Source organism: Phragmites australis, chromosome 22, assembly GCF_958298935.1.
Source record: "Phragmites australis chromosome 22, lpPhrAust1.1, whole genome shotgun sequence".
Classification (NCBI taxonomy): domain Eukaryota; kingdom Viridiplantae; phylum Streptophyta; class Magnoliopsida; order Poales; family Poaceae; genus Phragmites; species Phragmites australis.
Genome location: NC_084942.1, coordinates 20,153,434 through 20,217,228, shown reverse-complemented (window position 1 = coordinate 20,217,228; position 63,795 = coordinate 20,153,434). Strand labels below are relative to the sequence as shown.

Genomic DNA, 63,795 nt, shown 5'->3' with positions numbered 1-63,795 from the left:
TTGTCTTTGCATAGACCTATTACTACCCTCTCTGCAAGTTCAAAAGATGCTAAAGAGTTTCCTGTAAAGAAAAGTTGAAAATTTTAGGAGAACTTTGTTGTTAATGGGAAAAACATATGGATGAAAACACTTGTACTTCCTTTTAAGCATTCTGAAGCAGGCACAATGCCAGTAGATGATATGTTTCAACTATGAGAATGAGAAAATGCATTAGACTAAGAGAATAAGGAAATGTATTGCGCTATAATAGTGTGTGCACTAAACACAGGCAACAAAGTAGACTAAGAGAATAAGGAAATGTATTGCGCTATAATAGTGTGTTCACTAAACACAGGCAACAAAGGTCCAAAATTGTGTGTTGTATGATTCACAATGTGCACTATGATCATTAAAGCATAGATCATAACTAGGGCATAATATTTTCTCTAACTAATATCAGGATTAAGATTTAAGATTGAGAAATTCATAAAAAGCCACTTCAATGTTGCTTGTTCAACTCCAAAGGATGTGCTCAATGAAATCTTCTTCCAAGCAATAATGGCAATCCCGTACTAGGTTTGAACTTGTGTTTGCATATATCTATTATTACTCTCTTTGCAAGTTCAAAAGATGCTGAAGAGTTTCCTAGAAAGTAAAGTTGAAAGTTTTAGGAGAATTATGTTGTTAATGGGAAAAAACATATGGATGAAAGTACTTGTACTTCTTTTAAATGTTCTGAAGTAGGCACGATGCCAGTTGATGATATATTTCAACTTTCAATATAGCAGATAATGTTTTCTAGATGATCCAGTCTGAAATAAGTTAAAATAGGATATGAATGAAATGAGAATGTTATTATGGAATCCAAATGGCTGTTGTGCCACCATAACCACAATGATGAGGTGCAATGTTATTTGGTTTATTTGCACATATTTTAAGGAGGGAAATTGTGACAAATTTATTAGGTAAATGTATCTGCTACAAATACTCTAAGAACAAGGAAATGCATTGAACTAAGAGAATAAGGAAATGTATTGCGCTATAATAGTGTATACACTAAACACCGGCAACAAAGGCCCAAAATTGTGTGTATGTATGATTCATAATGTGCACTATGATCATTAAAGCATATATCAAGACTAGGATATAAGATTTCCTAGTATCATGTTTAAGATTTAAGATTGAGAAAATTCATAAAAAGCCATTTCAATGTTGCTTATTCAAAAAATACCACTTCAAAGGATGTGCTCCATGAAATCTTCTCCCAAGCAGTAATACTAGGCTATCACTGTTGTTTGCATAGTGTTGGTTCAATAACCGACACTGATGGTGATTCTGAACCGATACTAATGACGGTTTTTATAATAGCGATAATTTCCTGGCCACTTGACAATAAGAGGCAAGTATGCAAAGGCACAATGATGCCACATTTCGTTATATACATGTTGATGAGGCACAAATTAGCTACTTTTTTTTACAAAAGCAATAGCCATGATTTACTCATCAATTACACTATAGATATATACCTCATGTTACTAATAAGCAACCTGCAGTATCCAGTTATAATCATATTTGATTCGATACTCTTAAGGATAGTAGTGCAATGGTATCAATTACTTTCTCCTCAAAACATTACAATTAGGAGAGAACAAGGGTCCTCAATACAAGTCAAACTTGAATTACCTATATTATTTTTTTGTCATTATTTTCTTTTATTATTTGCTCTAAATGCATTTCCAATATACACTAACATGGAAATAAATAACAAAAGAAAAATGATGTTCAAATTTAAGATATGGATATATGTATTCTTTACAGACAAGTAAAAAATAGGATCATCAACTTTATGGTACAACTAGCAGTGCAGCTAAACACTAAGGTTTTGAATACAAGAAGTAAAGATGGTTGAGAAAGAAAGATAGATTATCAATCCAATATCCAATTACAACCAACCCCCAACATATGAAGTGCATACACTAAAATGTATCATATTTCTCCCAATGTAAGTTTTATGAAATAAGAATTGAACTAGCCACTCAAGCCTCTCATTTTTATAGCACAAGCTCATGATGTCTTAACTAAGATAACAAAATCCGAGATGACAGTGAATATTCCCCCATCTTTCAAGATAAAAAATGAACAAGTCCCCATAAGCGGATATGGACAAGAAAGTCCATGTTCTATTTCTCCCTCAACACTAATAAACTAAACTTTGTAATCTGGCTTATACATATATAAGATACTTATTGATAATTGAACACAAATTTACATTGTCCAATAGTAGCAAAGAATGAAGTGTGGACAAAGGGAACATACCGGTTCTTCCAACAGGGAAAATAGGTTCAAATATCATTGCGTAGCCAGTTCTAAAAAACCAAAAGCACACACTTTTTTTTTGTGATGGATTACATGGGATGAGATCACAAGAACATGAATAGACAAACCTACTCATGCATCAAGAGGCCAAAACCATAGACAAGTCGGGAGAAACCACAAAAGTGTGGCATCAAGATTGTACCTTTGACGGTCCAAAGGCTGACAGGTGGCATAGCGTTTGCATGAGTGCAGAGATAGTCAATGTAACACCCTATATTTTAACATTTAGAGGTTAGCCAAAATTCACAGTAGTTTTAAAATTTATATAAATTAATGTCAAACTAAAACCAATGTATATATGTTTTGAAGAGGCGACGGTTCCAACGGACGGCGCAGGCGTGAGAGGAGCCAAGAGAGCAGGGTTTGGGTGATCAACACATGGCACTGATACAGGGACTCATTAAAGGTTTTTGCATAATTTGCATTCACTAGTTCTAAGCACCGAATACTTCCCAAATTAAAAAAATAAAGTAAGGGTATTGACGATTATATTTTAGGGCAACAGTTGGGAGAAATGATCACCCGAGCCCGATCTCAAAGGCAGGAATGGAGATGGTTGTGGCCCAGCCCTACCACCAAGAACGGAGAAGGGTTGTGGGCGGTGATGGTAGACTATTTGGCGAACGCGTGGGCCACAAGTTAAGAATGGTGAGGTACTCGAAAGGGAAAGTTAAGAATGGCGGGGTGGTGGGGTAGACATAGAGGGAAGATGGTTGGAAAGACAAACTAGTTAGCAAGGCAAATGGTGGTAGAAGCGGCCAACAACCGAAACATGGGAGTTGGTTCGTCGGGCAGGGTTAAAGGCGGCGGCGGTGGTGCTCAATCCTTGCTAGTGGCCACAACCTAGGGAGAATAAATGGAGAAGGAGGCAGAGCTTAGGAGTAGTTCATCGACAATAAGAAGTACTCTATCCATTTCAAAATATAAGGCGTTGTTTGACCCTGTGCGATCTTCAAAGCCAAACTTTGACCACCAGTATCTCTTATATTATAATTATTCATAGCAATAACCATAGAAAAGTATTTAAAAATACGAATCTATTGATAGCACTTTTGAATCACAAAACTTACATACTGCTAGACTAATTGTCAGTCAAAGGTTACATAGTTTGAATATTAAAATGCGCGTGCACCTTATAAAAATAAATAGACTGACAGATGCGGTGGAGAGAAAAAAGAGATCACAAAGTACCGGTGAAGGTCACAAAGTACAATATTTCCTTTCTTTATTTTGATTTTGCAAATAACCTACGAAGTTCATAGCTAACGATTCAACACCTCCCAAATAGGCAGAGGAGACATGTTTATGGTTAGGATTAATATTCCGCACTTCACATAACAAATTAATCTAGCACTCTAGCTGAAACGGGACAACCCGTACGCCATGAACAAATTCCTTTAGGACTGTCCTTGAGAGATTTGTGAGTTACTCTTCTCTATCAACAAACTGGTTGTGTACTACATGTTAGTGTTACCTAGACACATACATGACTATCCGATTAGGTAAAAAAAAAATTGAATATGTGAAATACAACTCGAATTTAAGATGTCCAATTTTACAAAAGAATTTGAACACGAGTATCCAAATAACATTGGTGTGTGATGTGTTGCTACTCCACAGCCTAAGCTGCAGGTGAATGCCGATGTTGCATGGTTCCAAGCAAGAAGAACGGTCGCGTAGGTGATCAAGTTTTCGTCTCATTCAGCTTACAAAAACTTGGAAGAGCATAAGATCTGCTGGTCAGATTTAAAACGTCTGCTACGCAATCGAAGCAGGAACGAGCATTGACTGAAGCTACGTTCAGGACGCATCATCTAGTGTTAATCAAGTGGAGCTGTGAAATATGAAGAAAAGAATTGACAAAAAAGCAAAACTATTATGCTCTCGTTGAGAGTCGAACTCAAGACCTCCCGCTTACTAAACGGGTGCTCTAACCAACTGAGCTACGAGAGCTAGCTGTTTAGTAACATTCTAAAGTATTTACAAATTAGGTAGCTACGAATGTGCTCGCCTACTCGTGTTTAGTGTCCCCTTCGTACCGAGAAGTCTGATTCGCCCATGCGCGCGCCAAGCGTTGCTCGTGCCCCCTTCAGCCACCCACTTTTCAATTTTGAAATTTTTTCTAAAATGCTTTTAACTTTTCTAAGCAACTTTTCTCATTAATTTTTTCGAAAAACTTATCTTGATATTTTTTTAAAAAAAAACTTTGCAAAAAAGAAAAGTTGCGGACAATTTTTTTCAAAAAAAGGAAGTTGTGAGTTATTATACTATAGCAAGCACCCGTGAAATGGCATAGTCCCCTTCATCCCCCAACATCCTTCTTGTTTCTCGTCAGCCCATGCATAGCACTTGCCGGCATTGAACATATAGTTTGAAGCTTGCAATGGGTGTTACGGTCGAGATACTTTAAGTGACAAATCTCCGGAAAAGCTCAATTCGGGGTTGGAAAGAAAACTTTTGTTGAATTTGAGATATGCTTCGCATGTATTTGCTGAGCTTTTAAGTTTAGACATGGGATTTGTTGATCTAAGTTGAATCAAAAAGTTGAAAAAATGTCCCTTTGTTGGTCGAGACATGTATATAATATCAGTTAATCCCTCTAGCAACAAAGTAAGTGGCCTCTTAAAACTTTGACTATTTGACACCATTTTGAATATTTAGATAAAACGTGTAGACATAATATTGTTTTTTTTTTGTCTCAAAAGCATGTTCATTATATTATTACAATTTACTCGGTTAGAAATGCAATACAATAAAACTGGTGGCTAAACGTTGTACTTTGAAGACTGTATCAATACCCAGAATGTCACTTATGCGTGACTAGAAAGCCAGAAATTTCTTATCATCCCATATATGTTACAAATGAACTAAATCGTTCAATCTCATACTAACCCATGGGCCAGAACTAGATGTTTGAATGAGTATATGCCATTTTCTCCTTGGTCAGTGGATAGCGAAACTTAGATTTAGTTTAAACATTAGGCCTTCATTTTTCCAATCCAGCGTTTGCATGCCAGGGCGCTGCCCTTTCGTGGCACGTTCCTGCTCCTGTTGAACATCGCTCACCCTCGAGACGCCCCCAGCCCTACAACCCTATGAAGCTAAGAGTGTGGGCCTCGTTCGTGAAATTTTTTTGACGTAAAATATGTATAAGTTTTGGGCATTGATTTCCCTCATAGATAGTTTAACAGTGAACACTTGTCAAGTAGGAAAAAATATATATAGGCTATATTTGGGGTTAGTGTTTCAGGTGTAGGTCTTTGTCACCAGAGCTTGATCTTGTTAGGAAGAATGAGCATCACTAATGGAATGAGACACGGTGACATGATGCTGGTCACAATAATAAGGAGGATGGTTGCCAGCAGGGGCGGATTTATAGGGGGCTAAGTGGACTTAAATCTCCCTACCGACTAAAATGCCATTAAACGAAAAAAGCGATGGAGGAGAGAGAGGATAAAGAAGGAAGAAGAAATGTGAGAGGAGAAAGAAACTGAGAGCCTCTACACTGGTTGACAGCGACGGTGAATAATATGAAAATCGTATGTGATGAAGTTAGGAAGGGCGAGGTGAGGGTGTTGATGCCTGGGAAAATGCGATAGAACGAGCAACAATATAATGGTAACTCTTAGGCTAATGGTAATTATAAGTGATGACAATTTAATATATGTGGAAGAGATTGATGACAGAGGCACGAGAAGATGACGAAGAAGGATAAAGAAGGAAGAAGAAATGTGAGAGGAGAAAGAAACTGAGAGCCCCTACACTGGTTGACAGCGACGGTGAATAATATGAAAATCGTATGTGATGAAGTTAGGAAGGGCGAGGTGAGGGTGTTGATGCCTGGGAAAATGCGATAGAACGAGCAACAACATAATGGTAACTCTTAGGCTAATGATAATTATAAGTGATGACAATTTAATATATGTGGAAGAGATTGATGACAGAGGCACGAGAAGATGACCAAGAAGGGGCATGTGCCCTTTCGAAAGAGGTGGAGGAGGGATATTTGACTAGTTCAATTTGTTATTTATCAACATTGCGCTTCACCCATTAGCACACCAAAACAAAACTGCAACCAACTCGAGGGGGTTTCTGCAAAACCACCGCCTTCCTCCATAAGCAAGAGCTCCCGTTGTTCACCCAATACCCAGCCTCCCACGGCCACATAGCCACCCACACTTCTCTCCCTCTCCCTCCTCCCTCGTGTCGGTGTCTCCCTCTCTCTCCCCTGCTCCCACCCGCCGCAAAACCCTAGCCCTAAACGTCTAACCCGCCGATCGCCGCGGCCGCCGCCGTCCTCCTGCTATCGCGAGCACCGGTTGGCCCCCCCGGCTCGGCCAAGAATCCCGCGGCCCCGGCTGCGCCGCCATGAACATGGACGCGTACGAGCGGCTCACCGCCGAGACCAGGCGCCGCGGCTCGTGCTTCGGTGAGCCAAAGATCCGATTTTTCCTTGGGATTTTGAGGATTTCGTGTTTGTGTATGGAATTTTTAGGATTATTGCGGGGAGGTTTTGATGAGGTTTTGTACTTTTGTGCGGCCGGCAGATGCCCTGATCGGGCTGGAGGAGGTCGACGGGAGCGACGACGAGGGGGAGGAGCGTGCGGCGGCGGGTGTGGTGGACGAATTGCCGTGTCCGTTCTGCGGCGAGGAGTTCGACGTGGTCGGGCTGTGCTGCCACATCGACGACGAGCACCACGCGGAGGCCAGTGCCGGGGTAATTTGATCTCAGCCCTTGGAGAAGGATGCAATTTTCAGTCGTTTCTAGGAGCTCTTCTAGCTGCAAACATTAAGTTGATTGTTGTTTTGTAGGACATGTTGAGATTTTTATTCCTGTAGTTTATGAGGAATGCCTGCGTCTTTGAGGCGATTTTAGCTCTGAAGATTCGATTTTTCTTGTAAAGCTAAGATTAGGGTGCTGCTGCTTGCATACAAAGTGTGCTTGAGCTGCTTTTATTTATGGAGCTAGATGTTAGTTGCAAAGATGGGATTTTGGCGTGTAAGGTGCATCTGCTCATATATCATTGCATGTTTCAGCTGCTTTTAGTTCTGGAGCTAAGATTTTAGCTTCAAAGACAGATTTTTGGGGTGTGTAAGTTGTGTCTGCTTGCGTACCAAGCGTGCTATGCTGCTTTTAGTCGTGGAGCTAAGATTTTACTTGCGAAGATGGGGTTTTCTGGGTGCACAAGATGCTTATGCTTATATAACAAGCTTTTTTGGGTTGGTTTTAGCTGTTAAGATTTAAGTTGTGTAAGTTGCTTCTGCTCATATACCAAGTGTGTTTGAGCTGCCTTTAGTTCCCAATTTATGATTTTAGTTGCAAAGACGTGATTCGGGTTTTCAAGTTGATTCTGCATGTAGAAAGAGTGTTTGAGCTGTTTCTTGTTATTAAGCTAAGATTTTAGCTGCTAAGATGGGTTTTTTTTTGGGGAGGGTAAGGTGTTTCCGCTCATATGCATGGTGTGCTTACAATGTTATGGTTTCAGTTGCAAAGATGGGATTTTTGGGGCATCTAAGGTGCTTCTGCTCGTGTGCATGGTGTATTAGCTTGTGTCAGTTGTCTTTAGCTGTAATTTTTTTTCCCCTAGTTTGATTCTACCATGAATGTACAGTTCATTTGGTTACAACTTATAATATTAACTCAATCTCCTTTGCTGTGCTATTTCAGGCATTTCTAGTGGTTCATGATGTTGTGTTTGTGTGATTGGGTCAATATTGCATTCAAGGTGGTTCTTTTGTTTCAAAATTCATGTGTTTAGTTGTAGGATCAGTTGTTATGTCTTCATTAGCCAAAAGTTTAACCCTTTTGTAGTTTTTTTGTAGGACTTTTTTTGTTTTTTATATGATATTTTCATCCAAAATATTTGTGCTTTAAGTTACTGACTGGTTAGGTGCTTAATGTTCCCTGTTTTTATGAGGAAGCGCTTTCTTTCATGTGTTTTGGATGTTATGTCTCCATTAATTTATTAGCGGATACCAATATTTCATTTTTGGTTGCTAAGAATTGATTAAAGATCTTATTATTCCAAAAGAGGTTGGGAAATTTACGGCTTCTCAACGTTTGTGGCGATATATTGATCTATGTTCTTAAGGAAAGATGTACTTGTGTGGTTTTAGATATTTTAGTTGCAAGCTTGGGTTTTTAACCCATAGTGCCACAGCATGGGAATATTTTATGTGATTTTTGGGGAGTGCTGTTGTGTTTAAGATTCGGTGGGAGTTTTGCACTAGGGTTTTAGTCATAATGGCGGGCATTTTGGGGGCAATTAAGTGCTTCTACTATATTGTTAATGTAAATTAGCTGATTTTCCTTGTTGAGATTAGAGTATTCCTTGGGCTATGCATGTGCTGGTCATATAGTTAAAACTTCTCTTCATATCTCCATTGTGAAGATATATTTGATGCCTTAAGTGATGCTTGATGCGATGCTCATGTGGTTGATATGATAGAATACATGTATGGTGTAGTTTTGTGTCTCATTTTTAGTTGGGCAGATAAATTATATGTTCTAATTGGTTACAACTTAACGGTCAGAAGTTTCAGCTACTTTTGGTAAATGTTTGTGCATTTCATCATTGGGTATTTTATATTGTCTTGAAATACTATGAACATAACAAACTAATGGATAAAAAACAGAGCCACCTTCCAACTCGGAGTCATAGGTTTATAATAATAAAATATTAGATCATTAATTGAAAATCCAGTTGCACAAAATGTTGTATGCTTTCTACAGAAGTGTGGTTTGGGACAATGTTGCTCACTTGACAGTGGGTGATATCAAGATCCAAGAATCAAGACCAAAGGCCACTATCCTACCGTGCGCAAAGCTTTGAAGGTTGCACATGGTATACATGGTAGCATTGTTGAGTTTTAAAAGTGGTGTAAATAAGAGGCTTTTGAGGCTTGAGGGGTCAAGCGTTTAAGTGTTTCACAATGTTGGGCTTGATTCTCATAGTTTGGGAAATTTTAGGTTAACCCGTATTTTAATAAAAGCCTATTTATTGCTTTTCCAAATAGTTTTCTAGCCCAAAATAGGACAAGATGTGCAGTGCCCGCTATTTGCCAATTTCGGCTATGTTTTATAGTGGACCACTAGGCACTAGCACTGCACTACGGTTATATTGGTTGTAGCTGTGATTGTGTGCATTTGGTTACCATTTAGTGCTTGGGCAATTAAACTGCAGTAACATTGCTATAGGAGAAAATTGATGATTTAGCACATGTAAAGATTTCTTCTGCTATAGTGTATCTGTTCAGAACCCTGATACGGTCTTGTAGTTTTTGCGGCTTCGCGGCAAGGTCAAAAAATAGCTATAGCTAGCTATTTAGAACCCTGTTTCCTAGTATCTGGAAATGATCTATTTACTCCCTGTGGGTGTTTATGGAAGTTCTTCATGTGTTTCAATTTCCCATTTATTCAGCTTGGGATAACCCAATACATGCTAGTTATTGGAATACCTAGTGGTCTGAAGACTGTTGATGGCAGCATTAATTGTGTAGTGTGTCTTTGAATGGGTATGCTTTAGAAAATTTTGGTCATCCTGTGGTGCTCTGTTATATGCAATCTTTCGGTGGTTGTCATGTTTCTTTGTGGAGCTAGGGTTCTCATTTGTTTTCTTTGCTGCAACTGCACAAGTATCATTTTCATGTGAACGACTGAGGCTATACAATCTGCTATTTGTACAAGATCGCAATTGCGGTATTCCCATTTTGTGGAGGTTAAGCTCAATTCATGTACAGTCCTACAACTGTCCGTTCACACCTCTTGTGCCCATTTGAACCCCAATCCAGGTAGCTGTACATCTTTTTGGTAGTAGGGAAGTTATTAAAACCGTAATCTAAACTTATTCTTGTCTGATTTTTTGCTTAAAAGATTATTTCAAAAGAGTGGCAGTTCTTACTTTAAATTTCTGTATTTCACTCAGTTGAATGTGGCAAAAGTATTCTTTGCCCTGTTTCTTGCTCCCTGTGTTGTATAGTCCAGGCAATAGAAACACATTTTCTTTGAAATATACCACAAGTTCTTACAATTTTCGGCAGTTTACTTTAATTTCTTTTCATTCTTTCAGGTATGCCCAATTTGTACAGATAGGGTTGGGATGAATTTGGTTGGGCACATCAAGTCACAGCATCCAGGTTTCTTGAAGGTATCATTACTTTGGACATCATCATCAGTCAATTAATTCCAATTGTATCAATAGATGGCCATTCATGACTAATTTCTGGAAATTAGATCAAGTTTTCATTACTTGACTCCCTTTACTGAAATTCACGTGCAGGATAAGTGGAGAAACCGGCGAGATTCCTCTGAGTCGCATTATTCAACACTTGCCTTATTGAAGAAAGATCTACATGAGAGGAACCTGCAGCCCCTTTTTGGTGGATTTTCGCGTGCCACCTCAATCAGCACAGTACCTGATCCTTTACTGTCCTCTTTTGTTGGTAACTTCTTTGAAGTAGAATTGCCAAAGGATGCTGAGAAAGAGTCCTTAGACGAAACAGACGAGGAAAGTGCTTCGTTTGAGCAGAAAGCAGCAGAGAGGTACCAAAAATTTGTCCACCTGCAACATAGTTCATTCACTTATGTTTGTTGAGGGGAAATGAGTCCAATTTGAAATTATTTATGTTAATGTTGGTTGGTCATAACATAGAAATAAGTCGAGTTTGTGGAACCCTGAACATACGGCCGGTGTTAAGCCACAGGTAGTAGAAAACATCCAGGTTTTGGTGCCGGTTCCAATTATGCTCATGATAATTCCTAGTGAGTAATGAATTGATGAGCGAGGACAGTTCATAAAATTGCTTAGACATGGTTGAATATATATGATAAATTGTGATGTTGTATGAACATATTTCCTTTTACCGATGACTGAATCTATGCCGTGCATTATGATGCACTGACATTGCTTTGTTATTTGCCAGCGCTGATGAGCCTCTCCTCCCTGAGGTTAAGGAGGAGCGAACTAGGAGGAGCCAATTTGTGCAGGGGCTCGTCTTGTCCCTGATGTTTGATGACATCTTGTGAAGAATAACTCAAAAATTGATTGAGAAGACAGCTCTTGCTACCAGCAAACAGACCTTACACCGAGGGCAAGCTCATGAGTGCACCTAGACATTGGTGTATATGTACACCTAGTACTCATATTATGTACATATATTGGTACTTAAACAATAGAATCAATGCTTGTACTTCAAATTGTTCAACCTACTTCCTGCAACAATAACCCGCGCAATCGCTGGTATTGTGACATCGATTCTAAATCGCGTACCAAAGTTTATCTAGTGAAATATTATAATATTAGATTTATAGTATAAGCTAATCTTTCAAGAGTTTGCATTCCTAATACCATTAGGAACACACATTACCATTGAATGAACCAATCTCTTTTACCATGTTATAAATACCCATGCTCTATCGCAATATTTTTACCTCTAGTTTCACAGCCATCAACCAAAGGTGCTCTTTTTTCTATTGGGTAATTTCCATTTGCACAAAGCTTAAGAAAACTTCGACCGCCAATAATGTGCATAGTATATCATAACCGTTTTCATAAAAGCAACCTATATATGTATTCATACAGTATTATTGGTACAACTCCAAAGCCTAAGTTATACCTAAATATGGTAAATATTGCCTAGTATAACACGAAGATTACTGAGTTGTAAAATACCTTTCTTTGTATCTGTGAAATGTGGCCCCTAGCCTCAAAATTATCGTAACATTGGATGGCATTTTTTAATTTGTATCTCTTTTGTCATGTACTAAGCTCATTCTCACATATATTTGCACATATTAGACAACTAAGACTTGGTTGTGTCTAGACTTGAAATGGCAATTAAAAAATAGTTCGCTGATGTTTTTTTTCTCGGTAATCTTGATTTTTTCTGTGTAGATTCTCAATGGACGTGAAATTCAATCAAGTACAAATTATATTTCTGAGAAAATACACTTCCTCAAAAAATTACAACACCAGAATTCTGCTTCTACTAGCAAACCTGTCACCTGCATATTTGCAAACACACGGAAACATACAACAGACAGGCAGCAGTTACATCATGCTAATCCAATGGCTAGTAATGCACATGTAACACAAACTAAACGTCTATGGTAGCATCACACGATAAACACTCCACATTATCTACTAGAGAACATAGCTTTGTACAGCCCAAAACTGCATTATGCAGGGCCTATGTGCTTACTAGCAGTTGTTGCCGTGAGCTGATCCTGGAAACGTCGACCAGCTGGGTCCCTGCTCATGCTCAGCGCACGAGGGCTGCGCTGCCACCGTCAGCCATGCCGGTGCAGCAGCAGGCGCCATTTGATGGAGTTGAGGAAGGTGATGTGGTGGTTCATGGTTGAGTTGAGCAGAGGTTGAAGCCCCTGAAGGGTCCCCAAACATCCTACTCGCCAACTGCAAAAACAAATGCGTGGCCGTGAGCTAAATAAGCCTGGTGATGCTATTTTTCAGGTTTTTGTAGGCACTGAATCTGAGCAAAGCGTCCTGGCAGAAATGGATATGCAAAGACCCCGGGGCGAGTTGTCATAATTGCATCACCTCAACTGGGTCAGGAGAGTCTTGTGGACCTTGGGGATTTTGTTGCCAATCAAGCCCGATAAAAGGCGAAACCATTTGCTGCTGACCAAGCTCTGGAATTCCTTGATCTGTGAAGTTTCAAAATCATTGTATCAGAATAACAGTTTAAAGTTTAAAATTCGTTTGAACAGAATAACTACTGCAGAAAACATTTGGGAAAGGAAGAGATAAGAGGGAACAAATACCAACAAGTACCTTGGTATTTGTTTTTGAAACTAAAGTACCTTGGTAAAAATGTGTGGTTAGATTAAGGGGAACGGTGCTCATGGGATAGTAGTTTGCATTTGGATAACTTGGCCCAGTTACATTGTTGATTGCATCGTGAGCAATATTTTCAGCTGGTCCAGTTCCTTGAAAATTTAAACACAAATAAGACCATCGAGCATAGCGAGGAATGTAAGAGCAGTCAGAACTAGCTCAAATCCCAATAACCTTGATATGCCGCAAGGTGATCAGCATAAAAAATTGGCTGTGATGTGCCCACAGCTAGAACAGATGGGCAAACAGCAACACCTGTGCTTGAATAAATTGGCTCAGGAATATTGCCTTTCATTACATAATTGGATGGAATGTCCTGCAGTTTGCTGTACGCATGATTTTTCAACTTATTCACTGAAGCCTGAAACCAAAAACAGTGCATCTTCTTATCATCAAAAGTTCAAGGCATTGATGAACACCTACACGGTCACAAAAACCGGCATAATGTTGATGAGTTCCGAGTGTACCTTCTGAAGTGGGTTAAATTCATCACATGTAATGTAATTGCCACGACATCTTGCTCCAACAAGATCATGCACGCAATTGAAGAAGAGCACTACATTCCCATCTTCAGTATGATACGCTTTGAGCTCATGGCTGTCTTCGAGAATGCACTCCCTAGCATGCCCTATCATCTTGAACCAAGACTTGCCCTTCTTTTTCATCTGAAGGATCTGCATGCCAAGAAACCAAGACAACATCACACAAACCAAACAGATAGCTACAAAACAAGGACTAACGAGATTGCATGTGTTCTTTACTTTAAAAAGCTCGTTGGAATCCTTGTTCAAGGCCTTCAAGAAGTCCTGCACTGTGCAGATATTTGCTTCCTTAAGCCTCTTGTGGTAAGCTCCATCTTTGGCAATCTCCTCTAAGCGATACACGTCATCATATAATCTTGGAGGGTTACTCTTCTCGTTTGCTGCAACAAAGAAGCAATTTTCATCGATAAGACTTGGTCATACCATATCCAATAACAATAGGAAACCTGACCAAAAAAAAAAAAAAAAATCTGACTCATACGTTCATTTCTGCGATCCTTAACCTCCACAGGCTCCATGATGGCTTCCCAAACCCGACCAGCGGTATTTTTGCTCTTGCAAACTCTTGCTGCCATGATGATCTTCTTCCTGCATGACCCTTCCTTGAAGTGGATCTGGCTGAGTTCTACCTCTCCATTGATCAACCGCACAGTCCCCAGCACAAGCCCTTGCTCATTTCGACCTAGCACTATGTGCTTGTCAAACTCCTCTTCTGTCCAGTTGTCCCGGCATTTGTTGTAGAAGCTGCCATGGAGAACCAAGATCTCAATTTCCGCTTTGGAGAGCGGACCAGTTGTGATCATCTTGTCACCTTCAAACACTGCAACTTTGATAGCTGCGTTGTTCTCATCTGTTATGTCCTTATTGGTGTAAATAGGTGGCTTCAAAACGTTTAGAAAACGCAGCCGAATGCTTGTGTTTGATCCATTGGCAGCAGCATCCTCCTGGTTTGGCTCTAATCTGAAACACCGACAAGAATGACAATTCGAGTTTGTGACAAAGGACGTAGCACATAGATATATTCTGTTAGCATTTTATGAATTTAACACACGCATACTTCTTTGTTCCCTACATAGCAACATGAAATGTATGCTGTAAACAATTTATCTGGGGAAGCTCATAAGCTAAATGCATACAAGGCAATGTATAGAAATGTGACTAGACAACAAGCAAAGTGAAACACACATACTACATTTCAGGCTGGGATAAATTGTTGATTTCTTACTTGGTGTGTTGATCAGCACGGCGATTGGAACACAGTTGCGTCAGTTGTCTCTGCAATTTTTATACTTCAGTGTTATTACGAGTTCAAAAGAACATCAACTGGATTCCTCGGAAAGGAATCAACATGCACGGAAGTTATTCTGGAGAAGATAAGCTAACCACTTCATGCCGGAGACCCTCAACCTGCCCCTGCAAATTTTCCAGTTTGCTCTCAACCTGCCCCTGCAAAGTTTCCAGTTTGCTCTCAACCAGCCCCTGCAAAGTTTCCAGTTTGCTGTGACCATGAAAACAAAAGGGAGAAAAAAACAAACTCAGATGAGTTTCAGAAAATATTGCAAAAGAATGTGCACGGATGAAAAAAAAAAAACAAATATAGAAACTAATGATAAAGGTAAGAATATAAGTTCTGAACCTGGCAATAGTTGCAGGATGGAGTTCCAGTAAAACAGTGACAACACTTTGCAAATAATTTTATAGAGAGAAAAAGGAGCTGCAAGTTCACCTAAAGAGGAGTGAGATTTCACATGGAAAAAGAAGTACCTCCGTTCTTTTTTATTTGTCATTTTAGCCTTGTGCACGGGTATTAAGAAAGTTACCACGTGTCCCTATTTCCCTATTAAAAGTGTAATGTTTAAATTAGTTTCTCTCCAACCACCCAAGGGCCCTCGGTGTCACCTCCCAGGGCAACACGAGGGCAACCCAGGCCATCACCAAACCACCCCTTCGACCTGCCATCTCCTGTCGCCACCACTGTTGTCGGCTGGCTGACGACGGAGGATACCAGCGGGGGAGTCAAAGCTAGCTTCCCCGTGTCCTTCCTTCCTTCATTCCTTTCTCCTTTTCTTTTTTTCCTTAGATCTGAGGCTCCATGGCTGGTTCCATATGGATGAGCAGTTCTGGTGGGGAGGCCAACACATCAGACTTGCTCGATGAAGATGATGATTGGTAGCTGGATTTGTGTATCCAGTTGGTTTTTCCACGTGACCTCATTTACGCACTGATGGGGAGCTCCAAGGTCCTGGTGGTGAAAACAATGGCGGTGGCGTCGCTGCTGAATGCTCGGTAGCAAGGGGTCACCGATGGAGAGCCCAATGTTGTACCTGCCTTGCCTTCACTACCGCCTTCTTCGTCGGTGACGGCCGGATCCTCTTCGGTGCCGGATCTCGCATCGACGATCCGGATCTAAGGGATCATGCGCAGTGGTGGCCTGTCTCCATGGGTGGCGGTGGTCGAGCGTTCGCCATCGCGCACATCCAAATCGATACCATCGCGCCATCCAGATCGAGTCTGCTCATCGTCGTCCGCTTCGCTGTGCCCAGGGTGCTTGTCAAGTAGATCTGCGCGCGTAGCCCCTTCCTGCACGCCGTCTTCGCATGTTGTGCCGGCGGTGATGCTTGGGTTGTAGGGGACGCTGCTCGGTGAGGTGCGTGGGAGGTCGACTCTTTTGTGGTGGTGGCCGGATGTTTGTGGCCCACTGCCAGGATCCTCGTGATGGTGATTCATGGGATATTTGCGGTAGTTGGCCAGATCCACTCAGCTTCGGTCTACTCTGAGTGGTGTTTTGCTGCAAGCAGCTTTTGGTAGTTGATGCGTAGTTCCGGTGGGTGGGGGGCTGAGCGGCGCTCGTCACCGTTTCTGGCCTCCTTGGGCCGATTCGGCTCCTCTAGCTTTTTGGCCCCCTTCGTCCTGGTTAGGTGCTGGAGCACCGGGCGAAAGCCCTGATCGGTGCTGGCGACGCCCTAGGGAGTTGTTCTCTCCTTGAAAGCGGTGTTGTGGTGCCTTCCTACATTCTCTAGAAGGTTCTTCGGGTGAAAATCTAGTTCCGGTTTTCCGGATGGGCGACGGCGATGCCTTTGGCATCGTGCCTTGCTTAGGGCATTGTCTGGGAGTTCCTCCCCTGCGTTTCCGAGTGGAGGTCGACTTAGGCCTGGCCTTGGTCTGTTCTGCGGCGTTGTTAGCCTAGTTTAGCTAGGTAGCTGGTTAGGTGATACATTGCTCTGGGCCTAGTTTAGCTAGGTAGCTGATTTTGTACTTAGTTTTTCCCTTAATTAACCGAGGTGGCTGTGTGCGTCTTAGCTATACAGAGGTTAAGGGCGAACTCTTGTGCAGTTGTATCATCTTGATGTAGATGAAAGCTTCCACTAAAAAAAATGATGACCAATGAACAAAAGAATTGAGTCTTGGAAAATGACATAGTGGATTATAGCTATGTCTCTTCTTAGGATCATATAAGAACAAATAAAAAAGGACAATTTGCAACTCCTAAAAGGACAAATAAAAAATAACAGAGGGAGTACAAATGAAACATAGGAAACATTACAACTATTTGATCCCACACTTGGTTGATTACATCATTTTATCAGGAAAACATGTCAGAAAATCGAAAACCAAATACACAACTCTTCTACGTATTCTCAAAAAAGAAAAGAGTGATGCTACCAATTTATAAGAGATGTGCTTCTCAAGCAGGGCCCATAACAACCTACACAGAAAAATTACGCTCTCACAAAAAAAAAAAAATCTACACACAATATTTTAGGCTGGCCGTGGTACTACTAATGTACAAGATAAAAGCCTGATTCCTGTCGGTTCCCAAAATAGTATGGTTATAAGAGAGAGAGGACATTAACAACAGGGGTGGAAAAATCTTACCTAGAAATCATGTCATTGCACCCGCGAAAGGCATGATCGACATATCCCTGAAACTGTGAAATTGCAGGACAAATGAAATCAGGTGCGCGGAGGCGTAAAGTATGTGAGAAAGAGACAAAAAGTGGGAGCAAGAAAGACATGATCTTGGTCGCCTGGATCTCTACATGTTGAGAAGTGTTGTGGGTCTATGATACTTGGCTAAATCTAGACCGGTTTCCAGTACATGGAGGTAAACCAAAATCTGGTACAGGCTAGTTACTGGTAAAATTGTACCATTAAAAGATTTCAAAGCAAGAAACTAATGACGAGGAGACGGTACCAAAGGTGGTAATTACTCAAATTAAACAAGAAACACTAGTTCTTGGAATGGGGAGGGGTCGGAGATTGAGCTCACCATGCTGCCGATTTGGGAGATGCTGGCCGGCACCGTGGTCCTCACGCTCCTGCGCGCAGCCACACGAACGGATTCAAGAAATGCAGGGGTTCCAAGAATCAGCGAGCAGATGTGGGAGTGGGAGGAGCACTCACACTCGCACCGTGAAGAGCACCACGAGCAGGGTGTGCCGCAGTCTCCGGCTCCTCGGCGATGCCGCCTCGCCGCCGAGTCCGACCGGAACCGCCAGCTTCATGCGCTTCGCCGCCGGCTGCTGAACCATCTCTCTCTCCCTCTCCGTCTCACTCTGCCTCCCTTGTCCCTCTCTCTCCACCCGTGGACCGTGTTTGTATAGAGGTAGGGGGCGGCACTCGGAGGCATCTTATAGTCGCGCCGATCAGTGTCGCCAGGGCAGGGGGCGGACACGCGTCAGGCGAAAGCGCGTGGATGTCATCCATCCCGGCCGTGGCCGCAGCTCCGGGTGGTCGGCGGAATCGTGCGTGCTTTCTCTCGGAGGCCAGGGAGACTGGAGAGATGATGCTGGCGGAATCTTTCTTAGGCTACGTCCGACGGTTTTCTTTCGCGAAAGAAAATTCGATCCGTTTCGTTTCTTTTAGCTTCCAACAGTTTTTCTTCACAATTTTCTTCACAACGAGATTTTTAGAGTTATTTTTTTCAAAATGAAATTCTTTTCTTTTCCTTCACGATTTCTCTCGAAAGAAAGTTGTTAGAGATAAGAGAAAATAAAAAGAATAAAAACGGAGAAGAGAATCGAGAAGGAAACGAAATGAAGAGAATATAGTTGGAGATGGCCTTACCGAAAGAACGAAGGGGGAGATGAACCGCCACGAGTGTGCGATGAATTTAGGGTGGGATTGGTTGTGTGTATGGATCTAACTGATATGGATTCTATGTATAGGTCGATGGAATTAGTTTGAGTAAAGTTATATTTGTTGTGTGTATAAGATTTTACTCGTATAGATTGTATATGTAAATTGAGTGTTTGGTTGGTTATATTTTTCTGAACATGCTGAGGTGAGTTTCTATTTAATTGATTAAATTTAATATTATATGAGTAGATGTATAGTTGAGATTGTGATTGATTGTTAGTATAAAATTAATTTTGTGATACTGATAAGTGGATCCGTCTGTACGAGTAGATGTAGGAGTTTGTATTTATTGGATCAGGCTACGGATATATATTTGTATCTATCGAATCAGACTAAAATAATATAGACGAGAAACCAAACACATTTCTCCTTAATACTATACACATGCATCCAGATAAGATTCATCTATACAGCCAACTAATCATTACAGATTGATCGATTCCATGTTAGTTTCGAGTTTAAGTTTGTCTCGCATAGAAATTTTTAGAGCTTATTTGGAACGCGGTAGTTTCACCACGTTTTATTTTACAAAAATCTCGTTCCAAATAGCATAATTCATGAAGGAATTCAGAAAAAAAAAATCCCCGCCTCAAATTATAGCATATCTCATTGGCTACGAAGGGCTAGGTTTTTTTTTTTTAATCTTCTTGGCTAGTTTATCTCATTGTGAGCCTAGTTTTGCTCGAAATCCAACTCAAATTATGGCATATCTTTCTACAGAGTACAAATAGGCATGATGGCTCTCCAGATGCATTAACTGTATTTTTTTTGAGGATATTGTTCTTTATCATTTGACTCATAAAACAGTAACTATTAATGTTACCTAAGAATGTCGTGACACTATTTTTTAATTGTTACTTAAGAATGTTGTGCCACTGTTTTCTATGCAGATGTTTGGTTGATTGCCGCAACCGGAGCTCGCCACACTTTCTAAGACATGTGGCCCATACATTTTTTTGCTCAATTTTGCCACAATTATGGCAACCATTTTCTTCGTGGTCACACTTTCGGTGGCGTGCCATAATTTGTATAAACTTAATTATGCCAACTTAAGGCATAAACTAATTTTCCTTACCCATTGTACAACAAATATATAGTCGCAATGGGTGCAATTTACTTCAATAATAATGCTCCGCATATTGCCCTTCTCTTCAGATGTGTAATAGTTTTGTCTTCTCTTCCACCTCTGTCATCGTAAATCGTAACGGATTTGCTATTTATGTGTCATCTACTCCATCCGTTTAAAAATAATAAGCGTATTTTTTTTGAAAATTAAATTTTGTGTAATTGACTAACATTTAACTAAATTATAAGAATATATAGTGTATAAAATTATACTACTAGATTCATAATTCAAAATAATTTCATATTATATAGGTTTTGTAATTATGATATATTTGTGAGAAAATCTTAGTCAAAATCTAACTTTGAAGATCGAGAAAAAAAAATGTGTACTATTTCTAAATAGAGGGAGTACTTTGTGTTCTTTAAGATCATGTTTGGCAGAACTCTGTTTCTTAAATTTATCTTAGATCTGGTGTTTCTATGTGAATATAAAGTAGTTTAAGTATATATTTTTAGTCTAGAATGTAAACAAGATAATTCATATAAACACTTTCAATGTACACTTAGTTCTAACTCTACGAATTTCTGAGCTACATGTACTTTACTCTAAAAATATTTGGATCTAGAGATATACCAAATAGGCTCTAAATCTAGTCATATTTTCCTGTTTATTAGATTTGCTTGGAGGCTCGCAAGTTGTTTGACTGGATGATGATTAATAGAAGAAATATCTTATTCATGCTTGGGGAAAAAATAAGCCACCTTACAAATAGACAATCCCAGTGGTGCTGGTTCTTATCATTTAACATGAAGGGCACGTTGGTTCTATTTGTTAGAGAGAGATAATAAATTGTGCCATCTTGGACTCAAGATCTAGACATCTGATACCGTATTAAGTTACTATGCGACAACCAGTTGACCACAAAAGTCTGAACTAAAAGAAAAATGTAGACAGATCACTAATACTTCGATGCTATAAAAGACCAGTAAATGATGTGTTCGGACAATTGTTTCGACCCAGGACCAAAGCTTTTGGTCACATATAACATTTTGATGTGACCAAATACTGTGGGAACCAAACTACACACTAGGTGTGGATCCACTTATGTTCATATGGTGCACATGATATCAGTTAAATTGTTATTTTCAGTGATTTATCATATTTAGCAGCTCATATGATACTTTTAACCTAACAAGTAAGATACTCAAATTTCTAACAGATCAATTTAGGACATCTGATTATTTTTTTCAAAGTCCGCCACTACTATATAGTACAGACCCATCCAAAACATACTCAGCAGAGAAAACGAAGAGGGAGGGAAAGGAGCGAATGGCTCTGCGGAGGAAAAGACCCATCTTCCATGGATTGTGAGCGGCCATGCATCTGCATATATACCGAATGCAGATATAACAGCTTTGAGGCCGGTCAGGAACGGTAGCCGTGGGGCAGGAGAAATTGCACGCATAGTGGGGGGAAATGCAGGATGCAGCACGAACTTCGCCTTTTTCTTCAGAAAAAAAAAGGTTACCACTGTCTGAAACTAATCATGTACACGGTGTCTAAAGGCACACAGAAGAAGTCCAGGCAAGAGCCTGGATAAACCCCCTCTTCGTTTCAGAGAAGATGCGAGGATAACAACCTGAAAATACAGCGATATGTCTCTGGTGTTTCGTGCCATTATCCCTACATCTTCTCAGACTTCTCCTTCCTTCTCTGACGAGGAACCAAACAAGTTTTATATCATTTTCGTGTATCTTAAACTACGAATTTCGCGCGTCGCGTTACATCCTTTAGAGCCCAGGTCTCGGTCTTGAACTCCTCTCTTCACGCGTCGAAATCGCAGGGCGGGGTGAGATAAATCTCTACGCGTCCATGGATTACTACTGTTCCTTCTTGGAGAGTCATCGTCGGTCGCTTTCTTCTGCATGAGCCCATCGTAATTAGCAAGTGGCTAGTTATATATGCATCGCAATTAGCAAGTGACATCAATAATTGGCAGAAGATAAATCCAAGGACATCAATTATCAGTGATATTCATGTAGACGAAGACAAATAGCAAAAGTGAACAAAAGCAGACAAGTTTCATGTGGCTTCACGCTCCATTGGCAAGCAAATATATTCCGAATATTTCAGGTTATAAGATTCCTGGCTGCTACATAAATCAAATTAAATAAGAATAAAAAAGCTCCTCGCGCGGTTATAAAAGGAGGCTTCACGCAACAGAAGGAATCATCAGACCACACACCAACCACCAACCATCGAGCATCATTCAGAGAAGCGCGAGAACGTTCATAGCACTTCCCCTCTCACATGTAGTAGTAGTCCATCTTGTAAAATAGTTATATTGAAGTAAAGAATTGTGCCACTAATTCTCCGTGTGTAAGTAAGTGTTTGAGGTTCTTGAAAGGAAAAACTATTTGCAAGCTATGCTTGTGGAAATGAAATAGTATTGTCTTTGAAAAGCGTTTGGTCTTCTAGTTTGTTTATATGGGATGAGTTTTTATGCTATGTATCTGTCGGTGACATAGGAATCAGGGGTCCTCGAGTCCCGAGGCCAGATCAGTAGTATGTGGCGCCCTTCTGCGGGGATCATCTCCCCGAGGCGCGAGAAGACTAAATCCCGGGAGAGGGTGCTTGGGGCCATAAACAGTAGTCATCGAGTACCCGAGTTCCTCGATGACCATAGAAGACCAAATGCCAGGAAGAGAGTGCTTGAGGCTGCGAATAGTATCCCCGATGATCAGAAAAGTCAAGTACCGGGAAGGGGGTGCTCGGGGCTGCGAACAATGGCCCCCGAGCACCTGAGTCCCCCGAGGACCCAAGGGAAGTCAGTTCCGGAAGAGAGTGCTCGGGGCCGTAAACAGTGGCCCCTGAGCACTCGATTCCCCAAGGACCCGAACAGCCAATTCTGGGAGAGAGTGCTCGGGGCCGTGAACAGTGGCCCCCGAGCACTCGGTTCCCCGAGGATCCGAACAGCCAATTCCGGGAGAGAGTGCTCGGGGCCGTGAACAGTAGTCCCCCGAGCACTCGGTTCCCCGAGGATCCGAACAGCCAATTCCGGGAGAGAGTGCTCGGGGCCCTGAACAGTGGCCCCTGAAAGGGCCGTGAACAGTTCCCCGAGGACCAAGAAAGGGCATATCCGGGAGAGAGTGCTCGGGGCTGTGAACAGTGGCCCCTGAGCACTCGGTTCCCCGGGCGCTTAAGAAGTTCTTCGCCGGTGGTCCCCACAGAGGTCCAGCCGTGAGGTGTCAACCAGTGAAAGGCCCGATGCTGCATTTAAGAGGGCGCGTGGCCTGTCACCTCCAACTGCTCCCCCACGCATGCTGTCAGTCTCTGCCACGGCCTGGCAGGGAGGCGTGGAGACATTTAATGCACGGGTTCCATCGCGGGACATCCGGTGCGCCTCGGGATAACATCACGAAGCCCAAGGCGCCCCGCCTGCCGCTCTGCTGTGTCAGACTCGCTCTGACCGAGCGGGCACGCCGGGCTGCTCGGTGGCTGCCCGTGGGCCCTTCCCGCGGCCCCCGTTGAAAAACGGCATGATGACCTACAAGACCGGACGGGGGTGCGTTTTCAACCCTCCCCGTCACTTCACACAGCAGCCCATGATGGTTGCTTTCCATTTATGGCACCTCGGAACTCGCGCCATCCCTTTCTGGGCACGCTACCGCCCCGACGAGTATTTAAGGCGGGGCGGGCTCCCCGGAGAAGGGAGAGAAAAAAAAAAGACTAGTGGAGACAAGTTAGTTGAAGTACGGCTGAAGACCCGATTGAACCTTCGGTAGCCGGCGACAAGCACAGAAGTTCAGATCACCGAAGAACAAGGAGCCCGAAGCTCTAGGCTAGACAAATATTCTTGTAACCCAGCAATACCTCTGAGAGACATTCTCAGAGCATTTATAGCATACACACAGGAGTAGGGTGTTACGCTCAGTGCGGCCCGAACCTGTCTAAAAACCTCCTGAGCATTTACTTCTTCTGCATCCGGTCATTCCATTGCACCTGCATCGCATTTACGCCCATTTACTTCACCCGCAAAAAAGATTCAGAATTATCCCCCCAGCCGAATCTCAAAGGGGTCCCTTCGGATCCCTGCTTGAGGAGTTCACCCTCTGATAGTACCCTATAGGAGAAACCTCTTCATTAATTCTCAGGTAATCTCTGCATTTAGCGTGACCATAATAGGCTGAGGAGAACTATGTATCCGTAGAGAAGTGTATCCTTTGGGTGGAATTACCTGAGGTGATAATAAACTTATCACATATGTTCATGATTAGGGATATCCAGACAAAATTTGCTACTTCTAAAACAAACTAACGATAAGAATGATGAGTATCGAGTAAGATTGTTACAACTGTTATACAATCGACTGAATTGTTGGTTTCGTCAACCTGCAAAGTTCCTGAATAGAAAAAGTATTAATAAATAGTGTTTTGTGAATAGTATCCACGAATTTTTAATTAAGGATAATTTAATCCAATGTTACACTAATTGAAAGCAAAGCCTGACAAAGAAAAATTTAATTCGAAAGCGATGTAAGAGGGTGAATAGTGGTAAATAGTGTGTGAATAGTGCTCAAATAGTAAAGTGCTCAGACCGTCGTATTAGAAGAATTCACGGTAGAAATTCATATTTTGAACAGTAACATAGTATTTTGAATAGTAAATAGCACTGAATTTTGCGTTCTGAATTTTTTTTGTTGATTCTAGTATATTTTTGTGTCTGAATATCTGAATATTGGTATCAGAGCTAGGTCATCATTGAAAATTTAAAATATCTGAGTTTAGAATTTAGTATAGGAAAGAATGTCAATACAAATGATAATATTAATATTAGGTGCAGATTCAATTCCTCCGAAGAATATAGTTGGTATTCTTCTCATAGCCTGTTAAATCTAATTGTTGACTTGTTGCAAAAATTTTATATAACTTAGGAAAAAAGATAAGACGACTTGAACTTAAAATTAGAAAGATTATACAAAGAACATATGCAGTTAGAAGAAAAATATTCCCTCATACATAATGAAATAAATTCAGCCTTACAAGTCTCAGGAGAAAACAAGGCTGAGCAAAATAAATTTAGTCAAAATAGTGATTATATTAAAGAAGAAGTTGCCTTGCTATATAAGAAATTATAATTTTTGTTGATTATAGATAAATTATCCGATAAGAAAGAAGTTATAAAGGCATTAGAAGAATCAAAATCGTTGGAGTGAGATATAGTTAATATCAAAAGGCTTTTGGAAGAAGTCAAGACCTTGGTTCTTTCTTAAATATATGTATAACCAAGCTTTAAAAGAAACATGAAAATATTTAGCTGACCTTGTTAGTTTTTCTAATTATGAATCACCTAAAGAAGGCTCTAAAGTAATAATAAGGTAAAATAATACTATTATCCAATTATTGATTCAGATTTTGAATATAATTAATACTGAAGAAAGTAGCAAAGAGATCGTATTAGCTTCGTCTGAAATAGTCGCATCCACTAAGACTATAAATTCACAAATAATAAGGTAAAATAATACTATTATCCAATTATTGATTCAGATTTTGAATATAATTAATACTGAAGAAAGTAGCAAAGAGATCGTATTAGCTTCGTCTGAAATAGTCGCATCCACTAAGACTATAAATTCACAAAGATGGATATATCTAAAAGCAGATCACTCTAGTTAGTAAACCAAGATGCAAGACCCTTAACTCTAATGGATAGAATGAAAGGTAAAAGTGAGGACATCAATAATCTAGAAGAAGTTATAGATTTAGATTTAGACCTTGAAAGATATTAGAATGATACCATAAGAAAAATAAAGCTACAACAGTTTTATCAAATGGGTATGTTTGAAAGTAGAAATGGTTTATACAGGATACTAAAGAAGTAGAATTAAGTATTTTGGCACAACCCGTAGAATTGAGAGTGGTAACTAATCAAATTGAAAATGATTTAAGATATTCAGATTATAAATATATTCACCAAGGAATGTATATCATAGGAATTAAGGGTATTATGACAAGGAAGAAATTAGTAATAAAGGTTCTGATAACATTATTAGATAAGAGATGAGATACAATAAATAAGGCCATATTAGGATTCTTTGAAGGAGATATGAATGATAATAGATTAATAACTTATATAGCTCCAGACTTGATGATGCCTATAAAAAATGAGTTGTGGTTTCTAGGCCAAAGGATACGAAGAATTCAAAAGAACAAATTTGTTAGTAAGCATAGAATTCATAGGAAGATTGACTAATAAAACTAGAACTAGATATAAAATGAATGTGAACGATGTAATTGAAAGCATGCAGAATAAACTTTACAAGTCCTTTAAAGATAGGCTCTAAAGAAAGAGCAGGAGAAGAATGGAATATAAGTGAGTTAATAGAAAATAAGACTTTAAAACAACTTGAGAATTATATAAGTTACTAAAATAGTAAAGGAGATACTAATATTAGATTCATAAATTGTAAGTCAAGAGCTTTGGATGATTTAGACTCTGAACAAGATAGTGAAGATAATAAGTGGCATATTATATCTGAATGTATGAAAAAACCATATTTATATACCAAAATTAATTATTATGAAGAAAAATTAAAACAAATATCCATATAATATAATGACACTATGATAAGCGAATGGCATGTGCTAAGAGATAAAGAGCTTTATTTCTAAAGAGAATTATCGATGTTAAGAAAGTTAAAAACAAATAAGAAATTAACTCCAGGAAGCTCAGAATGTAAGAAAGATATAAACAAACCGAGTGAAGAAAGAACAGAAGATGTCGATAATAAAGATAAGCAAATAGTTAATAGTAAAATTACAATTGAAGATGAGCAGTGGGATATAAATGATAAATTATTACTAGAAAATTATGAAGAGGAAGATGAAGTTTTTAATGAAATATACAATAAAGTTGACACTTATGATGCTTCGAAGCAATATATGGATTTTATAGACTCCTTAGATGATGTAGGATTGCACAATCTAGATAACTCAATGGAAGCAATGGAAGTAGACATAGGTAAAAGGAAAAGAAGAAGATATGGTGAAAGTTTGGTAAAAAAAAAATGAAGGAGAAATAGAGAGACCATCTAGAGTATCAGGAAAATGGTCTCTAGAGAAATAAGACTATCCATATAATTATATTCTAAGGCAATATATATGTATGGGTTCTAAGAGAAGATAATTTGAAAAGACTGTAAAGTTTCAAAATCATAAGAGTGACGATTCAATATTAAATCTGGCCGTACATGATCCCATTGATTGGTCAAATATCATAAGCATATGGAAAAGATTGATAGTTCAAAAATATATACAAAATCAACATAATATCGGAAATAAAGTAGAAGACATGATAACTATTTAGAAACATTTTTGAGAGAGCCAGCGAAGGTTTTATGGGAGCAATGGGTAGAAATTAACCGTAACCTTTATGAAAAGTTAAAAAGGGTAGGTAGCAATCCAAATAATTTTGCAAATATAATATCAAATATTATAATAATAGGAGACCCATAATTAAGTTATTCTACATTACAAAACGCCACTAGAGAGATAGAGAAATAGAAAAGTTAACATTAACAAATTGGAAAGGAATAAAAGAATTTTTTCAACATTATCTATATAATGCCACTACTGCAAAGCAAGGTTATAACAAGGGAGTAGTTGAATAATATTTTAATAAATTACCTGATCCCCTAGGAAGCATGATATTTGAAGAATACAAAAAAGAAACTGAAGGGACAGTCATTAATATATCTCAAGCCATAACTTTCGTATTCAAACAACTGAAGAAAAATATGAACAAATATACAAGCACAAAGATCCATGAAACACTCGGATTATAATTTTTGCAATAAAATAGTCCAAATACCATTAACCTATAGAGAAGAAAGACACAATAATAGAAAATATTATAGACCTCAACAAAAAAGGTAATAATAATTACAAAACTAAGAAAAGATATTTTCTAAGAAGATCAGATAATAAAGCTCCATTTTTACACAAGAGGAATAATTATGATAAAACATGTAGATGTTTGATATGCAATTCACCTGACCACCTAAGTAGGACTTGTCCTAACAAGGATCAAAAAAGATATTCTAGCAAATTTGAAGAACTAGAAAGAGTTATAATAATAGATAGTGTAAATGAAAATATATTGATATGCGATGATGAAATTAAAGATGATGAGTCAATATATTCAATCATAGAAACTGATGAGATTGAAAACAACGAAACTGATAATGAGGCAAGTAGTGAGAATGGATTTAGTAGACGAATTGATGAGGACATCACTCTTTCGGATATGTGCAACACTATTCCTCAAGAGATAATTACAAGAGCATGTGCGTGGTAATTAAACTACTAGGTGGACTCGTTCTTCGCTGTTCGTACCTTCTTGGATGGATTATTACTAAATTCTTGCAATGTCTTGTTACTTAGAAATATGGGAGAAGCATCACAAGCTCACCTGGACGCCATCACTCGAAGGCTAAGTCTACTCAAACTCCAAGTCGAGATCAAGTCGGAGTCCAAATTCGGTTCGAATCTCACGACATCATGATAATAAAACGGGCATAACTTTCTCATACGGAGTCCAATTGAGGTGTTCTTGGACTCGTTGGAAATCTTATGACGAGCACTTTCCAATGGAAGTGATCTTGACCAAATATTCCTTATATCTTAGTCATGTTCAATAAAATAAGGTGTTGCATCATCGTTTTGGGCCTTGCTGGATCTTGTAATTGTGTCAGGGTTAGAGTCCAGGTTGTGTAGGACTCTTTCCATGGCTGCACAACCCTAGGTCAACCTCCTTACGTTCCCCCCTATAAATACACAGTAGCTACCATAGTTTAGTTTGGGTTTTGATAGAATAGATCTAGCTTTTGCTACTTCACCTTGTAAACGCGCGTGTTGGCTAGACCACTCGATTAATTTTTATCGGAACCCCACCACTTCTGTTTTCATATTGTGCTCTTCATCTATATTCGCAATTAAGTTGCTTGTTGATCTTGTTCTTGCTTGTTCTTCGATTGCTTGCAGGAACAAATACCCTCGTGGTTAGCTTGATTGTGCTCCAAAAGATCACGAACAATTTCTGGAGTTTGTGTATTGATCGCTAAGGCGCAGTGTTCTTGGATGGTGTAGTCGGATCGTCAACATCTATTCCACCTAAATCGACATCTACCCCTCTCATCGAAGATCGGGACCAGTACATCTATCAAGTGGTATCAGATTTCAGGTTGATCAGTGATAGACTCCTCATTCTTCTTTTTCTTACCTACAATTCATAGAAACAAAAAAAAGTAGATTAGTTTTTTTCGGGTTCCAAAACATGTTATGCCTTTTACTAGTTCTGCATAGTCGAGGCTTGTTGAGTTTTCGGTTGCATCGTCATGTCGAGTTGCTGTTCTTAGCGTCAGTTCTTTTAGAGTTTTGAGTTCTAGTCACGTTTGTGTCACCACTGCAACCATCAACACCTTCGCCAATACAACCACCACCACTAGAATGGTCGCTACTGCAATCCTCACGACCACCACCACCAGAACCATCACCGTCTTTATTTACATCATCTACTCGAATTAGGGTTCCTACTCGATTCTCACATCGAGTTTGAGTTGTTCTTTCTGTTCTAGTTCGAGTTACCTTCTGAGTTGAGTTCGAGTTGTAATATGCAAGTGTGAGATCTTTGCAAGTACGAGTCTTTGTGAAAAAAAAGAAAAAGAAAAAAAAGAAAGAGAAAAGAGAGCAGAAGTATTCTGCTGTGAGTTATTTGTTTGGGAGTGCTTTTGCCTTAGTGAAGGATTTCGAGCTCCTGCCAAAAGAAAAAGAGAAAAAAAGAGACAAAACAAGGAAAAAACAAAGAAGAAGGAAAAAAAACAAATTCAGGAGCTTGTGTTTGTGTTTTCTATTTTGCTTATGATCGGTGACTTCGTTTGTGCCTAGGCTTGTGTCTCTAGTACGGTCTAGCCTAGGACCAGCACGGTACTGTTGTTGAACGATTATTCAACTTGTTTTTGACTTACGTGGTTCTAATTTTTCCTTGCTACACTTTCATCCTACCTAGAGCTCCACAAATATGATTACCACTTCACAGGAACTAGCGACTGCAGCATCGATACAACCATTCGCTGGAGGTTGTTCCTGTCTTTTTGGTTGCTATCACCTCCTGTTAGCTGGTAAGAACAGGTAAGAACTTGGTTGAACAGGTTGAGAGTGAGAGAATAGACGCAACCACATTCAAGTAGTTCATAGGGCATATTCTTGTGATTTTATCGCTTTGCTATTTTTTGTTGGTTTTTCACTAACAATGGCAGGATCTCCGAAGAATGTTATGCCACCACATTCACCTCGTACCTGAGGCATCATACAACACTTTAAACACCAAGTAATATTGCACATTAAAGGTCTAAATGAGGATGTGCAAGTGACCAATGAACGACTTGGTCAGTTAGAGGCCGCTCAAATTGACACAAACAACAAGCTTGCAACCTTGGAGACTTCCGTTGGAGGGATCAACACCTCTCTCATGGGGATTTTGCAACGCCTAGAAGAGATGGGTCATGGCCCTCCAGTGGTTGACGCCATTGCGGCCACTAATGGCAACCTACACAATACCAATGGTGACTTACGCAGCAAGGTAGCAGCAAACAACGACAACTATGCCGCTAATTCCGAGCTTGATGATGTGGATACCCGTGATCGACGTCGACTACGTTTCAATCGCATCAGCATGGGTTCTATACTCCCACGCCATGAGGTACGTGACAATGATGAATCACTCAAAAATATTAAATTCACTATGCCACCTTTTGATGGAAAATATGATCTTGATGCTTACCTCACATGGCAACTAGCTATTGATCAAAATTTTGATTGTCATGATTTTCCAGAAGGTAAAAGGGTTAGGACTGCCACTAGTGAATTTACTGATTTTGCTTCTGTTTGTTGGAGTGAGTATCGTCGAAAGAATCCAAATAATACAACACAAACTTGGGATGCTTTAAAATGAATCATGTGAGCTAGATTTGTTCCTTCATATTATGCGCGTGATCTATTACATAAATTGCAACAATTGAGATAGGGTAGTAAAATTGTAGAAGAACTATCAAGAGTTGCAAATAGGTATGTTGCATTGTGGCTTAGAGGAGGGAAACGAGGCTGCTATGTCTAGATTTATGGGTGGTTTGAACTGTGAAATTCAAGACATTTTAGCTTACAAGGAATACAACTCTGTAACTCGATTATTTCATCTTGCTTGTAAAGCTGAAAGAGAAGTGCAGGGACGTGGCAGTAGTGCTAGGACTAATTTTTTTGCAGGTTAAGCAAGCTCATGGCAGCCATGCGCAAGTGCTACTCCAACCGGCTGTGCTTCTGCGCCTTCTCCTACCAATAGCAAGCCATGCTCTTCTACAACTAATTCTGCCTCTCGGGCATTTTGAGGCTACAAAGCATGCTGCACCAACACCAGCAAAGAGCGCTTCTTCTGTTACATCTACAGGGCGAATGAGGGATATTCAATGTGATCAATGCAAGGGTTTTGGACATGTGAAGAGGGAATGTCCAAGCAAGTGCGTCTTGATTGTGCAGGATGATGGTGAGTATTCTTCTGCTAGTGATTTGGATGCAGATACACATGCTATGCTTATAGGTGGCCATGCAGGGGGTGGAGATTGTCATGATCAAGAGGAGGAGCACATTGGAACTGAAAACGCGGACTGCTATGAGAAACCTCATTGTGTAGTGTGAGTTGAGTGCACAAATGGAGAAGGCGGATCATAATCAGCGACATACTTTGTTTCACACTACTAGTGTCATCATTGATAGGGGAAGCTGCAACAATTTAGTAAGCTCCGAGATAATTGAAAAGCTTGCATTGAACACCAAATCGCACCCGCAGTCATATTACATTCAATGGTTCAATAACAGTAGCAAGGTAAAGGTAACATGGCTGGTGAGCGTACACTTTGCTATTGGTTCATATCATGATTCTATTGACTGTGACGTTGTGCCTATGCAAGCATGTTCTATGTTGTTAGGTAGGCCCTGGGCAGTATGATAAAGATTATTTGCATCATGGTCGAACTAATCAGTTTTCTTTTGTGCATAAAGAGAAGAAAATTGTGTTACATCCGATGTCTCCTGAAGCTATTTTAAAAGATGAGATTGCTAGAGTTAGTAAAGACAAAAATAGGGAGCATGCTAAGAGTGAAAGTCAGATTGTCGCAAAGGAATTTGAGCAACATAAAACGGGAAAGCCTAAATCCATCTATGAGAGGAAAAATGAGATTAAATTGAAAGGTGCTTGTTTTCTTTCTACCAAGTCTGATATGAACGAATTGGATACTCGTACTTCTGTTTGCTATGCTTTAGTTTGCAAAGAAGCATTGTTTTCACTTGAGGATATATCTTCTTCTTTGCCGCTTGTTGTTGCTAATCTTTTACATGAGTACACTAATGTTTTTCCAAAGGAAGTGCCACCGGGGCTGCCACCAATCCGTGGAATTGAGCATCAAATTGACCTCATTCCCGGGACCTCCTTACTGAATTGTGCGCCATACAAAACCAACCCGGAAGAAACTAAGGAGATCGAACGCCAAGTGCAAGAATTTCTTGACAAAGGTTATGTGCGTGAATCTCTTAGTCTTTGTGCTATTCCGGTCCTTTTAGTGCCTAAGAAAGATAGAACATGGCGCATGTGTGTCGAATTTAAAGCGATTAATAACATTACCATTAGATATCGTCATCCTATTCCTAGGTTAGATGATATGCTTGAATTTTCTAAGATTGATTTGCGTAGTGGATACCACCAGATTTGCATGAAGTTAGGAGATAAATGGAAAACAACGTTTAAAACTAAGTTTGGATTATATGAGTGGTTAGTAATGCCATTTGGATTAACTAATGTACCTAGCATATTCATGAGATTAATGAACGATGTTTTGCACACTTTCATTGGTATATTCGTGGTGGTATATTTGATGACATTATGATATATAGCAGATCATTAGAAGAACATCTTGGCCATTTACGTGTTGTTTTTTATGCTTTACGTGTTGGACACTTATTTGATAACCTTGAGAAGTGCACCTTTTGCATAGATCAAGTCTCTTTCCTTAGCTATGTTGTTACTCCAGAGGGAATTGAAGTTGATCACGCCAAGGTTGAAGCGATACAAAGTTGGCCGATTCCTACAACAGTCATACAGGTGCAAAGTTTTTTAGAACTTGCTGGATTCTATCGCTGCTTTGTGTAGGATTTCAGCACCATCACTACACCATTGCATGAACTTACTAAGAAGGGTGTACTATTTAATTGGGGCGTTGCACAGCAGAATGCTTTCAACTCCCTGAAAGATAAGTTAACACATGCACCGTTACTCCAACTTCCTGATTTTAACAAGACTTTTGAGCTAGAATGTGATGCTAGTGGAATTAGTTTAGGTGGTGTGTTGTTACATGAAGGCAAACATGTGGCATATTTCAGCAAATAGTTGAGTGGGCCTAATTTGAACTATTCTACTTATGATAAGGGATTGTGTCGGTGTATCGGGAACCAGGGGTCCCTGAGTCCCGAGACCAGGCCGGCTGTCTGCCACGTGTCACCATCCCGCGAGGTCCCCCCTGCAAGATGAGGAAAATCTAAGTTCCGGGAGAAGGTGCTCGGGGCCACAGCCTCTGGTTCCCGAGCACCCCAGTTCCCCCGATGACCCGCAGAGTCCAAGTACCGGGAAGAAAGTGCTCGAAAGGGTTCCCACTCGCCCCCAAGTACCATAATCCCCCGATGGGCCGAACAACCAAGTGCTTGGGAGAGAGTGCTCGGGGCTGCACGTGGCAGCCCCCGAGGACTCGGTTCCCCGAAGGGTCTACAGGAGTGCTCGGGAGAGAGTGCTCGGGGCTGCACGTGGCAGCCCCCGAGGACTCGGTTCCCCGAAGGATCTGCCCAAGTGCTCGGGAGAGAGTGCTCGGGGCTGCACGTGGCAGCCCCCGAGGACTCGGTTCCCCGAGAGGTCTACAGGAGTGCTCGGGAGAGAGTGCTCGGGGCTGCACGTGGCAGCCCCCGAGGACTCGGTTCCAGCCCCCGAGGACTCGGTTCCCCGAAGGTCCTACAGAAGTACTCGGGAGAGAGTGCTCGGGGCTGCACGTGGCAGCCCCCGAGTACTCTGTTCCCCGAAGGTTCGCGCAAGATTGCCCGATGCCCCGACGACCCGAAGGATCCCGTCATCGGGGTGTCAGCCAGTCAAAGATCCAATACCGCATTTAATGGGCACGCGTGGCCTGACATCCTGACATCCTGACATTCTCAGCTGCCCATGCCATGGTGTCAGTCCCTGCCATGCTTTGGCAAGGGGGCGTGGGTCCATTAATTGCACGGGTCCCGTCCCGTATCATCCGGGGTACCTCGGGATAACGTTGCCAGGATCAAAGCGTTCCGCCTGCCACCCTGCCCTGACAGAAGAACAAGACAGGGTGGGCGCGTCGGGTGCCTCTGTGGCCGCCCGGTGGGCCCTCTCAATGGCGCCGGAGGACATCCACAGTGGCGGGTGGTCGGATGCGCACCGTATTTTTCCACCGCCCCTGTCACTTCACCCAGACGGAATGATGACGCCTTTCTCCGTGGCGCCTTGGCACTCGCGCCCCCTCTTTCCCATTCGGGATAAGACGAGGTCAGCGTGTGTATAAAAGGAAAGGATGGAGAACACATGAAGGCAGACAAAAAAAAAGAGGCTGAAGAGACTAAGAAACTGAGACTTAGACAGAGCTAACCTGAGACGAAGAACATCACAAGCAAACTCGAGCAGAGCTAGAGCACGGGAGCCTCAAGCTCTCTGTTAGACAATACACCCTTGTAACCAGACACATTCTTGAAGAATTCCCTTCAAGGAAAGATATTGCATCTACACAGGAGTAGGGTATTACGCCCCCGTGCGGCCCGAACCTGTCTAAACCCCGGTGCATTTATCTCTTTTTTGCACTAGGTCGATCATCCCCCACCACCGGCCATTGCATTTATTTCCGTTTCCATTTATTTCCCCGACGAGCTCGTTCAGGATCATCCCCCCGGCCGAATCTTTAAAAAGGGGTCTCTCGGGATCCCTGCGACAGGAGTTCATCCTCCGACAGATTGTGTGCTCTAGTTTGAACTTTAGAAACTTGGTAGCATTATTTATGTTCTAAAGAATTTGTCATACACTCTGGTCATGAATCGTTAAAGCATATTCGTAGTTAAGGAAAATTGAACCGTAGGCATGCAAAGTGAGTTGAATATATTGAACCTTTTCCTTATGTCATCAAACACAAAAAGGTAAAGGGGAATGTTATTGCTGATGCTTTGTCTAGGAGACCATGCTTTCACAGTTCAAAATTTTTGGATTGGAAACCATTAAAGAGCAATATGTGCATGATGACGACTTTAAAGATGTGTTGCAGAAATGTAAAGAGGGAAAACATAGAATAAGTTTATTCTCAATGACGGGTTTATATTTAGAGCTAACGAGCTATGCATTCCAGCTAGCTTCGTTCGTTTGTTGTTGTTGCAGGAAGCGCATGGAGGTGGATTGATGGGACACATTGGTGTGAAGAAAACAAAGGACATCCTTGCTGGTCATTTTTTTTGGCCAAAGATGAGAAGAGATGTGGAACGATTCGTTGCTCACTGCACTATATGTCAAAAAGCTAAGTCACAACTTAATCCTCATGGTTTGTATATGCCCCTACCTATTCCTAATGTACCTTGGAAAGATATTTCTATGAACTTTATTTTAGAACTGCCTAGAACAAAGAAGGGGAGGAACAACATTTTTGTTGTTGTGGATGGGTTCTCTAAGATGGCACACTTTATACCGTGTCATAAGAGTGATGATGCTACTCATATTGTTGATTTATTCTTTCATGAAGTTGTTCGCTTGCATGGCGTGCCGAACACAATTCTTTTTTATCATGACACTAAGTTCCTTAGCCACTTTTGGAGAATATTATGGGGAAAATTGGGGACTAAACTTTTATTCTCAACTACTTGTCATCTCCAAGCTGATGAGGAGATGTTAATAGAACTTTGTCTACCATGCTTAGGACTGTTTTGAAACATAATATAAAGATGTGGGAAGAATGCTTGCCTCATATTGAATTTTCTTATAATCATTCAATGCATTATACTACAAAGCTTAGCTCTTTTGAAAGTGTCTATGGCTTTGTTCCTCGTGTTCCTATTGATTTGTTGCCTCTTCCATCTTTAGAAAAGCTGAATTTTGATGCGGAACAACGTGCTAATTTTATGTTAAAATTCATAAAACAACTAAACAAAACATATAGCGCATGAATACTAAGTATAAACTTGCTGGTAGTAAAGGGAGGAAGGTTTTAACTTTTGAACCTAGAGATTTGGTTTGGTTTTATTTGAGAAAAAAATGATTTCCTAAATTGAGAAAATCAAAGTTGATGCCTAGAGCTGATGGTCCTTTCAAAGTGTTATATAAGATTAATGATAATGCATATAAGATGGAGTTGCTTGCAGATTTTAGGTTAGTCCCATCTTTAACATTGCAGATTTGAAGCCATACTTAGAGAAGAGGATGAGCTTGAGTCGAGGACGACTCAAATGCAAGAAGGGGGGGGGGGGATGATGAGGACATCACTCTTTCGGATACGTGCAATAGTACTCCTCAAAAAGATACAAGGACCAATTACAAGAGCATGTGCGAGGCAATTAAACCACCTGGTGAACTCGTTCTTCGCTGTTCGTACCTCCTTGAATGGATTATTACTAAATTCTTGTGATGTCTTGTTACTTAGAAAAAAGGGAGAAGCATCAAAAGCTCACCTGGACGTCATCACTTGAAGGCCAAGTCTACTCAAACTCCAAGTCGAGCTCGAGTCGGAGTCCAAATTTGGTTCAAATCTCATGACATCATGTTAATAAAATAGGCATAACTCTCTCATACAGAGTCCAATTGAGGTGTTCTTGAACTCATTGGAAAGCTCAAGATGAGCCCTTTCCAATGGATGTGATCTCGACCAAATATTGCTTATATATTAGTCAGGGTCGATGAAATAAGGTGTTGTATCAGCGTTTTGGGCCTTGCTGGGTCTTCTAATCATGTCGGGGTCAGAGTCTAGGTTGTGTACGCATCTTTCCATAACTGCACAACCCTAGGTTGAACTCCTCACATTCCCCCCCTATAAAAAACACAGTAGCCATCGTAGTTTAGGTTTGGATAGAATACATCTAGTTTTTGCTACTTCGCCTTGTAAACATGCGTGTCGGCTAGACCATCTGATTACTTGTTATTAGAACCCTGCCACTTCTGTTTTTAGATTGTGCTCTTCATCTATATTCGCAATTAAGTTGCCTTTTCATCTTATTCTAGGCAGGTGTAGATACCTTGAATTGCTCTTTTCTTATTGATTTTGCAACTTTGCTCGTTTGTCGTAGGCCCTCGGCGACCACCGTGATGACCCCCCGACGATGCCCCGGCCAGATACCCCGGCGCATGTGCCAGTGTTGGCTTTGACCCTCGGAGCATCAACGACGGCTCTAGGCCCCATGGGCTCGATCGAGGAGTCTGTTTCGATCCCTAACTTTCTCACGTGGGTCGGTCGTTTCCCGGCCGCCGTTCGTAAGCTGGTCGAAGAGAAGGAGACGGCGACTAGCAGATGCACCGAGTTAGAGAAGCAGCTGGTCGAGATGTAGAGAAGGTGCGGCGAGCTCTTCCAAGAGAAGGTTGCACTAGCCGCCGAGCGCTCCCAGCTCAAGGAGGATGAACGCACTACCCTCAACATTATTCGGGAAGCCTTTGGAGCACTAGCGGATCCCCTGGGTAGCCTCGAGCTGGGGATGATTGAGCCGAAAGATGACCGCACCGCCCGAGCCTTGGCTTACGCCCTCCGGGTCCTTGTGGAGCACTTCTATGAGCTCCTTGGCACCCTGGTGTTTAGGGGCACGGAGGATGTCTCGTAGGCAGTGAGGGCGACCGCGGAGTATATCTTCCGGTGCTATCGCAGCCGTGACCCCAACTTCAACCTGGACTTGGTTCGGGAAGGGGCTGCGGTTGCTGGACCAGAAGCCGAGGAGAGACTTTAGTGGGAGTGCTAGGGGGTGGTGGACTACGTGACGTCCATCTTCCAGGTGGAGGCCGTCGAGGAGTACAAAACTCAATTGTAACCTTTGTTATGTAACATTTTTTTAATGGAGCCCCCACGCCTTTGTTTCCTGACAAGATTGTGTCATTGGGGTCATAGAGTTGCCAGAGTGTCCGAGTCTTCTGCCCGAACCAATCTGTCGCCTACGCTGATTGGCCCCCCAGCCCTCATCGAATCCCCGACCATTCCCGTCGACCACCCTTCCGATCGACAATCCTTGGAGGTGGCGGCCAGATGTGTGCGGGGATCTGTGGCTGAGCGGGCGAGTACGTCGAGTGACCCGTGCATTGCACTGACCACTTGCATCACGTGATGGTCCCAGGTTACACATGTAGGATTCGACCGGCTGACAATGGTGTGGCTTACGCTATGTTTTTTGACTAGCCTGCCGGGAGGCATTACTCGTGGTGCAGAGGGACCTGGAATGGGTGACCAGGGAAAGCGCCCAACAGAGAGAGGAGTTCTACAACCGCCTTCGCCCCTGCTGGGAAGATCTCCATGCAATGCGAAAAGAACTCGAGTGGTTGACCAAGGAGAGCGACGAGTGAAGAGTGGTGTTCTATGACCAACTCAGCCAAGCTTTTACCCTTTTTGACTCATTGCTTCGGTCCGCCGGTGTCCAGATTTGTCTGACCCTTGGGAACACCATGAACGGTCGTATCTAGTGGTTTCTGGCGGCTTCCGAGGAGGCAGGTGGCCTCGAGCAAAGGATTCGTGAGACCGTCGGAGACCATCTTTTCGAGGTCAAAGTCTCCGGCGCCTGCCTGGCCCTTGCCTGCGTCCACGACCAATTCCCCAACCTAGACCTCTTGTTGGCAGTTGGTGTCGGTTTCGAGGGTACTCGAATGACCGCGGAGGAACTCAGTGTCCGGGCTGATTCATTTTTGTATGCCATTCGTTCCTATCTTTGGACCATCCGGTTCGACCCTCTCAGGGGTATTTTTTGGTCTTAGGAGGAATGTCGTAGGCTTGTCTGGAATCAGCCCCCGGGCTTTGTAATGACAGACATTGGCCTTTATGTGGGTCTTCTCCATGTTTGGATGATGAATACCCTTCTGAGTGCCTGTATCGCTTAGGGAGGATCGCATCAAGCCACTCGCGAGCAACATTCCTGGTACTGAGGGAGACTCTTAGCACGACGAGCCTTTCGGTGGTGATCAGTGCTCGACCCGATTTAGGACTTGCGGCCTTGTGGTCATTAACCCTCGAGCATCTTTACCTTGTCATCGTACGAGCGGGTTAGCTTTGGATCTGATCCCATCAACACGAGCGAGTTGGCTAAATAAATCTTAGAATTTGGCAGGAGACCATGTTTGTTCGTGGAGTCCTGCAACATAGAGAGTTTGATTACTTGGATTTGGAAAAACTTACAAGTCATGTCCATGCTTGTCCGGAAGGTTCTGCAAAAGAGACAAACAGGCTTGTCTCCGAGCAGCATTATACACCGAGTTGGCGCTCCGCGGGCTGTATGATCGATGGCCGACCACCCTGGCAATCCCGACCATGTGAGGCCGGGAAACTGGAGGTCGCCACTGACCTGCGACCAGTTTCGCGCGTGGTGGTCAGGGCCGTGCTTGAGGGTAGGAATTTAGGATTGGATGGGACTTTAGAGAATGGTCCCATGATGTCTAACCCCTAGTCAGCGAAAAGCCGAGAGAGTGGTACGGTTTGCAGTGCCCGGGCTGGTAGGTTGGTATTCCGGTCGTGGTGCTGGCACGACCCGCACCTTTTCACCTGCTCGCGAGCATCCTGGAGGGCGGTGGGAGATTCGGCCTCCACGTCTGCCTCCGAGGATGTTAGGGAGCACTGTGCTCCCCCCATCATGAGCGATGTATTTCAGTAAAGGGTCATTGCTCCCTTGGTGGTAGAGGTGTCCCTCTACCAAGGAGGATTCTCGCGGTTAGCCCGCGTGACCTTTTCTGCTGACACATCTCCGTTAGGGGTTGCTTGATTATGAAGGTAGTTTGAGATCTGATCCATCCAGGACGTACCCGAATCAAGTAGGACGACCACATGATGGCCACCTGAGGTCGACGACACCGAGGGAGGCGTTGCCTCCAAAGGTGTTGCCTCTAGTGTTCCATTTCCAAGCGGAGCATCCCTTCCGCGTCGGTCTGAGACCACAGCGGGTGGCCATGTGAGTCTTCTTCTCAAAGACTCTGACTGGGATAGGTTCGCAAGAAGAGGCTAGACGGGCCAGCCCATCGGCCAGGGAAGAAATCCTTGCGAGGGACGTATGTGACTTCCCGGTCGATGGAGCGTTACTCTAGCTTTCTCACTTCAGAGATGTATGTCGCCATCGTCCGGTTCGAGTAATGAAAACCCCTTGGCAACAAGGTTACACCTAGTAGCGAGTCCCTCATCGCTAGTAGGCGTTTTTCCCCGTGCGGGTGATGCTCATGTTCCGGTTAAGAGGCCCTCATACTCCGCTTCATATTTAATAACTGGAAAAAACAGAATTGAACCATGTACCTGACGATGTATGGTCATGTGCTTGCTCCTTCCTGGTCAGGGAAAGCAATGTCTCGCTTAGCGACTAGTACCGCATCCATGACCCTTTGAAATCCTGCAAGGTAGGACAAGGATTCTCCCTTCTGATCAAATGGTGGTCAACATCGGAAAGGGAGAGGGTTACCTTTCTAAGATTCTGGTAAGTTGCCTTCCTTACTAGTACCCAACGGGGAGTGGTCATTACTCATGCCAAAAGTTCGAGGTGTAGACCCTTCGATTCATCCTTGGGTTGAACCTGCTCGGAGAGACGACACACATGATTAATTCCCCGATACTCTTTTGCCGGATCGAATCATACCTGCCCGATGGTTTTTATTCATGTCATGGGGCTGGGGTGTGGTAGTCCTAGCGCGGTGAGCAATCTTCTTGGTGGGGTTGCCACTGAAGAAGCCCGTTCCCCCAGAGCTTGAGGTCCGTGAGCTTTCCTTGGCATCAGGAGCATGGATGCCTCTGCTATCTCCCATCGCCTCCCGAAGCCTTCGGATCCTGATCCAATGTCCTGAGTTTGGGACATATCGGCTCCGTCTGGGTCGTACCCAACAAAGAACACCTTACAACAACTCGGATCCTGAACTCGGAAACATGCCCCTACCTGGTGCACCAAATGTCAGGGGTAAAAATCCCTAACAGTGATTCCGGGGTGTATCGGACGACAGGTGTGTGATCTTTGTTTGGTGAGTGCCTACTGAATTTGTTTGTGTATGTGTGACTCAAGAACATCGAGGATTATCCAGGTTCAGACCCCCTTAAGGTAATAGCCTTACATCCTGTGTATTTTTTTCTTGTGGTCTAAGTTGGTTACATATGATGTTCTTGCCCAGCCTTCTCCTTCTTCTCTCCTAGCCAGAATCCCCTTACAAGCCTGGTACTCCTCCCTTTATATATCAGAGGGAGAGAGGATTTACACGTGAGTCAAGACATAGACCCAGGCCTAACTAGAGCTTCCCACCTAGGCCTATCATTACTAAGAGCAGACGTATCCCATTTGCTCTGCGGTGTTACAGAGCCTGTCCCATCTCTCCATCGCCTGTGTCATCCCGGTCGCCTAGGCTGCCCTGTCCCCACACGCCGCTGCGCATCTGAAAAAACCTTCTGACATGCTTGTCAAGCCGTCCCGTAGCATTTAATGCTACAGGACGGGACACGACAGCTTTGCGCTGACCACGCATTGGTCGACTAGAAAGAGGACCTGGGGAAGGGAAATGCTCGAGTGAAAAATCATTTATTGTGATTAGACTGTTTAGACATATACCTGCTCCACGATCAGAGAAGACTTGTCGTGGGGTTTGCTCCTGCGACCTAGTGAATGGTCGCAGAGCTTGGTCGGAGAGTCTGGTTGCGTGCTCGTTGGCTGGTCGCGCAGTCACTGGCTGGTCGCACGGGGTGGCTACGATTCTGAACAAACGTAGCATACAACACCTACTGATATCTTACCGGCGTGAATCCACCTGCGAGGGGACTCCATTATATATATTTGTTATTGTGCCATTTAACAAGATCAAATATTCAAATGCATTGTGGACATGAAGGATGAGCAAGCTCATTATCTCTTCTCAGTTCATAAAATGGTACCTGAATCATTGAGCACAATTCTGCCTGACGGAACGCGGGATCGATCGAAATCTTCAACATCTTTAATTTAGTATTTCTTCAGAGCACGATCCTAGTATGTTACTCTAGGTGGTTCAGCGAATTATATTACAGACCACATGCTCACCAGACATGCTTACTATCTACTCCTTTCAATGATAAATATTTGTTATTTTTGATTTTTCACGATCTTTGATGTGCAAGTTTGATCATTATTTTTTATTAAAATATAGTTGTAATATATAATAAAAAATATAATATTATAAAAGTGTTTTTCAAAAAATCTACACATATGATTTTTATGTTTTCAAATTAAATATTATGGAAGCTATTGATAGTCAAATATTTAAAATTTTGACCGAACCTTGGTCAAAGCGACAAGTAATTATGACCGAAGGGAGTACGAATTTACAGATAATTATAACTGTCCAGTAAATAGTACTCCCTCCGTCCATTTATGTAAGACGTATTTTTATTTAAAAAAGTCAAATTTTGTAAACGTTGACTAACAATTAGTCAATGTATATGTGTGTTTAGAGTACCAAAGTTACATTGATAGATTTATTTTTCAAAGTGCTTTTTAATATGATGTTAATTTTATAGTAATTGATAATATATCGTAAGAAAAATTGATGGTCAAAATCTATTTAAAGGCTTTTCTATTTCAAAATAGCCTTATATTAACGAAGGGAGGAAGTAGTATATGAACATATAGCGGTACAGAGTCCAATGCAAACCAAAGAATAACTTGCTGACAGACATCACCCAAGGACATTTTTTCTTGACGGAAACCAAGAACTAATCAATCAAACACATTAAGAGCAATGTACCATCTGGGTACAAGTAATTCAACATCACGATGTACAGTGGAAATTATAAAAAAGGAGGAAGATCACATCAATAGACATTGGTCTTAAAATGGAAAAAGGGTGGAAACATCACATCAGGCAACACCACTAACTGAACTATAAGACTTTGCCATGTTTGTCACTCGTCACCGGCTCACATCGTGTTAGTTATTCTGCACGTAGTGTAGGAGCCAACAGTGGATGAACGCACGTAGACCATGGCTGCTTTGGGAAACCGCGTGGTTTTCTTTTGAGTCAAATCTTTAACTATCTTTTCTAATGAGCCTCCAAATTTCAAAAGCGAGATTGTGTCATCGACTCCACACATTCAAGGAAGCTCTGCTTCGATTATTACGCGTTGCCGTTAAACTTGGATCCATCGATTATGACACGTCAAGTGTGCAAGTCAAAAGTTCAATCCTCATTCTTTAGAAAAGGGGGTAAAATCCAAGAAAAGATTAGATTTCCCGCAGAAATGAAAAGTTGATCTCAGGAGTTTATGTACTGTTAATGGTTACTGCATGATGCTTGGGAGCTGAGAGGCCTTTTAGTTTGAAGAACAGGGATGCCAAAACTTGCCTTATGAATATTGGGTAGCCTGGAATAAATTTGGTTCTTACTAGGTACATTTTTTTTGGCAAGTTTGTGGTGGCAAATTGTTCTCCAGAGGAGGATGTTACCCAAAAATATTCACTTTAAAGACTTGCAAAAATGCAGTTTAACAACTTTAAATGTCAATTTAGAAAGAGTTACATTATGCTATTTTTTTGTTAATCTTGTTCTTTTTCCCCTGTCCATCTTATTCTACTGTAAATAACATAACCTGGACAAAGACAAATAAGGAGTGAAGTTCCTATTGCAAATAATATGTACCATTATGGCGTTAAACTTAGTATTTATGGCATATCATTATGGCATTGGGCGTGGCTTTGAATCAAGAAATTCAAGCTTTGACAAATTTACCGCTATTATTGGCTTGAATTTGTGATCAATTGACTATCACTAGTGTTTAGCCTGTTATAGGCCCGTGATATCTTTTTTGTAAAATAAAGCACTGTGTGCTTAGCGAAAACCCTGCAAACACGGCTACAAGGCTACATTTGAAATTCTTGGGTGCGCCTAGCATTTTCCTGAGATCTTCTAAAAAGAAACTTAGCACTGTGCTGAGACCAATAATTGGTAAGGTAGACTATGATGTCCATGAAATGGAGCGGTCATGCATGCCGAATGCAGAGATAACAATTTTGAGACTGGTAAGAACCACGGCAGCCGAGATGAGAAGCTGCAAGGATGACACCCTGCAAATGCAGTGAAAAAGAAACATGTTTCCTGCTATTGTCCCCCACCTCTTCCCAGATTTTTCCTACCTTTTATGACGAGGAATTAAAAACAAGTTATATAGCTTCGTTGCAGTAATTTAGGTTTTTTTTCCGAGATTCATCTACATCATTCTTGATACCATGCACACCACCAGTACCATGTCACGGTACAAGGAGCGGCTACCTCTTCGTCCGCAATGGCCCAAGTGCGGAACGGGGTGCGAGCTCAGTGGGGAGACGGGCTGGGCCCGAAAGGCGAGTGTGTTGTACCCGGACACGGAGTGGGCCAAGTGAGGCTAATTGGCTGGCACTTATAGGAGAGATGGGAGCGTGTGAAAGAGAGGGGTGAGAAATGAAATCAAACTCCTTCCCTTGTGAAACTCTAAACCCAAAACCTCCAGCAATGGAACCTTCCACTACCACAGGATTCTAGTGCTATCTACTCCCAAATTCCTCTGATCTACGTGGAACCTTCCGCTACCACAGGATTCTAGTGCTATCTACTCCCAAATTCCTCTGATCTACTTATGTTCTTCTTGGACCGTAACATCTGGTATCAGAGTGGTTTTGATCCTAGCAGATCCTCTAGAGTATCTGGTTCGTCTGCAGTACTAGACGCGCGAACAAAGGAAGACAACGGAGATAGAACAACAAGTGGCGGAGATCGTGAAGGCATTGACAGAGCTGAAAGCGTACAACATGGTGATCCTGAAGACAGTGAAGGAGATGAGTCTGATGGTGAAGGCGCTCACGGGTTGGAAGCCTGAGATGGAGGTGGCCAGTGAGCGACTTACAGAGCAAGGTGAAGGATCTGCGATCACAAGTTTTGCAGATCGATGCTAGAGCGAAAGGGGGCGGGCATGGTGATGGTCGACCTCCACTACTTCCATTGCCCCTGCACCTGAAGCAATTGGACGATCCCCACTCTTCGGGCGAGATCGGCGATCGCGGGCCAAGCGGCCACGGTGTGGACACATAGACCTGGGGGTGTGAAATTGGGGAATTTTTTCCCCAATTTCCCCTCTGATCAAGGGTATGATCTATTTCCTAGATCCATCGTACTCTCCTTTCCCTATGGATTCGATGTCACGCTCAGTTGGGGGTACCACACAACATCGCCACCACGCCGGATCTAAAGGAGAGGAGGATGTCATGGTACAAGGAGTGGCTACCTCTTTGTCCACATGGCCCAAGTGCGGAACAGGGTGCGAACTCAGCGGGAGATGGGCCAGGCCCGAAAGGCGAGTGTGTTGTACCCCAGACACGGAGTGGGCCAAGTGAGGCTAGTTGGCTGGCCCTATAGGAGACGGGAGCGTGTGAGAGAGAGGGGTGGCAAATGAGATCAGACACCTTCCCCTGTGAAACTCTAAACCCAAAACCTCCAGCAATGGAACCTTCCACCATCACCAGATTCTAGTGCTATCTACACTCGAATTCCTCTGATCTACTTCTGTTCTTCTTGAACCGTAACATGCTATATCCTAAGATATTAGATCTGGATTTAATGAATGGAAATTTGTTAGGTTACTTACCTATTACAGGAACTGAATTTCAACCATGGACCGTAGATCATGACACAGATGATCATGTTTTTGTTTACGGAGTACCCACATCCACCCATCACCGTGATCCCATGGACCATGCACAAGAAGAAGACGATGACCGCCAGCCCCAAGTCATCGCCCTACTTTTCCCTACGCCTAACGCGTAAAGCAAGCGTAGATCTCGACAAGTGCCCTGGACTTTCCTGCTCTTGTCCATGCAGGTTCTTTTCTTGGCCGGTCGTCGATCTTCCCCATGTAGACGAACGACACGGCAGAACCATTTTCCGTGCGATTCGGCCAGCATTTCCTGGTCTTTATGCGCTTGCCTGTCTGACGAGTCCATCTGGCACATCATATATACGCCGTTCTTCGAAGAAACGAGATAGATAAACACACCCAAATCTGCTCATCACGTTCCCATTTCCGAACATGCACATATAAGCAATTCTTTTTCTTCTTCTTGCCTGTAGGTTCTCGCTCCGGAGCGAGAGCAACAAACAGCAATAGACTGAATTGGGTTCGGATAATTAGTCCAGGAAGAGTTGGGCACAGCACTCAGATTCTGAGTTTCTTTTCCCCTCTGAAAGTCAGAAGAGAATTCAGGCACAAACTTTTTGGCTTGTGTGACACCCGTTCAATTCACGTGGCCAGCCCAGTCAGTGGTTCCGGCCCAATTTCCGATCGCAGCGTAGCCCAGCCCGCTCCTCCCCCTCGCTCTCGCTGACACCTAGGGCCCGCGCGACAGCGCTTTCGTCTCCGCGCCCGCTCCAGCGCCCGCACGCCTGCTCCCGCAACCATCACCCACCTCGCCTCCAAATTCGCCGGCATGCCCCGCCCCACGTGCCCACGCCCACGCAATGGCAGCCTCCCCTCGCCTATTCAACGGCCCTGCAGCGCACCGCCACCCCGTCTGCCTCAATTCGCCGAAAACCTGAGCTCCATTGCCGCCGTCGCCGAGCTCGCCGAGCAAATCCACCGCTCCCGAGCCTTCCCCTCCGCGTCGGAGCCCACCGCCGGTTTCGCCGAAGCTCGTGGAGCTCATTTCTCCACTCGCCGAAGCCTCCTCGCCGCCGGAACCGAACTTTCATCGAACGCCGGTAAGCACCATCGCCCCCTCGCCGTCGTCAGCGTTATCCGGAGCCTTATTCAGTCGATTGACCCCCTCTCTGGCACCGCATGCTTCCCAGGGAACTCATCCGATCGTCGATTTCAACTCTCCGTCGCCGCATCCGCGAATTCAACGAGCCCGATCTCCACCATCGCTGACCACCGTCAGGATCTCCTCGGCCGTCGATTAGCTCTCGGTGAGACTCCCCGTGCGCCCCTCTTTGATTTCCGCCACTCGCCGTAGATTCTAGTGGTCCGTAGTGCGTTTTAGTGTGTCGCAGGCGAAGCTCCAGCCATGTCCGTGGCGGCGGCGCCGTCTCTCTGTCGCCGCCGGTCACCATTTTCCCCCAACCCCTCTGAGCCGTTGGATCTCAGATCAGCGATCGAGATCACGTACCCCTTCGAGTGTGTAACCGGTCCACCATGGACCAGTAGACCCAGTCCACGGTGCCGGTCCACAGCCCAGTCAGAAACTCGTAGGCGCCACATCAGCCTTTTTAACCCAGTTAGCACCCACGCAAGCCGCCACGTCAGCCTCTGAGCCTAGTCAGCCTGTTGACGCATTAAATGGATTTTCCAGTACAAAAATAATTCCTTAATTCCCAGAAAATAGGTAATCTTACAATTAGGCCCCTAGACTTTTCTGTTTTCACAAAATACCCCCTGGTTAGTTCTGTTTTATACTTTTAGGCCCCCTGAACTTTTGGATACTTGCAAATAGGTCCCTGAACTTTACATATAAGTCCCTAGAGCCTTTTGTGTTTACAAATTAGTCCCAGTAATATTTTAGAAAAGCCCTTGCAGAATAAAACTAGCGTAACTTTTTCATACGAGCTCCGATTTAGGTGATTTTCACGCTCCCGAGATCGTAGCAACGTGTACGGTCCTTTAGTAGCCTTTTTATAGTTATTTGCTCCTGTTTTGTGTGTTGTACTTAGCTATTATGTTTGTTTGCTTTCCGGTGTGCGCAATGGATTTAGGAGACGAGCAGTGTGTCAGCCTTCAAGATCAAGCATTTGAAGACTTCGAGCAACCTGCATTTGAAGGCAAGTGTTCTTGACCACTTTGATACCATTGTAGAACATTGTAGATTTTACTTTCCTTAGATGCATGCTTGTTTAATATGGAATCCCATGAGTAGGGTTTTACTAGAATTTGTGTGATAATTCCTTGTAGCCTCTGTTGGGTCATGGGATATAAAATGGGTAGCTATGCTAGTGCAGTCAGGTTGGGAGTAAATATTAATCTTGACTAATGTTTATGTAACAAAAGTTGAGGTATGGTAATCTTGTAGTAACTTGGAATAGGGATCCTAACTGGATGGCTAGTATGAGGTGGAGCTATACAGCAGGGATTGTGTATGTTCCTGTGTGGAATCCTAAGGACCGGTTTGTGAAGCCTGTTACCCGGCATAACAGCACAACCATGAGATCTATATGGGTACGGCCTGGCCAAGTAATTAGTGCCCTTCATATTCTGTACGCATCAATGGTCGGTTAAGTGGCACAAGAGGGGGCCTCTGCAGTGGATGGAATCCCTGTTAGTGGTGAAAACTTAGTGTCTGCTTATAGATTTGGAGGCGCTTTGTAACGGCCTTGTAATGAGACCCCGGCTTTACACCCCGGAAGTGTAAAGCAAAACGGGAATCACGACTCGTGGGTAAAATGTGCAAACTCTGCAGAGTGATAAAACTGATCGATCAACCATGCTCGCGATTAAGAGCGGGCTTGGACTTCTTCATAATTAGTGGAGATTCTGAAGGGTTGGTTTGGGTAGTCGGGTGGTGGAACTCCCGATGTGTCGGTAGCCAGATATGGGATATCTAGTGAATCTGCATGTCATACTATTTTTCCTCACTTGCTGAGTACTCTGTGTACTTACGCTTGCCTTCTCCCAAACTTCCGGATGCTGCTCAGAAGGTGAAATTTTCGAAGATTTTTTGGACGATGGTGCTGAATTCTAGAAGGAGGAAGGCGTCGCTCTGAAGACCATGCCATAGGCTGGTGTTCCCTCGATCAACGCCTGTGGATGGATGGGAGTCCTGCTGCTGCTTGAAAATCTTTTAGTATTTTCTTTTAGACCCGCGGGTCCTTTTGTAAGGGTTGTTTTTGTTATTAATAACATATATTATGTTATCCCTAATGATATTACTACATGTATGAAAACTTGATCCTAACATACATGTGAAATACATCTGATTTATTTTCTTAAAAATCGGGTGTGACAGCTTGCAATAAGGTCAGATATATTGATGCGCATGTAATCGCCATGACTACAGCTTTTTTGCAAGCGTTGCCAGATCGACTGTGCTAAACTGCTAACTATTTTAATTGATGGGTAGAGCAGTGGCAAAGCTCTTGCATTATCTGTAAAAAAAATTTCCCAAGCAGCAGTACCATTTGCATTAGTGGCTATATCCTGTAGTGTGAATTAGGGGCGAAGCCCAATAGAGCTACCAGGTGCACAGGCACTGGGACCTAATTTTTTTTTTACTAGCCATAGATTTATATTGCATCCTTTGTGTACCTGTGTCTCAAGTGTGTGTATCCAGCACCAGCCTTTTGCTCCCGCAAGTGTATAGTCCAATACGTTGAGTGGTGCATCAAGGTAGGCTGAGCTCTAGCTTCTTCCCTGGTGTGAGTTATAATAATTCATATTTGCACAACCTAGCTAGATCTTGGTAATACAATAAGAAAGATTCATCGTTCTATATAGACTTATAGTTACTCATCTACTCCTCGACATCTAATTTTTGACAGATAATGGAAGAGCTCTGCCAATTACGTATCAATTAAGAAGGAGAGAAACGTCCATAAAACAATCGGCAATTTCCAAACCAAAGAAAAGGAGAAAAGAAGGAGAAAAGAAGATACAATCAAGCCAGACCGAGTTCACTGCACCACCAAACGAAGGCGAGCCGGAACCGCGTTCGCGTTCGCGATTTCAACGAGCCGCGTCGTCGCGTCAGGTCGTCGCTCCGCCGGACACGGCCGCGCCTTCCAATTGGCCTCTCGGCCGTGACCCCCAAGCAAGCGGATCCAGCCCCCGACTGCTTTCGGCATCGGCCGGCGCACACGCGGAGAATCAATTACGCGATCACTGTAACCTCATAGAGTCACAGTCAAAGTCACTCAGCTCAGCTCAACGGTCCCATGCACAAGTTCAGTCGAAATTTTGCTAAGCGAAACACAACTTTTGGTAATAAGCTAGGGAGCAGGGATGAGACATGCCATGCTTCTATTTTCTCTCGATTGATGTGGCAGACTACTTATCTTTCGTCATCCTAATATTAAGAGGCATTGCGCACCATATGCCCAGGCATCTTAGACAATATTTTCTTCATTAAATCTAGCTAACAATTTGATTGCAGAAGCAACTCAAAAACCATTCCCTCTGTTCTTTTTTACTCCTTGTCATTTCGGACATCAACGTTGTGGCCAATATACACACATTGGACACAACCTGAGCAGCCCTCCCACCGTCAGCTCGCCCCCGAATCAATCCATTTTTCCATTCCCCTTCTCTTCCTCATCTTCCGTCCATGGCGCGGCGGGAAGAACCAACCTGAGCAGTCCTCTCCCTCTGTGGAGGATTCCTCCATTTTTTTTAATTCCCTCGGCGAGAACCGAGTTTGAGATGCGATGTTCACACGCTTCAGTTGCTCCAATGCTAACATCGAGCCATACTCTACTTTCTCTCGCGCCACGGTTTGTTTTGACACCACACTTGAGGTGATATTGTGGCATCTACCGTTCAGCTAACATCGTGGTTGGGGTCTCGAGGCAAGCTGGATGGCAGGGAAGGCCAGAGCATGTGTTGCGCGATCTTCAATGGAGACGCATCGTCCGGCCGTGACGGCCCCGGCAAAACCAGGCCGGCGACGGTGGGCCCTGCGCGTCAGCCTCTGAGCAGCGGGCTGCCGTGATTTCGGCTTCGGCTAAATATTACGAAGTTCTCTTTCGTAAAATGAATGTTTGCACGCACTTAGTAACCTATATGTGGGCAAAAGAAAAATGAAAATAGTGACCGCATTACAAATTTTAGTTAACATTTGACAAGTCATTAACCATACCCTGCCAAAGAAAAAAAATTATACTACCTTTGGTAATAATTAAGGGATGAGGAAATTTATTATCTCTTAGTCACCTAAAATTGCACGCTAGCTTGCATTAAATTTTGTATTATGTATGCAGTTATAGCAAAGATTTTCTGCAATTTAAATTTAATATAGAAACAACCCACACGAATTGCTGGGTATTGATCTAATAGTTGAAAAATCTCTAATTTTGATGCATTTGAAGATTAGACACTCTCAGGGCAATCACAATGTGAAAAAAACTAGTCCATATGATATCATAAAGTCGTACATAACTATTGTAAGACCAGTGCATATAGCAATCTATAGTGCATATAGCAATCTATAGCATGAGCTACCCATATGTATATGAGCAGCCCATAAGAAATAAAATATTATTATTCTCTCTCTTTGTGTATTTCTTTCTCTAATTTTTTAATAAAAAATAAGTCTCACCTTATTTATTACTCTGTACATAAACATTATGCTATCTATCATAACTACCACCACTTATAGTGGGTCGCATCCATATGGATCACTGGGTCCATATACATGAATGTTGCCCTCGTACCATTATACTACAACTTTTAAAATTACCCGTTTTGACACCAACATGACCTCTCACATACAGTCCGATCGTTGCTTAGAAAAACTTAAATATAATAATGATAAAACATTTTTAACTAACATGGTAATGCCATCTTGATCTTGAAAAAAAAAACATAGCAATGCCATTTTTCGTATGAGAAAATCAATGTATTTTTCTAGGTTTTGAGAGTGCTTTTGGATCCCTTACTGCCACTTGCCGTGCCTGATTGGGCAAGAAATAGGACGTTTAGTTCTCTTGCTCCCTGCCTTGGTATCTATCCTGTTTTGGATTTAACTTTGTCAGCTCGGGTGAGCCAAAAATGCTCTCCGACACTGACAATGCTAGCTTTGCCAAGTGAGACGAGACGAGCTCGATGGGCAAACCAACAAAACACAACCTAGTAGCTAAACATGAGGCAGTAGTCGTTATTTTGGAATACATGAAATTAACATCTATTTCACCTAAAAACACTTGAATTATAGCATAAATGAATCTCTGCGCTCCAGAAAGTGGAGGGCCTGCAAATGGGACCCACAACTGACAGCAGTAGTAGTGCCATCGGAAAAGCTACTACCGGCACCGGAAGAGAAGTACGGGAAGTTTCCCCTGCTCTCTTCCGCGCTCCATATATAGCCGGCCTCTCCGACCGGCACCGGAAGAGAAGTACGGGAAGTTTCCCCTGCGCTCTTCCGCGCACCATATATAGCTAGCCTCTCCGACCGCCAGAAGCCCGGAAGCATCAAAGCAACGCACACACACAAGCGCAAGCGAGTGCGGACGTATCGAGGTGGCGGATGCCGGCGAAGCGGCGGCGGGAGGGCGGAGGAGGAGGCGGCGACGGAGGAGTAGGAGGTGGTGATGGTGGAGGAAGGTATAAGATGCCGGCGGCGGCGCCGGCATCTCCTGTGCCGGCGCTGAAGAGGCGGTGCCGGTCGTTTGACCTGTGAGTAACTAGCCGCTTTCTTCCTCCACCTCGCCTGGGCTGGAAACCAAATGCGCCGGCCTTGGCTGTTTCTCCCTCCTGATGCGTAAATATCTAACCGAAAATTTCAGGCCAAATCAGATGTTCGGATCTGCCGATCCGAAGTTGCAATCTGTGTACCCCACGAACAGTGCTTAGGAAACCATAGGTGTCACACTGGACCTTCATCGTCACCTATATTCACGAGGGATCTTGTTAGAATGTAGATGGCGGATGTTTTGTTCTTGTTCGTCGTGATCAAAAACAGAAAGTAAATGAGGTTGGAAAAATGATTTAGGGCAAAAAGTATAAAATGAAAAGATAAAAGTAAAATATGTTTCTTTCATTGGATGTTAGATTCTCTCGTCATGACCCTTTATATTTATAAGAAGGGTTGGCCTTGCTCCGTTTTGAATTGGAATCTCTCAAAACTTATCTTCAGATCCAACTCGATTCCTTCCTAAAAATCAAGATCAGAGTCAGATCGGATGTTCTGATCGGGAATATTGGATGTTCCAATACAAACCGGAAGGTTCGGTTTTTTAAATATTGATCTCTCGGTTTGGACAAAAATATTTAATTGGAAGTTTCGACCCAAATATCAGATGTTCCGATCCTGTCGGAAGGTTTATTTTTTTGAAACATCGGCTTCTCGATTTGGAAAAAATATGTAATTGGATGTTCTGATCCTTATATTGAATACTCTGATATGTTAAAACTTTTCAAACTCGGACTGAACATCAGATATTTCGGTGAGAATGAAATTCTGAACACCAAAACATCCAACGATTTTAACTGGGTTGAAACCTTCTGCAACTCACTCGCTCTAACCTATTCTACTCACCAGATGCTCTAGCGATGATGTGGTCTAAGCACCGGATCATTTGGCGTTCACAAAAATATTAGTCGAGCTATTTTTTTGCTATCAATACATGCCCCCCTGTTTTTTTGGTAAAGTTTGCTTACTAAAAAACATATCTTCTCACTTTCTGCCTTACTTAGGACGATGATCAAGTCATCGGCTATGAACATTCCTTAGGATGATGATAATCAATACATTAGCCATATTTCTTTTAAGAATCTTGCCACACACTATAATAGTATTTCTTCAAGTATCGCTCGTTAATAGCTTTAGGCAATATCTCCCCTTGCAAGGTTTCTAACAAATAAGAATTTTCAGATATGGTATTTACAATTTTGTATGAACCTTCCTAACTTGAAGATCATTTGCCAAACTTTTTGTTTTTTCTTTGACACTACAGGCAAAATAGTCTTCCAGATGAGATCTCTAATCTGAAATAATTTTGCTTTTACCTTCTTATTGTATGCCTTAGCCACCCTAGTTTATCCTTCTCGACCTCCCTCAAAGCCTTGAACTTTTGATCCGTCACTTCATAAATTATATCCATCATTAGATCATAATAATCCACAGCTGACAAATTATTTTACTCGGCCAATCTCAAAGCATTAAGATTCACTTCAACAGGTAAAATAGTTTTTCCCATAAAAAAGTTCGTACATAGTTACTTTAGTGGAAACATATCTAGATATACGATATGCCCATAAAGTCTCCGATAGAACCTCATGCCATCTTCTAGGATGTTCCTATATCTTTTTCTTAATAAGCCTAATCAAAGTTTTATTACTAGATTCGATCTGGCCATCGGCCTGAGCATAATACGGAGATGAATTGAAAAGCTTAATTTTCAACGACTCGGCAAATTCACATACCTGATCTGACATGAATGAAGTACATTGATCCGTAGTTAAAGTTTGCGAAATGCCGAATCTATGAACAATATGCTCCAATATAAAGTCAATCACTTCCTTCTGTGTTATGTTCTTGATAGGAACAACTTCAACTTATTTGGTGAAATAATTAGTAGCAACCAAAATTAAATGATGACCTTTAGATGATGGAGAGTGTATTTGACCAACAAAATCCAAGCTCCATCCTCGAAACGACCATAGTTTGATAATAGGATGCATCATAGCAGCATAAACTAACTAAATATCACCAACTTTTGATATGCTTCACACCCTTTATAATACATGAAGCAATCAAACTAACTCTTTTCAATAACCACTTTATCTTGCGTTTTGATTGATGTGTACCACCTATGCCTTCATGTACTTCTCTCATAGCAATTCTTACTTGATCCGAATCTAAGCATTGAGAAACAAACCATTCATAGTTCGGCGATATAGATTGTCATCTAACAATGTATATTTGAAGGTTTGTCGCCGAATCTTCCTATCAACACTTTTTCTTGGATCCTTCAAGTAATCAATTAAATGCCTTCTTCAATCCTTAAATTCAGTCACTTTAACATTTTCTCCCGCCCGAGAAGATATAACCGAACCTAAAAACTCATGTTTAGCTATACAATGATCAACACTTTCAAGTATCAATTTTCCAATCACAAAGAATTTGCCTCTATTAACTTGATAACTAGATATTTGTTGTTCTAAATTATTAGCTCTAGACACATGATTGATAGCAAAATCATCCAAAACAATAATAATGTTTAGATACTTATCAAGATAGCTATTTAATGATCCGTCAAAATATTAATAATTACTGGAAACTTGCTACACAACTAGTAACGAATCACCAAAAATTTCTATATTCTTTACACCTATGGAACTTAAAATATCTAATAATAACAAGAGAGCTTCGTATTCGGCTTGATTATTAGTAAAAAATAATCTAGGTGATAAGATGTTCCAAAAACAGCACATCTAGATGAAATAAAAATAAGACCAACACATTGTCTAACCCTATAAGCCGAACCATCAAAATAAAGCTTCCATAGTTTAATAGATATGTAGCCGACTTCTAAATTATGCTTATCATCAATCTGATGGTTAACAATAAAATTAGCTATAATTTGACATTTCATAGATTTCAAAGATTCATAAGCCAAATCATATTCTATAAGTGCATATGCTCATTTACCAATTCTACCATTCAAAATTGGCTTTTGTAACATATATTTAACCACATCGGCTTGATATGCTACTACATAAGTACTAGATAGCAAATAATGCCTTAACTTTGTGCAAGCATAATACAATGATACGCATAATATTTCAATAAAGACATACATTGTCTCCGCTTCCAAAACACGTCGGCTCAAGTAGGCAATTGCATGCTCCTTGCCATCAATTTCGCTACTCTTCTTCTCAACCGGGACGATATTAGAGATCTAATCCGCATACCTGCATAGCCTAATAAACCCATCTTTCAACAATCGGTCTATATATTTTTTAATCCAATCGTACATGTTAGGATTACATCTCCCACGTGGTTGTTTGTAAGACCTAAACTCCATGTTAATAGGAAACTGATGTTCTACCAACTGTTGGTCAAGTCCCGGTATCTCATAATACTCCCAAGCAAAACAATCAATGTATTATCTAAGTAATTCGATTACTTTAGCCTTATAATCAGTTTTCATATTTTTGTTTACAAATGTTGATCTTGGTATAGTACCATTACCTATATCAACCTCTTCTAATGGATCGGCTGAAGAAAATTCATGACCCAACTTATCTAATTCATCTAAATCCTCAATATCTTCATAAATATCGTTCTTATTTGATCGATATTGCTTCATACGCTTTTGTAACCATTCTAAATTCTTGTCTCTATTCATTGATACATTACCTCATTGAGCCAATTATCACAAGTTGACTTTACAACTACGGGTACAACTCCATCATTCGAAACACTAAGAAAACCATAATCTGAAAAATCGAGACCCGATAAGACTTAGTATTGCCATACCTCCATAGGTCAAAGTGTCCGCATATATTATTTCCACATCATTATCCATCCATTGAATTAAAAACTAATACAAGGTAGACGTGACACAGCTATTTGCATTAATCCAATCGTGTCCAAGAGTAACACTATAGTTACCTTGCATCTCAACAACGAAGAAGACGGTGGATAATATCTTATTTCCAATAGTGAGCTTTATAGAGATAACATCTTTAGCCTCATTAGAATCACCCGCAAATCCATTGAGCACACCAAGCTACTTGAAAATTGAGTATGACATCAAAGTAACTGTAGCTCCACCATCAACAAGCATTCTCGAAATCAACTTCCTATTGATATGACCGTTCACATATAATGGCTCCAAGTGTCGGTCCGTCTCATTTGGCTTATTAAAAATAACTTCTTTTGGCCTCAAATCCAATTGAGCTACTTCACCTTCATCCGTAGCACAAAATTTCAAAGTTAACATAAAAACCATATTAATATACATACCTTCGGTTGGTGAAGCATTATTAGTATGCATCGGCGAATAATCGCAAGCAATTCCTCATCTTTCTTATCATCTTGCATAGGCACCGGCATTGTTGTTGACGAAAGAGTTGTTGTAGGAGCTGCTTTGACATCTAGCTTTGGTCTCCATATTTGCTTCACGGGTTACATTGCTTTAACCTCATTGAAGGTAGCATCTCACAAATTTTCAGCTTATTGCTCTATCAACTCTTGCTTGCGTAACCTCTGCAATATTTTTTTCTTTATGTGATATAAACCCAAGGGACATCATCTCAGCTGTAGATACTTAGAAAGCAGCTTGCTACTACTCGGTTCATAATCATTGGTCTTTGGATCAACTTGGACAGCAGTAGGCACATGTTTAGACTTGACCGGGTTATCACCAAAGATAATTGGTCCTTTGCCAAGCTCCTCGACAACCACTTTCATTGAACCAATTTTTATAATATCAGTAGCAGTAGTCCTTGTCTTATTAGCATTATAATATAAATTTTCAATAGAAATACTACTTCCCTTGTCCCGGTATACTTTTTTCATAACTCTAGCATATTGAACATCACTAGACCGATTTGTATGCTCCACTCGGTCATGGACATGACATGATACTCTATCAAATACCGGCCTTTATTGTGCTACCCATCCCGGATGAAAAGGAGGAAATTGCATAAGAGGAGGGGACATCCACATACTGTTATAACCTCACATTGGGCAAAGAGGGAATGGCATAGGAGGGGGTGCCCATGGCCATGGCTATGGACCGAGTGGCGGGTAGACATTAGTAGCATGATTCCCTTAGTTGATGATGATTGTGTACTCCTTGTCTTGGAGGTGATCTGGGTTGTTTAACCCCACTCGGCCGGCTCATATGAGTTAGGACGGTCTTGTCTTTCTCATATTTAGACAAGAGTTGCTTGAAGGTGGGTTTGAATTTTTCAACCTTGCCATGTCTCTTTGCTTTATTGATCTTCCCCTTGTCCACTTCCGGGATTTTCGATTTGATCATTTTTGGCTTAGCATGGCGATCATGCCCCTCGGTAGCTGTAGTGTGCACCACAATCTTGATTGATTCTTTACCTTTGCGAGTCTTCTTAAGTAACACTTCTCTTAACAAGTTTTTGATCCCCCCCCCCAAGGTTTGGACCTTTATTCACTAATAATTATATTTTCCCCTTTAGTTGATTCGGCTTGACTTGGCTTAATTAGGATGCTCTTGTCTTAGAGATCAATCACATTAACCGGGAATGATTTCTTTTCTACTTGTATCTCTGTAAACTTCAATCGTTCTTCATTAATGGCCGAAGAATCTGTTGACGAAAAACAGTGTAATTGTTAGTAGTATGAGAATAAGAATTATGTCATTTACAATAAGCTCGCCTATTTAATTCATCTAATGACGGAATTACATGACCATGAGACAATTTAATCTGTTTTTCTTGTAGCAAGTAATAAAAAATTCTATCGCACTTTGCTACATCAAAAGTAAGTTTAATTTATTCTTGCTGATTCTTAGAAGGCATCAGCTTAAAGAGTAAATGAATGGTTTAGACTTAGAAGACCAAGCTTATTCGGCCACACACACTTCAACGTCGTCATTGTTCAAATTTTCATATTCATATTCAAGCATATGAACATTGGGACGACCGACTCTCATTTTATTACTTGACTTCTGAAAATTTCTAGACTCTTTAGCCCGATTTTCTTGTGCTAGAGCTCTTTGCAAGACTTGACTAACATTTTGAAAATCACTCCCTTCTAACTTTTCCTTAAGATGAGATAATAAGTTCGAATAAGCTAATTCGGCTAAGTCTTTTTTAAAAAGTATCAAGTTAAAACAACGGTTCTTTGTATCTCTAAACCTCCTAATAAAATTAGCAACAGGTTCAATGTATTTTTGTTTAACCGATGTTAAATATGAAAGCCTCAATTTAGTATCGGCACTATAAAAATGCTCATAGAATTTTTCTTCTAATTGAGACCATACATGTATAGAATTGGGAGCAAGAGATGTAAACAAAGTAAAAATGGTTCCAGATAATAACAAAAGAAATAATATAATTTTAAGAACATTATTGGAACTAGCTTCACCTAATTGTGCAAGAAATTGACCCACATGCTCCCTAGTTGCTCTATTATCTTCCTCGGTGAATTTCACAAAATCAGGAATCTTAAAACCACGGGGGTACGAGATTGTATCATAGTGCTTGGAATATGACTTTTGGTATGCACGAGATTTTCTTCTAACATCCAAGCCAAATTGTTCCCTTAACACAGTAGCTACCTGTTCTCGTATAATTGCAGCATAATCTGCTACAGTTCGAGTAAGGTTAGCTATTGGTTCAAGCAGCGATATGGACAAATTCAGGGCATAAGATGCAATAGGAGGTGCCGTAGCAAAACATTCCGCAGGTGTCAGCCCATAAGGGATGCTCGACCTTTGTGGAGGTATAGGTGGAACACTATATGCTATGATTTGGTAGTAAGATGTTTGCACATTAGGATAACCTTCGGCGCTACAAGCTTGAGCTGAAGTTGAAGCATGGTGCTTAACATATGATGTTTGATATGGGTTTTGTGTCACATCGGTTTTAATAGCATGAGAAGTTCCATGATTAGGTGCAACACCACCCATATAGTTCCTGCCATCATGAGAATTGTTCGAGTAAGCATAAGGAGCACTAGGTAATGTATTAACGATAGTAGGAGTAGTTGGAGCATTAGCATTACTAGCAACGGGGTCTTTCAAATTTTCTTCCTCATGTATCTGTAAAACTGAAGGCCGAATCTTCTCAACCAATGTGTCCTCAACCATCTTTTGAACACTATTAGCCATAGTTGTACCAACAGATTGATCAATCATAATAGCAACCTCTTGATGAGATGGAGAGGGTTTAATACTCACATTGGTTAGTACCTTAAGGTTTTGGTCGGCGGGCAATGGAGAATCTTCTTTCTTTAATACCCCTTACCGAGTCTTCACGTAACGCAAGAAGAGTTATTGCCGACGTTGCTCCAAGTTGGCCTCGAACGCCAAACTCGCTTCTTCCGGCAACTCGTCGTAGGATGTCATGGTGATATTATCCTTGTCGATTTCCGTAGTATGTCCAGGGTTTTAGAATTCGACTAGGAGATAGCCGAAAAACTTCTTTCCCAACGGAGTCACCAAAAAGTGTGTTGACGTGAAAAAGTGTCATGCCAAACACCGAGCACCTCGTGTGTAAATTGTTAGATTGAAAATTCCAGGCCGGATCGGATGTTCTGATCGGCCGATCGGAAGTTCGGATCTATGTGTCCCGCGGGCAACGCCTAGGAAACCTTAGTTGTGGTGTCGCACCATTAGACCTTCGTCGTCACCCATGCTCAGGAGGGATCCTGTTAGAGTGTAGATGGCCGGTGGCTTGTTCTTGTTCGTAGAGATCAAGAACGGGAAGCAATTGAGGTTGAAAAAGTGATTTAGGGCAAAAAGGATAAAAAGAAAATATAAAAGTAAATTGTGTTTATTCGATTTGATGTTGGGCTCTCTCAATCGGCTATGATCCTTTATATTTATAGGGAGGGTTGATCTTGTCCTGTTTTGAGCCAGAATCTCCTAAACTTATCTTCAAATCCGACTCGATCTCTTCCCAAAAATACAGATCCAAGTCAAATTAGATGTTCCGATCGGGAATATTGGATGTTCCAATACAAATCGAAAGGTCCGATTTTTTCAAATATCGACCTCTCGGTTTGGACGAAAATATTTAATCGGATGTTTTGACCCAAACATCGGATGTTCCGATCTTGTCAGAGGGTCCGATTTTTTGAAACATTGGCCTCTCGATTTGGAAAAAATATTTAATTGGATGTTCCGATATGTTAAAACTTTCCAAACTCGGACTAAACACCAAATATTCCGGTGAGAATGAAATTCTGAACACCGGAACATCTGACGATTTCTACTAGGTTGAAACCTTCTGCAACTCACTCGCTATGATCCATTCTACACACCGGATGCTCCGGCGATGATGCGGCCTAAGCACTAGCCCATCTGGCGTTCACAAAAATATTAGCTGAACCATTTTTTGCTATCAACATATCTGTAGGACTATTTTTTTACAAGGGTCTCTGAAATCCTGAGCCAGTTTTGTATGTGTGGTTCTTTTGCAGTGAGATTAGGGGCTGCAGGCACCTCCAGGAGCTCACCACAAGGGTGGAAGCGATCGAGACTGCTGTTAGCCGGGTAATCATATGAACGCAACCTAATGGCTGGATTATTGCTCTGTTACATAGGCCATTGTTTGTTTATTGGAGTTTGTTGAAGAAAATGAACACAGTATATTAGGAATGTGCATTCATGCTATTTCCAGTTCGTTGGAGGTAAATCCAATACGCTCCTGTTAAAAAGATAATTGGCATCTGGTCAAAATATTTTAACGTTGGTTAACAACGTCTGTGTTAAGATTTATCGGGCATAAGAAATTTGTATATGCATATTTGTCTCCTAAAATTCTTTTATAATATTATATTCTTATTATATTTAATTAAAAAAATATTTTATTAGATTGAGTATATTGCCATAGAAATCGTTGCTGAAGTGGTGTTTCAGAAATGTTTAAAGCATTTCCCCTAAAAAAAATGTTTAAAACATCACGTTTTCTCTGGCTAGAAGCAAAACAAGTTTTTGATTGGATACTGATGATAATGATGCCCCTATTTTATTCAGTCATTATTGTTTGATTTGATGTCATCCATCTTTCTCTTCTTCTGGTAAAGTAGCACTTCCTTTTTTGTGAATAGACATTTACCAGAATTACTGTTAAATTGCCTCAAGGTTGTAAATAAGAACCTTATGATGCAACTTTCTGCAATTGTTGACCCTTCGAATTTCTCTCTTACATTTCACAGATTCCAGAAGAGCTGAGAAAAGTACTTACAAGCTACTTCAATCATATCCCTGTGTAATTTTTTTATAATAAGCTTCTGCAACCTGTGTGAATTTTTTCTGCAAACCTTATCTGCATCTCATGTGCATTGTTTCTGCAGACCAAGAATTGAACAGAACCTGCCTCCAATCTACAAACTCAGCTTTGTGAATAGCTTGAGTGATGAAATCTATACAAAGAGGAAGGTCCGGGCAGCTGGCGGGGATCTTATCAAGATAAGAGTCTCTGTGAGCAATCAGCAGGGCAGCGATTCTCCTCACCTTCTTTCTGCCAAAGTCAAGATTGTAGTTCTCGATGGCGACTTCAACGCAGATAATCACGATGGTTGGACACCGGAGGAGTTCAGCAACCATATTGTACGCCCACGTGACAAAGTCGGGGTGGTGCTTACAGGAGATACGGAATTGAATTTGAGAAACGGTGAGGCGTATCTTGAAAACGCTACTTTCGTTGATAACTCAAGGTTCACAAGGAGTGGAAAGTTTAGGCTTGCGGTAAGCCTTATTGATGATCTTGGTGTACGAGTCCAAGAAGGTATAACTGAACCTTTCATTGTGAAGGACCGCCGTGGGGAAGGTAGTCCTGAAATTGAATTTGAACTTTCTGTTGCCGTCATATTTTATGTTGTAAAGATCCAAAACATGGGCCAATCTGTTTTCATGTGTTTGCTATATTTGTAGGATCCAAAAAACGTGACATTCCAAGGTTAGATGATGAAGTGTTTCGCTTGAAGAAGATTTCAATGAATGGTGTCTACCACAAGGCACTGAAACAGAGTGGCATTCCCACAGTGAAGCACTTCTTGAGGCTATATCATAAAGATGCAAATGCTCTACGCAATGTAAGATAAGAATTCTGTTTTTACTTTCTTGCTTGGCTGGACCTTGATCGTTATCACATGCTATTTCCCTTCCTCTTTCTAGGTTCTAAGCAACGCCTCACAGTTAGTCTGGACAACTATTGTTGATCATGCTAAGATGTGTGATCCTGGGAGATCCCTTTACTCTCACTTTATAAAAGACAAGGATATTAGGTTGTACTTCAGTTCTACTGGTCAGATTGTTGGAGCAACAAAAGCTGACCAGTATAATGCTTTCGGTGATCTTGATACGCCTCAGAAGGTATTTTCCTGACACTTACTGTGATGTCTATTCGAAGTTCCTGGGTGTAGAGGCTTGCACTCTCAAATTTCTGTTGCTCACACAACAACACAATTCATTTAATGAAATGCATTAGTAAATAGTCTTTCTTTCGACCATACAATTTTTTTTCCTTAATTAAGGGAGCATGAAAATGACAAAAACATTTACTTTATACTTGTAAAAAATTGATTTGAACAAAAGAAAAGAAGATACAACACATATTGAGCAGCTGAGGTATCTAAACCATCATTCATGTCAATGTATTGCACAACATTAGCAAACAAGAAGAGGAAATAAGTTTCAGAATAAACTACTGCCAAAAAAAAACAAGAGAAGAAATAGTTCTGGGATAGCAAATTTTTGGTTTTTCTTTGCTCTATGTGAAGACGACTTCTTGTACACTCTGAAAGCAACGTGATCATAATATGGTAATACCATTGCAGGCTCTATTGGAAGAATGGAGTAAGGATGCATATGAATCTATGACCTACCATCAACCTGATTATGAAATGTATAATAGCCAACCAAGGCCAATTAACCAAAGTATTCTCCAGGGATTGATCATGGCAGGGCCTAAATCTACTGAACCTACTGGTCATACTCTACATATTTTCTTTACTTATGTAGTGATGGTTTATTGACTACTGAAGGTTTATTGACATGAAAGGTTTAGTTTTTCCAGATAAAATTACTCATGAAGCTGATAAGCAAGACATTTTGAAGGACAATGAACTTTCTGGTTGTCACTCCCAGCAATGCACGATCAGAAGGCTTGGATCTGTGCGAGTGAGACCTTTACCTT

The 63,795-nt window shown here is 41.7% G+C and overlaps 4 protein-coding genes and 1 non-coding gene across 6 annotated transcripts in view; 3 read left to right on the top strand and 2 right to left on the bottom strand.

The window, feature by feature from the left end:
- Positions 1-4,234: 4,234 nt before the first annotated feature.
- TRNAT-AGU (transfer RNA threonine (anticodon AGU)) lies at positions 4,235-4,308 on the bottom strand. Its single transcript has one exon. It is a non-coding gene; the product is annotated as a tRNA-Thr (tRNA).
- Positions 4,309-6,490: 2,182 nt separating this feature from the next.
- On the top strand, positions 6,491-11,667 carry LOC133905093 (protein DEHYDRATION-INDUCED 19 homolog 2-like). Its single transcript, XM_062346800.1, has 5 exons — positions 6,491-6,784; positions 6,903-7,072; positions 10,425-10,502; positions 10,635-10,897; positions 11,278-11,667. Exons 1-5 carry the CDS (start codon positions 6,724-6,726, stop codon positions 11,378-11,380), a joined length of 675 nt encoding a protein of 224 aa, XP_062202784.1. The 5' UTR covers positions 6,491-6,723; the 3' UTR covers positions 11,381-11,667.
- Positions 11,668-12,267: 600 nt separating this feature from the next.
- On the bottom strand, positions 12,268-18,530 carry LOC133904739 (calmodulin-binding protein 60 F-like). The gene is made up of 12 exons (XM_062346254.1): positions 18,155-18,530; positions 18,021-18,069; positions 17,627-17,679; positions 15,134-15,248; positions 14,976-15,025; positions 14,232-14,710; positions 13,970-14,130; positions 13,676-13,882; positions 13,383-13,569; positions 13,175-13,300; positions 12,912-13,018; positions 12,268-12,767 (listed from the first exon to the last, which is right to left on the bottom strand). Exons 1-12 carry the CDS (start codon positions 18,280-18,282, stop codon positions 12,555-12,557), a joined length of 1,875 nt encoding a protein of 624 aa, XP_062202238.1. The 5' UTR covers positions 18,283-18,530; the 3' UTR covers positions 12,268-12,554.
- A 27,779-nt stretch (positions 18,531-46,309) lies between these two features.
- On the top strand, positions 46,310-48,713 carry LOC133905298 (uncharacterized). Its single transcript, XM_062347059.1, has 3 exons — positions 46,310-47,000; positions 47,091-47,207; positions 47,991-48,713. Exons 1-3 carry the CDS (start codon positions 46,730-46,732, stop codon positions 48,068-48,070), a joined length of 468 nt encoding a protein of 155 aa, XP_062203043.1. The 5' UTR covers positions 46,310-46,729; the 3' UTR covers positions 48,071-48,713.
- Positions 48,714-52,199: 3,486 nt separating this feature from the next.
- The window catches only part of LOC133904910 (calmodulin-binding protein 60 A-like), a 12,916-nt gene continuing 1,320 nt past the window's right edge, over positions 52,200-63,795 (top strand). The window contains exons 1-8 of one of the 2 annotated variants that reach the window (XM_062346556.1): positions 52,200-52,617; positions 61,076-61,148; positions 61,814-61,866; positions 61,952-62,427; positions 62,532-62,692; positions 62,775-62,972; positions 63,437-63,587; positions 63,676-63,795. The exon at positions 63,676-63,795 is cut by the window's right edge and continues 26 nt beyond it. In XM_062346556.1, coding sequence (XP_062202540.1) covers positions 52,469-52,617; positions 61,076-61,148; positions 61,814-61,866; positions 61,952-62,427; positions 62,532-62,692; positions 62,775-62,972; positions 63,437-63,587; positions 63,676-63,795 — 1,381 coding nt within the window. In that variant the 5' untranslated portion in view covers positions 52,200-52,468. Of the gene's footprint in view, positions 52,618-61,075; positions 61,149-61,813; positions 61,867-61,951; positions 62,428-62,531; positions 62,693-62,774; positions 62,973-63,436; positions 63,588-63,666 lie in introns of both variants that reach the window. The other variant, XM_062346555.1, reaches the window with a different exon arrangement.

Excerpts from the sequence above, each read along its gene's own strand:
- LOC133905093 (XM_062346800.1), top strand. The coding sequence starts at position 6,724 with ATGAACATGGACGCGTACGAGCGGCTCACCGCCGAGACCAGGCGCCGC. Across the intron at positions 7,073-10,424 it reads ACGCGGAGGCCAGTGCCGGG|GTATGCCCAATTTGTACAGA; the intron begins GTAATTTGATCT and ends TCATTCTTTCAG. Across the intron at positions 10,898-11,277 it reads GAGCAGAAAGCAGCAGAGAG|CGCTGATGAGCCTCTCCTCC; the intron begins GTACCAAAAATT and ends GTTATTTGCCAG.
- LOC133904739 (XM_062346254.1), bottom strand. The coding sequence starts at position 18,282 with ATGGTTCAGCAGCCGGCGGCGAAGCGCATGAAGCTGGCGGTTCCGGTC. Across the intron at positions 18,070-18,154 it reads GTGCTCTTCACGGTGCGAGT|GAGCGTGAGGACCACGGTGC; the intron begins GTGAGTGCTCCT and ends GGCTGCGCGCAG. Across the intron at positions 15,026-15,133 it reads AGGGTCTCCGGCATGAAGTG|AGACAACTGACGCAACTGTG; the intron begins GTTAGCTTATCT and ends TAAAAATTGCAG.
- LOC133905298 (XM_062347059.1), top strand. The coding sequence starts at position 46,730 with ATGCCCCGCCCCACGTGCCCACGCCCACGCAATGGCAGCCTCCCCTCG. Across the intron at positions 47,001-47,090 it reads CGAACTTTCATCGAACGCCG|GGAACTCATCCGATCGTCGA; the intron begins GTAAGCACCATC and ends CATGCTTCCCAG. Across the intron at positions 47,208-47,990 it reads CGGCCGTCGATTAGCTCTCG|GAGACGAGCAGTGTGTCAGC; the intron begins GTGAGACTCCCC and ends CAATGGATTTAG.